General features: G+C 38.9%; 4 protein-coding genes, 3 long non-coding RNA genes and 1 pseudogene across 14 annotated transcripts in view; 5 read left to right on the forward strand and 3 right to left on the reverse strand.

Moving 5' to 3' along the window:
- Nucleotides 1-8,500: 8,500 nt before the first annotated feature.
- Nucleotides 8,501-11,427, forward strand: LOC133730317 (ubiquitin-activating enzyme E1 1-like). The gene is made up of 4 exons (XM_062157935.1): nt 8,501-8,593; nt 10,324-10,496; nt 10,586-11,200; nt 11,322-11,427. The coding sequence occupies exons 1-4, from the start codon at nt 8,501-8,503 to the stop codon at nt 11,410-11,412; spliced, it is 972 nt and encodes a 323-aa protein (XP_062013919.1). The 3' UTR covers nt 11,413-11,427.
- A 1,768-nt stretch (nt 11,428-13,195) lies between these two features.
- On the forward strand, nt 13,196-14,614 carry LOC133730318 (ubiquitin-activating enzyme E1 1-like; annotated as a pseudogene).
- Nucleotides 14,615-16,326: 1,712 nt separating this feature from the next.
- On the forward strand, nt 16,327-19,735 carry LOC133730319 (MDIS1-interacting receptor like kinase 2-like). The gene is made up of 2 exons (XM_062157936.1): nt 16,327-16,355; nt 18,934-19,735. The coding sequence occupies exons 1-2, from the start codon at nt 16,327-16,329 to the stop codon at nt 19,733-19,735; spliced, it is 831 nt and encodes a 276-aa protein (XP_062013920.1).
- Nucleotides 19,736-19,832: 97 nt separating this feature from the next.
- LOC133730320 (MDIS1-interacting receptor like kinase 2-like) lies at nt 19,833-20,963 on the forward strand. Its single transcript, XM_062157937.1, has one exon. It carries the CDS (start codon nt 19,833-19,835, stop codon nt 20,961-20,963), a length of 1,131 nt encoding a protein of 376 aa, XP_062013921.1.
- A 26,162-nt stretch (nt 20,964-47,125) lies between these two features.
- On the reverse strand, nt 47,126-50,767 carry LOC133732709 (uncharacterized). Of its 2 annotated transcripts, XR_009857287.1 has the most exons (3): nt 50,644-50,767; nt 48,011-49,516; nt 47,126-47,659 (listed from the first exon to the last, which is right to left on the reverse strand). It is a non-coding gene; the product is annotated as an uncharacterized LOC133732709 (long non-coding RNA). The 2 variants fall into 2 exon arrangements; XR_009857286.1 differs by lacking the exon at nt 47,126-47,659 and having other exon boundaries at nt 47,741-49,516.
- Nucleotides 50,768-59,958: 9,191 nt separating this feature from the next.
- LOC133728022 (uncharacterized) lies at nt 59,959-62,461 on the reverse strand. 2 transcript variants are annotated; one of them, XR_009855512.1, is made up of 4 exons: nt 61,912-62,461; nt 61,005-61,083; nt 60,478-60,547; nt 59,959-60,028 (listed from the first exon to the last, which is right to left on the reverse strand). It is a non-coding gene; the product is annotated as an uncharacterized LOC133728022 (long non-coding RNA). The 2 variants fall into 2 exon arrangements; XR_009855513.1 differs by lacking the exon at nt 60,478-60,547.
- A 491-nt stretch (nt 62,462-62,952) lies between these two features.
- LOC133729915 (uncharacterized) lies at nt 62,953-63,903 on the reverse strand. Its single transcript, XR_009856544.1, has 3 exons — nt 63,674-63,903; nt 63,200-63,408; nt 62,953-63,087 (listed from the first exon to the last, which is right to left on the reverse strand). It is a non-coding gene; the product is annotated as an uncharacterized LOC133729915 (long non-coding RNA).
- Nucleotides 63,904-71,216: 7,313 nt separating this feature from the next.
- Nucleotides 71,217-72,089, forward strand: part of LOC133728317 (uncharacterized) — a 4,221-nt gene continuing 3,348 nt past the window's right edge. For all 6 annotated transcript variants that reach the window (XM_062155730.1, XM_062155724.1, XM_062155726.1 and 3 more), the window contains exons 1-2: nt 71,217-71,468; nt 71,568-72,089. The exon at nt 71,568-72,089 is cut by the window's right edge and continues 181 nt beyond it. The gene's annotated coding sequence lies outside the window, so the exon portion shown is untranslated. The remainder of the gene's footprint in view (nt 71,469-71,567) is intronic.

Genomic DNA, 72,089 nt, shown 5'->3' on the forward strand with positions numbered 1-72,089 from the left:
GGATTGGTGTAAAGACAATCTTTCGATACTTAAAGGGTACGATAGATATGCGCTTGTTCTATCCCTAAAGAGAGAAAAGAATGGACAATAAGATGGAATTAGACTCCATAGACCCGAAAGCCGTCGTCACAGCCGCCACCAAGCGTGGCTAGCGTCCTCCCTATCTCCGTCAAAATGATGGTGATGTTTTGATGGGTTCTGCTGATGCAGGGTATCTCTCTGACCCGCACAAAGGTCGTACCCAAATTGGTTATGTCTTTACCATGGTGATGTGCTCATATTTTCCTATATTTCTTTGCCTCTTAATCTTAGTATTTATGCTTAGTCCTCCTTATTTCGAGTCATTTATGCTGTTATAGTGTTTTTGTAGGTTTGTCTCATAAACAGAAGAAAAGAAGTTAAAATGAGCTAACTAGGATTAAAAGACGCACAGGTCCCAGAATCTGCCTGTGCAGAACACCCAACTTCACCGAATTACTGGGAGTTACCTAGATCGAATCAGACAATGAGCCTTATATGCATGGAAAGCTACGGATGTCTACTTTCTGTAGAATTTTACGGATCTCGATTTCGGTACTTCTGGAGAAAGTTATGATTATTTGAGTGATATAGGTCGGACAGGAAATCTGCTCGGGAATTTACAACCATTCATGGAGAACTCAAGTTCCGTGGCACAAGATCGTCAATCCTAATGTTTCAAGGAAGTTAATTCAGATGAGGATTAAATGATGAACTTATTCCTACTTCTAGAAGAGATATTTCAAGGTTTTCCCATTCCAAATGAAGAAAGGAATCTAAACCCAAGTTTTACAAGGAAACATGAAGCCAAAGATGAGCAGAAATCTTCCCTATAGAAGGGAGCACGAATTTACATGAGAAAGGAGTCTCGGGAGCACAATGTAGACGCCTAAGGAGCAGAGACGACTCATCCATCTTCCCTTTCTTTTCCCCTTCCATTCTTTTTATGTTTTTCCTATGTTTTACTTAGTTATCTTTTGTTAAACCTTTTCTAGGGTTAGGATAATGCTCTATCATGATTGTTTATGTACTTTGATGTTTTATTGATGGATTTATAGTTTCTTTATGATGAATGCTTAATCATTATTTGAATTGATGCTTTATGTTTAAGTTCTTTGATTGATCACCTTAGGGCTTTGCATATAGTAATTGGAAGACAAATTTGAAGCAGAGATGCAATATAATTTGATTAGCTTCTTGTGATTAAGTGTGGTAAATTGCATTATTACTTGAGAAAGACTAATGGTTTGCTTGATTCCCTTGTTTTCTAAAGCGTAATGAGTCTTGCATGTTAAATTTATACCTGAGAAGGATAAACTGCATAGTTAGGATATTAGATCTTTACCCGAGAGGGAGAGCAACATACACTTAAGGAAAACTATGGTCTAGAGTACCTGAGAAGGACTTAGATACGGGAATTATCATCTAGAGAAACAAAAGAATCTGTTAATTGCATTGAAACATAAATAGGATTGTCAGTGGTTGATTTTGAAACTCTAGCTAGGTTTTATCATTATTTGTTTGTTTGTTTCTTTCTTTAATTTTCATATTATTTCTTTATTCGAAAACCTTAAAACCATATCTTCTTTAGTTTGATTGTTTATGTGTTTTTGTGTTTGGATTAATTAGGTTAGGATTTAAATTGATTATCAATCCTCAGTTGGAACGACCTCGTACTTGCACACTATACTAACGACGATTCGTGCGCTTGCGAGTTTGAATTAAAATTTCACAACACATGGGAAGCACCGCGATACCTTAGGGGTCTTCAAAGCAGATCATTGTCGGTACTTCTTCGAATCACGCATAAATCATTGCTCTACATGAAGCTGTGCGTGAATGCATATGGTTAAGATCCATAGTTGGACATATTCGAAGAACTTGTAGTTTGAAGTCTACCATAGATGAACCTACATGCATTTATGAGGATAATGCAGCTTGCATTTAACAAATGGAGCAAGGTTTCATCAAGGGCGATAACACCAAGCATATATCGCCTAAATTCTTTTATAATCAACAATAACAAACAGTTCCAAAGATTGAAGTAAATCAAATCCGATCTGAGGATAATGTAGCGGACTTATCCATCAAGTCGTTACTTAAAATCCACTTTCGAGAAACATGTGAAGAGTATCGGAATGCGGAAATTATCCAAACTCCCATGATTGTAGCAATCAGGGGGAGATCTCGACATCAGGGGAAGGTATGATGACTACATGTTTGATCTCGAATAGTGAAGGGTGTGTTGTACTCTTTTCTTCTCCTCGAGTTTTTTTTTGTCCCACAGAGTTTTTATTACTCGAGTCAGTTTTTTACTGAGGCAAGATTTGAAGTGTGATGGTGTCATGATGACATCATGTTTGGATGGCACAAGGGGGAGTGTTGAAGGATATTCGACTTATGTGTGCCTTACCAAACTAGGAATACTTTCTATTGTTGTAATAGGAGAAGATTGTTCTAGATTCTTAGTTCTAATTAGAATAGGATTCCTTGTACTCAAAGATTAAGTACTTGTATCCTCTATATAGAGGCTTCTATTATCAATGAAAGACACGACTATTCTCCCAATTCTCTCTACAATTCCCCTTTCCTTAAACATTATTAAAATTTTACACCCTGATATAACATCCATATTCCATAATGTATATTTTTCTGTGAATAACTGAGTTTTTATTTTTTATTTTTTTCCAATCAAATTTTACAAATATTTCTTCATTTTATCTAGGATATATCCAAAATATCTAATATATTAGGAATATTTGACGATATTGGAGAAATTTCGCAGAAATGGTGGAAGATAAGATATTTTCCCCCTATGATATATCAGTCCCTAAGAAAATGGAGATATCGGAAATATCGCAGATATTTCAGTCCTTGATACTACCCATTGGCGGAAAACAGCTATCCTGTCACGCCCCGAATTTTGAATAAAGGAATTCAAATCCGAAACGTGAAAACACAACAAAGCACAAGAAAACGCTTAGAAAATTTTTCATATATTTAAATTAAGCAACTAAAGAAACCGAGCTCACAATGTCAATACCGACTTGTTCTTTAGAGTCACATATTACATCACCAACTGTTTACAAATTAAGTTGAACAACAATTCAATAAGTAAATCGGCTCACCAACTCTCTACACAGCGGAAGACTTAAACCAATACACTTCTATATCCACGCTACAAAAGGTACACCTCAGCTTCGAAGATGATTAATCGATATTCTAACCTGCACAATAAACCCTACACCATGGAATAGTGCACCAGGTTGAAATAACAAACCCGGTAAGCTTTTGCAAGCTCGTATGAGTAAACCTAGAAAACCACTAAAACACCTTTTCGATCCAAAGACAACAAATCGACACAAAAAAATACTAGTAATCCTTGCATAGAAATTTAGTTCAGGAGACTACATAAAAATCAACAATAGAAGTGGAAAAGAGAGAGAAATAAAGAAATCAACAATAGAAATGAAAAAGAAAATTAATTAAAGAACTCAACAACTCACGCTAATGAATCCTTCCAAAACTCAACACCTTTTTCCAAAAGGACAATTCCAGTCACCCCGTGACAAAATCATAGGAAATGTTAACCTAACAAATCAATATGAAAATCCGGTCCAACCTGGACACGTTGGCAGACAGACTAGAGCTCTAACTAAATCGTAACCTGTCACCTCAGCCAAGGTTCAGCCGTACGATAATAATTGCCTGAGGTCACAACCTGCGACCCCGGATCCTTTGGTCAACCTGACCCTTAGATCAAAACATTTAAACGAGTCTCATTGGACCCAAAACGTTATTCAAATCACCAAAAGGAGAAATCACAACCTGTGACTCCCACATCTTCAAACATTTTTCAAAACAATAGAAATACCATTTCCCACTACATATTGTTTCCCGAAAAGTCATACTCCAAAATAATATATGAACTCACTCACAAATATTGTTTGCATCACAACAATTCTACCAATACATATATATTTCCGACATAAGTAAATGTTCAATTCAATAATCTACATATTACAATGCCACATCATCTAGATATATATTTCACGTATATATATATATATATATATACGTAGTTGTCCTCTCAGGAATGACTACTAATACCAACTATAGTTCATACGTATTAAAAACAAGAAATTCATTTTTTTACCTGTGAGCCGTAGCCCTATGAACCGTAGTCGATCGAGTTCATATTATTTCAAACAAATCTTTATTTTCGAAAACGATTTACAATTATCAATCAATTCCGAAAATTAAATAACTCGGTTCGTAAATGAACCACGTGAGATTTACTCACCTCAAAATCCCGTTGCGTCTTCTCTTACAGCAAGGATAAGGTATTAACTAGTCTCTGTCAATCACCTATGGAATGTACGACACAACTTAGTACACGAATCGAAAACAATTGAGTGTCGAACCCCCATTTGCACTAAAATCTCGAAAGTAATGCCAATCGACGTGAAACTTCATCCGAGACCACTCGAGGTCTCTGGAATACTTATACGTTCAATCTATCAAAATTACAAGTCGATCGGACGGCCGAATCCTCTCGGATCGAAAACCGATCGAACCTAAAACCCTAAAACTTTGAAAATTCATAACTTGCTCATACGATTCCCAAAATTTACAAACTATATATTGAAATGATCATATCGATGTGTAGAATAAAAAGAGGAACAAAAACTGTTCCAGGGGTGGCCGGAAGTGGTCGGAAACCACCACCACAGTGGCGGCGCCGGCGGCGGCCCAAAGTCAAAATTTGACAAAACTTCCAACACAAAAGTTCTTCATCTCAACTCCAATTACAACTTTCATAACTACACAAAGTCAAATTATAATCCAAATTGTCGAATTTTACCTCGATAGCTTTGAAACACGAAGAACCCTAGTTTCCCAATCTTCAAAATTTGATCACCATGAGTTGAATCATTGCAAGCTACCTTGGGAGAATCCTTCCCCAGCCTCTGGGCAACAAAACCCCTCAAGAAATTTCACCTAAGCTGGCCGAAACCGTCAACTCCGACCAAGGCGATTTGCAGCGCCGCGGCCAAACTTCCCAGAGTTTCTGCGTCGTGCACGGGCCGACCCACGTCGTGAAACTTCACAGAGTTGTAGAAGGGTGTGACGCGAAGACATAAGGACAAGCGTCTCGTCGATTGGTGACCGGACGAGAGAGAAATCGCCGGTCAAAGTCGGCTGCTCGGGAATGGCTCGGGAGAGAGGAGAGAGAAAAAGTTTCCGGATTTGGAAACTTGAATTTCTGATATTTTTTTCGGATTTTTCCTATATATCCCAAAATGGAAAATTTTTCCGAAGGCCATAACTTCTTCATACGAACTCCGATTTTTGCGTTCCGCATAAGAACGAACTCATATCGACGCGCTCTACGACTTTCGTGAAGGAAGTTTTCACAAAATCGAAACGTACAAAAAGTCAACTCTTGAATCGAAACATTCCGTGCAAATAATTGTTCAAAATAATTTCCGCTCCACCCTCGAACTACAAAATCCCACTAACAAACACTTTATTAATTCCAAGAAATTAATCACGAATTTCCGGGGTCTTACATATCCCCTACCAAGCTACTAATCTATCACGTACGGCTCACAATAATTCCTTTCTCTAGTTTATCCTCTCAATCTTTTTGTTCTTTTTTTTTTCCCTTCTTTTCTCTACTTCTCTTTTTGTCTCTCTTCAGGATTTTATACAAGTTGATGACGTCAGACGAAAAAAAATTAGAAAATAAGAATTAAAAAAATTATATCTTATTTATAAATTAGTTTGTTCCACACTACAAAAACGTAGTTTTTTTTGTTTTGTTTTGTTTTGAGAATACAAACACGGGGAGCCATTTGAATGAGTAATTCAGAACACAAACACGTAGTAATTCAGATAAATTTCTTCAATATATCTAACTATACTTTACATTTGTTCCTGGGCAAATCCAGATCGAAATAAAGTTTCACCCAATTGAAATATCTAACTATATTTTCATTACTTTGCATCTTTCAAGTAGGTTGTCCAGGTCACAATAAAACCTCAACCAATGAAATATCCAACTATACTATGCATCTTTGAAATATGTAGTATATGTCACTTGGTCGAGTAATTATTTTATAGGATATAATGTAGCACTACGAAGTGGTAGTCCGTACTGATAAAATTGCAACCAATCAACAACAATTATTGGACACATCAGGCCCCCATTGAACGAAAAGGAAACATCAGTCATGAGTTTTTTCCAGCTTACTGTAAATCAATATTTACTGTGACCAGTCACAAGTTTTCAAATGTGTAACAATGGCAACCCTCATTTAGAAATTAGAACATATAATATCATTAGGCCTCTCCTGGCAGAACAATATGCCTCCAGACGTTTGTGGATGGCCTCTGTCAACAACAGGGACAGCACGATTAGGAACACCACTTGATGATGCGGCTCTTTTCATCTGCAGATGCAGCTCTTTTCTTCTGCAATCAATGACACGCGCAGCTTTATTAACTATCAACTACAATTCTACAAAACAACCAAATTTTACCAATGATTTTAGAGGCCCGTTCTAGAGATGAGCTTCTTATTTTAAGAATTTGAGGATTTTTACTATTTTACACTAGTATATGACCTAATTCAATGATTTTAACTATTGATCCTTTAGATTCTTATGCAAGAATTGTGTCTACAAAAAGTAATCAAATCCATAATTATTTGGACATTTAAAATTATGTAAACAAATGTTATCCGTTAAATAAAATTAAAACGAACATTGTGCTAATCAAATGGTTAAACATTTTCCGATCTGGCTAATTTTTTTAAGGATTCATATGTGTGTTGGTAACTAGAGAATGAGTGGTTGTGATTATTAAAAGGGTGGTTCTAATTGAACCTCTAAATTTGCTATTTAGATCTCCCATACTTAGTACACCACTAATTTACTTTTTAGAATATTTGAGAAGCTAAGTAGACCTCCTTACTTTTACCAAAACACCCTTAAACATGAGATACAACAATCTGTTACTATACTTTTTATCTGTATCTTCAACCATGAGAAAGAGAATGAATCAAAATCACATGATATTGCTCTCTTATGAGTATGTCTCTCCTCCACCAAAATTAATCAGAGGGTTGGTTCTCAATCTTGATGTTGCTAGAATCCCTTTGAATTTGCTAAAAGAAGGATTTCAACCATGAGAAGGAGAATGAATCAAAATCACATGATATTGTTTTTAGTATATTATTGTGAGAATGATCTTTATTACTAAAATGAAGATTTAGTATCATATTTTTTTTCTTCATTCTATAGTTGTACTATTATGATATTAGTCTTTATTAATATACATATATATATATATATATATATATATATATATATATATATATAATATTTATAAAAAAATACTTGCGTTATGTTTTATTTCACTACTTCTACAACATTAATGAAATAGCATTGGTGGAATTGTCATGAGATTTTGTATAAAGAGGTCTAACGGACTTGGTGCCGGCCTGTGCTGTGCTCATGCCTAGCGGCCCGTTTGCCACCTCAACCTGCTCTTTTGGAAGAGGGCTTTTTGCCAAACCTCCACAACTACCCAGAGGAAGCCAAACAGGTCTTTCGCACTGCTATCTCTTGCGCTAGTTTCAGACTTGCGGAGGAGGACTTGGGTTGCGAGCTATATGCTTCTAATCATTTCGCCGGCCAACTGAGACTACTTTAAGAGGTGCTTTTCCCTCTCTACTACATCATCAATCACTACGCCTCTTGGTGAAGATGAGACAAGAGGATTGATGCTGATTATTTTCCAAGCAGTATGGAGGTGATAAACTTGCCTCGCTAGGTCACTCAGTTGTACCCTACCACTGAGGTCTCTGAAAACTACGACCACTGGTGGCTAAAAGTTTCGGTCAATTGATGGGATCGAGCAAAAGACGTCATCTTCACTGCCATCTTGCACCCTTTAAGTGGAGTACTTAAAGAAACATACCTCAAACCCATTGCGGGTACAACTGCTTATCCTAAGCAAGCACAACCTCAACTTCAGATTGAGGCTGCTCCAAGAGCAACGATAAACATTGTTATTCTTCTGGCTAAACTGTTTTTCGCTTCCTGTTTTCAAACTTCAACTTGTTTCTTTTCATAGCAAACCACCATCAGGAGACGCCTCCCTCCGCTTTCTAGAGGTGAGCAACCTGGCCCTTCGAAGCTAGTTGTTGCGAACTTACCCTACAAAAGGCAATTAAAATAATAGCCCAGCAAATCCACAAATGATGGCAGCAACAATTAAGTGAACTCTACTTAGTTTTCTTTATGAATTTATAAATTTCATTGCTTGTTCATGTTGTCCTCTAAACAGGAACCAGAAACCTCCTCTAGCGAAGAGGCACCACTGTAGTTAGCAAAGGATGAGATTAGTGTTTCACACAATCTGCAAATTTTTATCTTTTGCTACATTATTAATCTGCTAGTCATGATTATGTAGAATGCTACTTCTCAGTCTACCAGGAAAAGAAAAAGCTATCTATGATGATGATGATGATGATGATGAGGAAGAAGATAAAGAAGAACAAGCACTGGTAAGCCACTTCTGGCATTAGTGAACTTCACTCTCTTCAGCATTATCTAACCTCCCCTCATGATAGGCTCATAACCGACCCACGACTGGTGGAACCTCTAGTCAGGCTACAGCGACCAGTTCTAGAACAAGACTAGTTAATGCTCAAGATTTAAGGAGGGGTCTTGATCTCGTTAACGTAGAAATGGGTCTGGAGTCTCGGATGATTTAGTGAAGGTAACCGTCAGCGTCACCTGTCAAGTGAAATACACAAGCGTCAAGAAGGGAGACCGTGGTTGGTCGTCTTCGCTTCTCCGATGGTTAGGTCAGTCAATGTATTTACGTTGTACGTTAGGTGGAGTGAACCTTTTATAAGTGGAGGAGAGAGTGAACTCCATTTGGTTTTCGATATGGAACTGATAAGGATCAGTATGTGCTTTCTGATGCCTCTTTGATCCAGTCTTGACGAAGCACATCATGGGGCGTTATGATCTTAACCTGAGCTTAGGCGATAGCCTGCCTGCCGATGTTCTCGAGGGTTACACCTATGAAGAGGTTCGGACGTGTAGAGGTGGCCTAAAGTCCTAATTAATTATGCTTGACAATAAGCCCCTAGTCAAGGAAGGCTTTCTTGGTTGGGGAGTTTCTTAGCATTGAAACGTGACTTCAACTAACATGTTGAGCATAATTAGTGTCAGTGTGTTTTCAACCATGGATTTGTCTGAGCAAACGCTTTATGCCCTATCGAGTGGCCCCCTGCTAGGCTCCCCTAGGGAGTCCTCCACTCCTTAGCTAAGAAAGGCCTCAGTGTGGCTGTAGAATTGTTTGATGAGGGGATCTGCGTTAGCGCAGCACGCCTAATTTTTGATACCCAAGTGCCGGGGATCAATTGCCTGATCAGTCGCTACCATGGGAGTGTTGACCTGTCCTTTACTCTTTCCCAGAGGAGAATCTTGACTACAATGTCTCGTAAAGCTCATAGTCATTGTGACCTGTTGTTGCCTTGTCATTGGAGGATGGTCGGGGTCCATGGACTGTTATAGTCCTGACTCATGGAGTCCTTAGTGGTCACATGGTTGCCTTGACTTGCTTGGGTATTTTGTTTTAACGTAGTGTACGTTTAACGGAGTCTTTGATTTTACTACACAAATAACAATGATTGCGTTAACGGAAGGTGTGGCCACTGAGGTTTTTACTTGAATGAAACAAGCTAGTAGAAAGATCGCATTAATTGCGGGTGCGTTAACGGAGGTTTTTACTTGAAGGAAACAAGTTGAAAGATCGCGTTAACTGAGTGTGCGTTAACAGAGGTTTTTACTTGAAGGAAACAAGTTGAAAGATCGCGTTAACTGAGTGTGCGTTAACGGAGGTTTTTACTTGAAGGAAACAAGTTGAAAGATCGCGTTAACGGAGTGTGCGTTAATGGAGGTTTTTACTTGAAGGAAACAAGTTAAAAGATTAGTACACATTCTTGTTTCTCTTATGTTTCAATGAGTTGAACTTGTTCTTCATCTCCCTGCCAGTATAATTGTGTGCAATGCTTAAGCGTCCATAATTGTGTGGACAAGGCTTCACAACACACACACAGACACATTGGGTGTTTGCAGCATACAAAATTAGATATCTGATACTACCTCAAGAGTTGTTTCTACTTTCTAACTATCATCTAAAATTTAACCATTTAAATATGTTTCACATCTGCTATTAGTTTTGCCTGCTCGTATTAATCAAATGTTTAACTTGTTCCTACAGTTCTTCTACTTTGACTCGGTAGAATCACTTCCAACGGAGCCACTGGATTCCAGTGATTTGAAACCATTAAATAGCCGTTATGATGCACAGATTTCAGTTTTTGGGTCCAAGCTACAGAAGAAACTGGAGGATGCCAAAGTATTCATGGTTGGATCGAGCTGGTGCACTTGGATGTGAGTTGTTGAAAAATGTTGCCCTGATGGGAGCTTCATGTGGCGACCAAGGGAAGCTAACAATCACTGATGATGATGTAATTGAGAAGAGTAACCTCAGTAGGCAGTTCCTTTTCCGTGATTGGAACATTGGGCAGGCAAAGTCTACAGTTGCCGCTTCTGCTAGCTGCTGCATCAATAAATCCCCGTCTCAACATTGTAGCGTTGCAGAATAGAGTTGGCCCTGAAACTGAGAATGTGTTTGATGATACCTACTGGGAGAATTTAAGTGTTGTTATTAATGCACTAGATAATGTCAATGCCAGGCTCTATGTTGATCAGCGGTGCTTATATTTCCAGAAGGCACTTCTTGAGTCGGGTACTCTGGGTGCGAAATGCAACACTCAGATGGTTATTCCTCACCTAACAGAAAACTATGGTGCCTCTAGAGATCCTCCAGAGAAACAAGCACCCATGTGTACTGTCCACTCATTTCCACACAACATTGATCACTGTCTGACATGGGCTCGATCTGAGTTTGAGGGTTTGCTTGAGAAAACTCCAGCGGAAGTGAATGCATATTTATCCAAGCCAAGTGAATATACCGCTGCAATGAGTAATGCTGGGGATACACAGGCCAGGGACACCTTGGAGCGTGTTCTTGAGGGCCTTTCCAGAGAAAGATGCGAAACATTCCAAGATTGTATTGCCTGGGCGCGCCTCAAGTAATTTCTTAGATAATACACCTTATTATATTGTTTTATCTTGTCCCTCCTTTCTCTCTATAGTCATGAATTATAGTTTGTTTTGTATGAATAATTTTAATATTTGCTCTGGCTTACACAGGTTTGAAGATTATTTTTCCAAGGGGAATTTGATTCTACACCCAAATTCACACACCCCTTTTAGAATAAACCCATCCATAAGAGTGTTTTAATATACACCCAAACCAATTAATTAGGTTTATTCAAAATAAAAAAACCTATTAAATAGGGTAAATATTAAAACCCAATGTTGTTAAGAATTACTGAAGCTGCCATTATCAAATTCCCCATTCACCTATTAAATATGATTAATAGTCAAAATCATCTAGCAAATATTATGGAGTTTGATTGACGTTATTGTTGGTATTACCTTCACTTTAGTTTTTTATCAGTACTTAATTTTAAGTGTTTACATTAATGTCATTATTATCATATAATGATGAATTTTTGGTATGTTTCTTCAGATATATAGAAGCTAGTGAATTCATTCGTCATTTTTTCTTTGAGTGGAGACCTTTCACAAAGTTGCATATGATTTCAAAGGATGATTTCAAACGACTTATTCATGAGGTTTATTTCATCATTTTCTTATGGGTTAGAGACTTTCTTTCAAATAGGTACATATATCATATTCGTAATTCAAATTACCTATTCATCATATTTATTTAGTATAATATCTTTGTTAATCTTTTGATTTTGTGTAAAGCTTGAATTGGATGGTTTTTTAGTAATTAAAAATTTCAATTTATGAATCTGGTACAAAACTTAGTTTCATTCCTTCAAAATAGAATCGTTGTTTGTAATTACCTGATACTTAGATTGCTTTAATATGTAATACCTATGATTTAGATGTTTGTTTTTGTAGTTTTAAATTATTTGTGTGACTCTATATCATAGGTTGTTTATTCCATAACCTATAATATTGACTATTAATATACCTATATTTTGGATATATGTATTTAAATCCTAATAGAGTTTTACCTTTGAAATAGATCTATAAAGGTAATTTGCAATTGTATAAGGAATCACAACATGCAGGGCACTAGTAGTTGGGAGATTTATGAAGACTACATTGCAAAGTGCTAGTCGAGATGACGGATGAAGTGTTATAATGTTCTTTATATTAGGTTCGAAAATGTAAAGTTTATATTTCAATTGTAAAAACAAATTTAAAATTGTTTATTTCAATACTGGATGAACATCATTTATGGTTGTACTTATTGTCCCTATTTCAATAAATTTTTAGGTTTATTCCTTCAAAAAGAATGTGTATTTAAATTATCTTGATATTAAAAATAAACTTCTTAATATTGTAAAGTTCAATTTCAATTGTAAAACAATGAATGATAATAATGAGTTTGCTAAATTATAGTGCAAAAACTCTTGCACATTCAAAATTATTCAATGTGCCAAAATTAAGGGATAATTATATATTAAGCAAACTCTACAGTTACACATAACTATTATGTGGTCCTTGACCACCTCATAGAATCAGGCACCTATGTGGAGAAAAATTTAGGGGCGGAAAAAAAAATCTTAAAGCAATCAATCTACATCAAGTACATTTTACATGGGCTAATTACATTAACTCGACCATTTTAGAAAATTAATGAATATGAAATGATTGTATAACTACACCTATTAGAACGGATAAACAAAATAACATACCTTAATGAGAGGATGTTTAATCATGTCGAGAAAGAAAAATATTTATATAATAGGAATATAACAGAATCTGATGATACACAATAGCAAATATATAGATCACATCGGAAAGGAAGAAATATAGGATAATTAAGGCAATTAATCGTTTCAAATAAGAGAAAAATGAAGGATTAAATTGATTGTATTAAATTCTAAATATTTAAATTCAAAAAATAGTCAACAGCTATATTTGAGGAATATTTTATTTATTAAATTAGAAGGGCAAAAAAGTCAAACTAAAAAATGTGAAAAATGTTAACTATAGATTTAAAACCTATAAAGAATGTTCAATTATGTGAATTGGGTGTAGATTAAAAGAAAATATAGGGATGAGTTTTTCTTAATAGGAGCTTTGTTTTTTGGGTTTTTATCTAATTTTCTCGTTTTCCAACCGGGTGAAACAGCTGACATATACTTTCCCTGAAGATGCTGCAACATTGGGGCTCCATTCTGGTCTGCCCCCAAGCGATTCCCCCGTGCACTGCAGTTCTCAGCTAATGATCCCGGTCATCTCCATTTTGTTATGGCAGCATCCATACTCAGGGCAGAGACATTTGGGATCCCAATCCCCGACTGGGTTAGGAACTCTAAGAAGTTGTCTGAAGCTGTTGAGAAAGTGGAAGTCCCAGACTTTCAGCCCAAGAAAGATGCAAAAATAGTGACAGATGATAAGGCCACCAATTTAACTCCTCAATCTATAGATGATGCACAGGTTATTAATGAATTGATTATCAAGTTAGAGCATTGTCGAGAGAAACTCCCACCAGGGTTCCGGATGAAACCGATTCAATTCGAGAAGGTAACGCAATATTAGAGCATCTTTCCCTGTCTATCCTTATTTATAGTGTATATGGTGAGCCGATTAATTTGGGTGATTTTGATAATCAGGTTAAGGTTTTGAAAACAAATAAAAAAGATAATGGGTTAAGGTAACATGCGTGTACAGAAAATTCCTTACAAGACAAAATGAGGGGAACAGGCTGATCAATTGGATGTACATAACTTCTATTCAGGCCCTTAATGCTCTTGGGTTCATGATATCTTTTTGGCCGGCAAGTTGGGAATCACCTTAGTTTTTTAATACTGTGCCTGATAAATTTGCAGGATGATGATACCAATTACCATATGGATATGATAGCTGGGCTTGCCAATATGAGGGCTAGGAATTACAACATTCCTGAGGTGGACAAGCTGAAAGCCAAGTTTATTGCCGGTAGGATTATCCCTGCAATTGCAACCTCCACTGCAATGGCCACAGGACTTGTGTGCCTGGAACTTTACAAGGTTCTGGATGGCGACCACAAACTGGAAGACTACAGAAATACATTTGCAAACCTAGCACTACCTTTGTTCTCCATGGTTGAGCCGGTACCTCCCAAGGTCATTAAGCACAAGGACATGAGCTGGACAGTGTGGGATAGGTGGATCCTGAGGGGCAATCCTACTCTGAGGGAACTTCTCCAGTGGCTTAAGGATAAGGGACTTAATGCTTATAGCATCTCTTATGGAAGCTCTCTGCTTTTTAACAGCATGTTTGCTCGACACAAAGACCGAATGGACAAGGTGGATCTGGCTAAGGACGTGGCGAAGGTGGAAATTCCTCCATATCGTTGCCACTTGGATGTCGTTGTTGCTTGCGAGGATGATGACACCACAACAAATATGGGCTAAGGCCACACTTGTTTTGCCACGGATAGAAACAATTGTGGAGGTGGGCTTAATATTTGGCATTTCCACCATTTGGGTTTCTATTCATTCCACTAACGGTTCATAATCGTGGGTGTGGAATAGTTTATAGTATTTTTTTTGTACTTGAGAATAGTTTATGGTTTTATAAGCTCTTGTGGCCCTACCTTCAACATAAAGCTGACTTACTTCGACAAATGCAATAAGAAATTGGACGCGGCTCGCACTCCCAACTTTTCTTTACTGTTATGGTTCATCATTTCAGAAAGACAACAAGGCTCAGTAGCTGAAACCATACATTCACTCCTAAAGACAAATCTCTCTCTCTCTCTCTCTCTGTCCGAGAGAAACCCATCAACAGAGTCTTCCTCCTCCTCCCCCTCTCTACCAGATCTGGATCTTTGATCTGGATCTTGGTCTGAGAGTGGGGGGAGTCGCTGGTTTCCTTTTCTAGTTTTTGTCTCTCTTCTCGTTTTCTCTCTTTTCTCTCTATCTCTCTCCCTGTCCGAGAGAATCCCATCAACAGAGTCTTCCTCCTCCTCCCCCTTTCTACCAGATCTGGATCTTGGTCTGTGTGTGGGGGGAGTCGCTGGATCTTGATCTGTTTCTTGCTTTAGCCGGTTTACTCGGAGGTCGTCTCCGATCCGGCCCTGTTCGGTCCCTTGGTCTGAATTGGGTCTTAGTTTTGTTGTCTGGTGGGGGCGCTATCTTGGGTGCGGGATAGCTTTCCTGATCTGTTCGGCTCCTTCTGGATCCAGGCTTGGCATTCTATTTGATCGGTGCATGGTGGTTGACGGCTGGTTTTTCCTAAGTTTGTGGGGAGGGCAGCAGCGGTTGCAGGTATGGTGGCAATGGGTGGTTTTCTGATCGGGTCGTGGTCACAAGGTTGGGAGTATGTTGTCAAACCTTCTCTGGCATTGATGATGGGGAGGCGGGGGCTTCTACTCATAGTGGTGATCAGGTCGATTACTGGCCCGCTCATCCGGCCTGAAGACGGTGGCAGGGTGGCAGAGGTTCTGCAGCGGGTGGACGGTCAACATACTGGGTTGGATTGCACTAGATCTACTGTTCGTTGGGCTTGGCTTTTGGGTCCCTGCTTCGACTACATGACTTCTTGTTTTGGTGTTGTCTATTTCAGTTACTTAATTTTGTTGTCTTTTTCAGTTACATGACGAGATCCTGCTTCTCTCTCTGTTTGATTTTTTCTGAATAGAAGAAAAATTGCAGAGCTAAAGATATAGCTGCAATCTTTCTAGACTTTGTTGAGTTTGTTTGCTAATCAGAGAAGCTCACTAGTTCAGTGGCTGTCTCTTTGGTTTTGGGATTTTTTGTTTCATGATTAAAAATAAGCAATTCAGAGCTTAAAAAATTTCTGACTTTACCTCATTTCCTCAGCTAGCAACTGGAGCTTGGGCTTTCATATAGATCTGTGGAGAGTTTTTCATGCAGTCAATGAAATCTTTGAACAGAAAACAATGATTTATGACTGGTGGGTCATTTTGTTTTACTTTTCATTTAGACTGAATCTATATGTGCTCATGTTCTTTTTATTTTTATTTTTTCTGTAAGTGGTATTGTTGTTCATATCTGGGTTCTGTTGGATCTGCTACAAGATCTTTGGCTTATTTTGATGTCTTAAGCTTTGATTTCTGTAAGTGGTGTTATTGTTCATATCAGTCACTGACGCATCAGAGTATATGGAACCATCTCCTCAATCCCTCTTCAGGTACGTTGTGCGTAAAATTCAGTTCTTTCTCTAGGATTCGGGTAAGTTTGAATCTATTTTCTAATTCTCAATTTGCCATGTATTGTGATCTAATCTAGTATTTCCTCTGATGGTTGGTTAAGCTGGAATTCCTGTCTATGATCAGAAACAATGAGGAGGATTCCAATTGATGTTTGATTGTTTTTTCGATGGTAATTGATGTTTGATTGTTGCTTCCGGTGATATACACTTATACAGAAACTGACAACATTGAGAAGATTTTCATATGGAGCAGAAGAGACTTGGACGTGTAGAAGTAGAAGTAGAGGTAGAAGTAGAGGTACTGATGTATTGTAATTAGTATGGAAGTTAGTGTTTGTATTTCAGTGAATTTGAAATTGAATATTCGATAATTCATTTCTCATCAATATTTTTTTTTTAATTTTTTTATGAAAGAAGACACGAACAAAAGCAAATGTGACTACAAGAATATGATAATAATATAAAGCCACTTGCATGGGTCCCACATGTCTGAATTTGAATCCAAGTCACGAGAGAAAACATGCGTGTCTTTTCTATCAAAGCAACTGGTCCACAGCGCACTGACCCTCTAAAAAGTGGCTGCAACGTTGCTTTACCCATAGTAACAGTTAATCGTGGGTGTTGGGGGGTCAAAGGCACATTCTTGTACGTGGCTTTTGATCAAATTTGTAGTGGTGTGAGAACAATGACATTGACATCCCATTGGTGTACCGGTTTACTTCCGTTAGGTTGTGTTCTCGAATCCGCCGAGTTCGTCGGTCTGTGATTCTAGGATGAGAACTCCACATTTTAGGATGTTAACTCGAATAGTCTTTCATTCCTCTGTTGATGACGCAGCTTGAAAAATTTGTCACAACATTCTCGTGTTCATATATCTTTGGAAGTAACTCCAATTTCATATTCGGTTTGCCATGTTTGTAATATGCTGATCATATATCTGCGGATCCATTATTGTGGGTAGTCCACAAAGCTGAGTTCATGGAATGTCTTGCAGACCAAAAGGGAAAATAAAGAGTTGTGCAAGGTTTATTATGTCAATGGTCCTAGTCTCCAACTGTGAATTTATAGCTTTTGCAATACCATCAAGAAGCATTGGTTGCCGACGGTCCAAATTGTTGTGTTATTGTGGTTTGTTTCTGCATCGACCTTTCCCTTTTCAGTTGTCGCGTAAAGAATCTAATTCAAACTGCATGAACTCTCCGGAAAATGTATTACATGCAACGCCTTGATTATGTGCTTTTGAGTCTCGTTTGGTTCACGAAAAGTAAGCATTGGGAAGAAAAGTTATTATTTTTCGCGTTTGGGTTGCAAAATGAAAGGAAATATTTTCCTGAAGCAAAGAAAAATGGAGGGGGGATGAGAAATTCTTTCCTGAAAGCATGACAAATTCTTGCATGGGGCAAACGTACCACGTGGCGGTGGGGCAATTCAATCAAAACTCAGAAAATTTTAGGTGTGTTCCGAATTTATCCTTACTTATTAAAATGAAATACCCAAAACACCCCCTTGCATGTTCACTGATTTGGCAGCCCTACCAGCCACGTGGTACGTTAGCCCTACGTAAGAATTTCTCTTATTTTATTCCATTAATTACAAATTTTTTAACAACTTTTCAGACATTTCCTTATGTTACTAAACCATTTCTTCGGAAATTTCATTTCCGTTCTCATGAGAAAGGAAAAAGAATTACTTTCCTTTCTGCCAACCAAACGAGGCCTTATTCCAACAACTCTGCCGGTGGGTATTGGAAGTAGAAGGGTCATTTTCTGAGGAGTTCCCTAGTAATCTTATGTGTATTGTGTTTCATTTATGTGGAAGGTTGGGACTTGATAATTTTCATTTATGTGGCTTAGTAAGTTGTGTTAGTGTGCATTGTTTCTGGGATGAGGAGAACAGGGACATTGGTACCTTACGTTTCAGCTTCTCTAGACCTGGAGAAGTTAAATACTTGAATACTATTAATTCACGGATATTAGTGACGCTGACGGATTGATAACTAGGTTTACCAGCAATAAACCTAAGCAAAAGGGTTCTGGAGTCCACCAGAGATAAAAAGATAATAATCTCAATTTTATTGATAATAAGATAAAAGATGCGTTCTGCAGCCTTAAGGCGGCTTATTTATAAGAAAATAAACCCTAGGGCGACTAACAATGAAACCCTAAAGCCCATGGGTAAAAACAAAAACAACCCGAAAATAACTAGAAAAACCAAAACACCGGAAAATAGAAAAATGCAGTTTTGAGGCCCTAAACGACCCCGAAAGCCCGAAAAAGGTCACAGGCCGTGGCAACGCCACGAGTTTGATTTCTGGCGCGACTCCCTTTCCGGAAAGGTAAGGTGCGTCCCAAACGGACTCCGTGAAGCTGTTTCGCGTCTACTAGTCACTTTTCGTTTTCCTCCTTTAGCACAATCCAACTGTTCTTCAAATTGGGCTGCCATCTGTTCTGCATCAATTAGACTATCTATCCATTAAATAAATAAATTGTGGTATTCAAGGTACGCTCCATGAATTATCATTCTTGTCTTTCCCTAATCTTGCATATCTTGAACTTAGCTTCAATGAACTCTGTGATACCATCCCACCTCAGATCAGTTTCCTCCCCAAACTCATCTATCTTGATCTGTCTTCTAATCAGTTGTCTGGGCAAATCCCACCAGAAATTGGTCTTCTAACGAATCTTGAGGTCCTTCACCTACATGAAAACCAGTTAAATGGCTCAATTCCTCACCAGATTAGTCAACTCAACTTTCTTTCTGAGCTTGCTCTGAGCAACAACAGTTTAGAAAGTATGATCCCGGCTTCTCTGGGTAATTTGAACAACCTGACTTCATTGTATCTCCATGAAAATCAACTTTCTGGTTCTATACCTGCTTCTCTAGGCAATTTGAGCAACCTGACTACTTTGCATCTACAGAAAAATCTACTTTCTGGCTCAATCCCACCATCTTTAGGTAATCTGACAAAGCTTACCTCTCTTCGTCTCTACCAAAATAACTTATCTGGAACCATTCCGGAACAGATTGGGAATTTGAAATCAATTGTGGATCTAGAGTTGGGTGAGAATCAACTCAATGGTTCCATTCCCCCTTCAATTGGTGGCTTGAGTAACTTAGTTTTCTTAATCCTCCGTGATAACCAACTTTCTGGCTCCATCCCCCAAGAGATAGGAAATCTCAAGAAGTTGATTTACCTCCAGTTGGATACTAACCAACTTTCTGGTCATTTACCCCAAAATATTTGCCATGGTGGAACACTGCAAAGCTTTACAGCAAAAGCCAACCAATTGACGGGTCCAATCCCCAAAAGCTTGAAAATGCATGTGCAAGAGTTTAACAAGTGTCTTCCTTCAAGATAACCATTTGACAGGCAATGTATCTGAAGTATTTGGTGCCTATCCAAATCTTCAAAAAGTAGACCTTAGCCACAACAACTTCTATGGTAAAATCTCACCCATGTGGGGACTCTGTCCTCAGTTAGCAACCCTACGAATTGTAGGAAACAACCTGACTGGCAGCATCCCACCTGAGATCGGCAATGCAACCCAAATTCAAGAACTCAATCTTTCTTCAAATGGTTTAGTTGGGGTGATTCCAAATGAGATTGGGAGATTGACTTCTTTGCAGCGTCTGAATTTGGATGGTAATCAACTTTCGGGTCACATACCTTCAGAATTTGATTCATTGAAGGATCTTGAATATCTTGACCTGTCAACCAACAAATTTAGTGGGTCAATTCCAAGCATTTTAGGTGACTTTTCTAAAATACACTACTTGAATTTGAGCAACAACAAATTCAGCCAAGAAATTCCATTTCAATTGGGGAAATTAGTCCACCTGTCCCAGCTAGACTTGAGTCATAATTCACTTGAGGATCAGATACCATCAGAAATGAGCCAAATCCAAAGCTTGGAGATTCTGAATCTTTCCCACAATAATCTTTCTGGTTCAATACCCAAAAGTTTCGAACAAATGCACGGCTTGATTCAAATTGACATGTCCTACAACCAGTTGCAGGGTCCCGTCCTCAACAACAAAGCATTTCAAGATGCTCCTTTGGAAGGCAATGAAGGACTGTGTGGCAATACTGCAGGACTTCAACCCTGCCCCTCCATGGAAAATAAGCGTGCCACTAAAAAGGATCGAAGACTCGTGTTTATAATTGTTTTCCCTGTTTTTGGGACACTTTTACTTTTACTTGCCTTCCTTGGAATTGCCTTGGTTAGGCAAAAAAGAAACAAAGTGCAAGATACAGAGCAGAGCAATGTGCCGCACAAAGAAGTTTTTTCCATATCTGAATTTGATGGGAGAGGAATGTATGACAAAATCATCAAGGCAACCAATGATTTTGATGCTCAATATTGCACCGGAAAGGGAGGATCCAGAAGTGTCTACAAGGCAGAGCTGCTATCAGGTAGCATTTTTGCAGTGAAGAAACTCCGCCCAATACTTGATGGTGAGGAGTCGTCTGGGAAGGAATTCCTTGATGAAATAAGGGCACTAACAAAAATACGGCACCGGAACATTGTGAAACTTCGTGGTTTCTGTTCACACGCCCATCACTCATTTTTGGTCTGTACTACCTAGAAAAAGGTAGCTTGGCTTCAATCTTGAGCAAAGAATACGAAGCCAACAAACTGGATTGGAGCACAAGGATGAGGATTGTGAAAGGTGTGTAAAACTAGATTACAAACAAGCTCACACAATTACATGTTCATTATTGACTTTAAACATACCATTGACGTCATAAGTAGAAGCCATTGCTGCAGCTGCAAAACAAAGTTGAAGACGAGGTTGTGATCTTCTACTATTCACCAACTTATGCTTCTAAATGGGAATGCTTGTAGACGGTGGTGATAACAGGGACCCTAACCTCTTATTTATACAAGTACTAGTCCTAAGAATCCTCCCATAAAGGTTTTCCTTAAGGATCAAGTTTTGTATCTAAGAATCCTAATGCATAACAGTTTAGGACTTTCTTGTAGTCCAATTAATGGATTCCTAATCCAATGATAAATACACTATCACATTAGATATCTAGGTTGATTCTTTTCCAAATCCATGTTGTATACGATTTAATGTATTTGATGGTTTCCTTGTTACTCTAGGATAACTTGTGATGAGTCCACTTTCGATCTAACAATCTCCCACTTGGACTATCACTGGTTATCAAGGACAACCAAAACTGAATAACATTAACTCGTCCACAACCAACTGTAGTGTGCACCAGAATAAGGAAAAGTCTCAAAATCCATTCAACATGGTCAAAACACAGTAGCTTATGCAGAGCAAGGAAAAACATACATTTTAACAAAAATGAAGCACTTCCAGACCACTATCATAAGCTCCTGCATTCCACATATGCTATTAAAACAAAAGATGCAGTATATGAACGTCGTGTATTACCAGAAGATCATATACCTGAATGGTCCAACTGAATGTTTCAAAATGAAACTCAAGCATAACTAAAAACACTAATGGTCTTAATGCTTGTACTTTAAACTGAAGGAACATGTTCACTGAAGTTACAAGACCATCTGACATTTAGGTAAATCAAGAACACAAAATAAAAGTTGCAGAGAATTTTAATAAAATTGTAGTAACACAATTTGAATGAAATACCTCGAGAATTTTTATTGATAATCAAAAGTTCAATAATACATAGATTGTGATAATATCTGAACTGAAATCACAACTATCAAAAAATACATAGAACTCAGAAAATTACAAAACTTATAATTATTTGCTCTTAGCTAAATTAGGCTCCCACTGAACTTAAGAACCTAAACTAGGTAAAACACCAATGTTCTCAATATGTTTCTTGAAGGCTGCAACTGACAATGCCTTAGTGAATGGATCTGCAAGCTGAAAGTCTGTGCTTATACTTAATACTGAAATTTCACCATGCTTGACTCTCTCCCTCACACTGTAATACTTGAGGTCAATATGCTTTGAGTTATTTGACCTTTTACTGTTTTTACTGAAGAACACAGCTGCCTCATTGTCACAATAAATTACAAGAGCATCAGAAACTATATGACTTAAAATTCTAGTCTGCATCAAGAAATTTCTAATCCATAGCCCTTCACACATTCCTTCATATACTGCAATAAATTCTGCCTGCATTGTAGATGTTGTTACTAAGGTTTGTTTCATAGTTTTCCAAGCAACAGCCCCTCCTGCAAGTATAAAAACATATCCACAAGTCGATTTCTTGGAATCAGGATAATTTCCTGCAAAATCTGAGTCTGTGTATCCTATAAGCTTCAACTGTTCTGCTTGTCTATACACAAGCATGTGGTTTTTAGTCCTCTGCAAGTACCTGATCGAGTACTTTCTTTCCAGCTACCCAGTGTTATGACCTGGATTAGAGTGAAACCTGGAAAGAATACCAACTGCAAAAGACAAATGATCAGGTCTAGTGCAGACCTGAGCATACATTAGGCTGCCAACAAGCCTTGCATAAGGCTTGGACTCCATATCCACCTTTTTTACTTCATTCTTTGGACTTTGTTTCTTAGTGAGCTTATCTCCTTTAGACATTGGAACCTCTCCTGATGCACAAGTCTTCATGCCAAATCTTTTCAGAATTTTAGCAATATAGTTTTGCTGGGATAATCCTAGCAAACCTTGTGCCCTATCTCTTATAATTTCTATTCCTAGTACATATGATGCCTCACCTAAATCCTTCATGTCAAAATTCTTTGACAGAAAAACTTTGGTTTCTTTAAGTAGCTTTAAATTGCTACTGGCCAACAAAATGTCATCAACATAAAGTACCAGAAATATAAATTGGTTTCCAGATGTTTTGAGATAAACACACTCATCCACTAAATTCTCAGTGAATCCAAAAGAAGAAATCACAGAGTCAAACTTTTTATACCATTGTCTAGAAGCTTGTTTTAAACCATAAATGGATTTTCTTAGCTTGCAGACTAAGTCTTCTGTTCCTGGTTCTATAAACCCTTCAGGCTGCTTCATGTATATAACCTCATCGAGTTCTCCATTTAAGAAGGCTGTCTTGACATCCATCTGGTGTAGTTCCATATCAAACTGAGCTACAAGTGCCATAATGATCCTAAAAGAGTCTTTGGTTGAAACTGGGGAAAAAGTTTCAGTAAAATCAATACCCTCTTTCTGTGTGAAACCCTTGGCAAATAACCTAGCTTTATGTCTCTCAATATTCCCATTTGCATCTCTCTTGTTTTTAAATACCCACTTGCAGCCTATAGCCTTTTGTTTGGGGTCAGGTTTCACTAAATTCCAAACTGCATTGTGGTTCATGGACTCAATCTCAGCTTCCATAGCTTGTTTCCACTCACTTGACTGACTGCTTTCAATAGCTTGATTGAAAGTGACTGGATCATTGTCATCTGCAAGATCAATTTCAACTTCATGTTCTTGCAAATAAACAATGTAGTCAGAATCTTCCCCCCCATAAGTCGGTTTCCTTGCTCTATTAGACCTTCTTAATTGGGGATTTTGATTTTGGTGTGGTTCTGCAGGCTGATCTTGAGGTTCTACAGGCTGTGGTTGATCAGTTAAGGGTTCAGGGTTAGCTTGATCATCTGCAAAATGCATTTCTTGATCAACAAGTTGATCTTGTGCATTTTGAGTTTCTGGAATACTAATGGCTGCTTGTGTATCATGAATTATAGGCAATATACTTTCAGTACGCTCATTTTCCACAATTTCTTCAAATTCTGAAGATAAATCCTCAAGACTTGTATTGTGAATTTTCTCGTCCAAGAATTTGACTTGATGTGTTTCAAAAATTCTTGGTGAGTGTTGAGCTGCATAAAGCTTATAACCCTTAGATTTTTCAGGGTAGCCTATAAAATAGTAGCTTACTGTTTTAGGATCAAGTTTGTTAATGTTTGGATTGTAGATTCTAGCTTCTGCAGGGCAGCCCCACACATGACAATGGTGGAGGCTAGGCTTTCTGCCACACCATAACTCAAAAGCAGTTTTCTCTATAGCTTTACTAGGTGTTCTATTGCAAACATAGTTTGCAGTCCTTAAGGCTTCACCCCATAAAAACCTAGGTAGGCCTGTTGTGCACATCATGCTCCTGACCATATTCAAAAGTGTCCTATTCTTTCTCTCAGCCACACCATTTTGCTGAGGATTATATGGAGTGGTATATTGAGCCTTAATGCCTTGTTCTTGCAGAAACAAGGCAAAAGGACCCTTTTGTTGTCCACTCTCTGTGTATTTTCCATAAAATTCACCACCTCTATCTGATCTAACAGTTTTGATTTTCTTCTCTAGTTGTTTTTCTACTTCAGCCTTAAATATTTGAAAGGCTTTAAGTGCATGCTTGAGATTTTTCTGAAAGTAGATAAACATAACAATATCTAGAGAAGTCATCGATGAAGGTTATGAAATACATGTTTCCACAGATTGTTTGAGTTCTAAATGGACCACAAATGTCAGTGTGTATGAGCTCTAAAGGTGCTTGGCTTCTGTATGCAGTCTTTTTCCTTAAGTTAGTTATTTTTCCCTTAAAACATTCAACACAATCTTGTAAATCAGAAAAGTCAAGTTCATTCAAGATATTGTTTTTAACCAAAATTTTCAATCTCTCTTTTGATATATGGCCAAGTCTTCTATGCCACAAATATGCAGACTTTTCATTGCATTTAGTTCTTTTAACACCAGTTAAAGTGTTACTCGATGTGTTATTATTTTCAACAAGAGAAATTTCTTGTTGACTGTGTGAACAATTTAACTGTAGGAAATCATTCAATATAACACCAGAACCAATTTGAACTGAATCTTTAGAAATAATAATTCCATTATTGTCAATAAGAAGTCTACATCCAGATTTAACCAAAAGAGAAACTGAAATTAAATTCCTTCTCATGGAAGGTACATAATAAACATTATCCAAAACTAACAACTTTCCTAAACCAAGATCTAATTTTAAGGTTCCAATAGCTTTGATTGCCACTCTCATGCCATTGCCTACACATAGGTTCACTTCATTACTTCTTGGGACTCTCTTCCTTATGAATCCCTGCAGAGAATTAGTAATATGTAAGGGGCTTCCTGAATCAATCCACCAAGTTTTTGGTTCAACATTAACTAAATTAATTTCTAAAGAAAATAGTGAGTTAGAAAAATTACCCTTTTTGATCAACCAATTCTTAAAGCCTGTGCAATCTTTCTTCATGTGCCCTACTTTCTTACAGAAATAGCACTTGAACCTAAATGGTTTGTTGGCTTTAGCTGCTCCCGAGGTAGATCCTTTGTAGATGGTTTTGGTAGGCTTAAGCTTTGACTGGTTCTGGTATTTCTTCTTAGGCTTCTCAACAAGGTTGACTGAGGTGCTCGGCTCTTTTTCCTTCCTAATCATGTCCTCCTCATCTACACAAATGGCAATCAGCTCCTTGAGGCTCCATTTTTCCTTCTGAGCATTGTAGCTGGTCCTTAGTTGGCTGAAACTATTAGGCAAGGAATGCAGTGCAGTGTGCACTACATAATCATCAGTGACCCCCATGTTGAGGTCCCTTAGCTGAGCATTAATCTCAATAAGCTTCATGATATGCTCTCTCACTTTTCCCGTTCTCGTGTACTTAAGGTCGTTAAATTCCTTTGCTAGCCTAGCTGCCTCAGCCTTATCACTTTCCTTATACATGTCATGAATGGCATACAAAAAATCCATGGCTAGATCAGGTTCTTCTATGCTACCTCTAACTGTGTCTGACATAGTAGTCCTAATCACATTCTTTGCCATCTTATTAGCTTTATGCCACTCCTTATAATATTTCTTCTCTTCATCAGTGCTCTCACTAGTAAGCATCTCAGATTCATCTTCAGTTAAGCAAAGGTCCATGTTCTGGTTCATGGCTAAGTAAAAATCAACTTGGTTTCTCCACTTCTTGTAATTATAGCCAGTTAGGAGCTGAATGGTGTTCAAGGTCACAGTAGGGATTCCTAAAGAGCAAAAACAAAATAAAGTTTTGTAAGTTTTCAATCCAAAAGTTCTTATTATCTTAAGTTTGATGTTTTCTGTGACTTAAGTAATTTCAAGACAAAATAAACTACAACACAGAAAACAAAACACAAGCAATGCCATATTTCAACCAATAGCCCTTTTTATCTAAAATTAATATCATGCAACACTTTTAAGTAGAAGACATAATATTCTGAAGGTTCCAAATCAATAAGCCATATCTGTTGAAAACAAGTTATCCAAAGAAAACAAATCACATCTTTAGACAGAAATTTGTATTCTATGTATCCATATTTGAAAACAACAGTTATGCATATTGCTATTTGCATTCTAAAATCATACTGTACTACTTCTTTGGAAGCAAAATTATATGCATAATTTTAAAACACAAGATACAATTTTCAGGTTTGTTAACTCAAGGCCTTCTGCAAGAATTAATGAAGAGTGCTTTGTGCAATATGTTCATTTAAACCTACAGAAAACACAAACCAAAACGAGCTTGAAAACTTGTTTTCTATCTGGATCAATGATCTTTATAAGAAACTAAGCTCTTTGTACCTGTAAGATTTTAACAATGCCAAAGAATTTGGGAGATTTCTGCATACATTGTCATACCAAAACACATATACAAAACTCAAAAATTCACCTTAAACATGCATATCAAATCACAAGCAGAAGCAACATAGATATGCAAACACAAAACCAATTTCACAAGGCACAGAAGCATCCAAGAAATTTAAATTTCATCCGGTCACCATCTACTCTAGCCTATGCGCACGCCGGGAATGCTTCTAGGGTTCTTGTGCTCAACAATCCACAAAACAAAATTGAATCGAAACTGAATTTTTCTGTAAAAACCCACCTTTGCAAATTTCTTAATTTTGCTGCAAAAACATTCGCGGAAGCATGAATTCAAAAAACCAGAGTGCAGCAAAAACCATCCTTCTTGGCATCTTGATTCGACAGCATAAGGGTTTTGAATTCCCAGAAGGATGAATCATCCTTTGTGCTTTCGATTCCAAAAAACCCAGAAAACCCACTTAACTTAAATGACCGTTGTAAAACAATGGTCACCTTCTTTAGTTTCTGAAGGAGCAGGTTTTCGAGCCGGGTATGGGCTTGGATCAACACATGCTGTGACTTGGGCCTTGAAGGTTTTTCTGAAGAGGCAAAATGAGGCCTGTTTCTTTGCAAAGCAGAATTTTTTTTTTTTTTTTTTTTTTTTTTTTTTTTTTTTGAAAACCTTAAAACGATTTGTGCTAAAACGTTTTGAAGAACAATTTAGTGAGCCTTAGCTCTGATACCAATTGTAAAACTAGATTACAAACAAGCTCACACAATTACATGTTCATTATTGACTTTAAACATACCATTGACGTCATAAGTAGAAGCCATTGCTGCAGCTGCAAAACAAAGTTGAAGACGAGGTTGTGATCTTCTGCTATTCACCAACTTATGCTTCTGAATGGGCAGAACACAATGCTTGTAGACGGTGGTGATAACAGGGACCCTAACCTCTTATTTATACAAGTACTAGTCCTTAGAATCCTCCCATAAAGGTTTTCCTTAAGGATCAAGTCTTGTATCTAAGAATCCTAACGCATCACAGTTTAGGACTTTGATGTAGTCCAATTAATGGATTCCTAATCCAATGATAAATACACTATCACATTAGATATCTAGGTTGATTCTTTTCCAAATCCATGTTGTATACGATTTAATGTATTTGATGGTTTCCTTGTTACTCTAGGATAACTTGTGATGAGTCCACTTTCGATCTAACAAGGTGTAGCTCATGCCCTGTCTTATATGCATCATGATTGCTCACCACCTATAGTGCATCGAGACATATCAAGCAACAACATTTTGCTCAATTACTAATATGAGCCTTGTGTTTCAGACTTTGGCACCGCTAAGCTTCTAAATGCAGACTCATCGAATTGGACTGCCCATGCAGGCACATATGGATATACAGCACCAGGTAAACTAGTTAACACATGTTTCCTAAATTTTATACTTTAGCCTATATATTAATAAAGTAATTTGGGGTTCACAACACGTTATCAGCACGGGCCCTAACCCTAGCTTTAGAAACCAAAACCCCAGAAATTGATTGAGCTCCACCAGATTTGCCTTGCCTGCGCTACTACTGCCCCCGCAGCCCCCGCGTCGCAACTCAACGCTAATCCTACCTGGTTAGCCTCGCTGCCCCTGTAGCGCCCGCAAGCCCTGCTTGCCTTCTACTTTCGCGCGCGCTCGCCTGTCCTCGCGGCCTCGCGACATCCTCGCAGCAGTCGCATCCCCGCAGCGGCCCTGCACCTGTCCTTGGGGCCTCGCGACATCCTCGCAGCAGTCGCATCCCCGCAGCGGCCCCGCAATTGTCCTCGCGGCCTCGCGACATCCCCGCAGCAGTTACATCCCCGCAGTGGCCCCGCAACAGTCCTCGAGGCATCTTCGTAGCGTCCTCGCGACATCCTCGCAACGACCCTGCAGTATCACTGCACAACCCAACCAACATCTTTTCCGGTCAAGAATTCCGGCATCTTTTCAAGGTAAACTTTTCAAAAAGTTCTCGTTTTTGAAGTTTTTCAATTTCTTCTTCTTTTTCTCGGGGACTTCCAACATCCCTTCTTCTCCCCCCCTTTCTTCTTCATAGGGGAGACCAATAGCCGAACTGTGGGGGTTCGTGCTCACTCCAAGCTTGGAGCTTGTAGAGTCCTCCAAACTTAGAGTTTGTTGAGAAGAAAACGATCGACCACATACATCGTCGTTTCCATCTAATCCAAAACCCCTCTTGGAATCGGATTTTCTTGGAAGCGACTACGCTCAGAAAATCCCTAATTTCTTGGAAGCGACTACGCTCAGAAATTTTATAGTTTTTCGTGGTAGCCTTCTTCGCTCCGAAACTAACCTTATTTTCTTGTTGTTTTTCAGGATGAGTAACCTGAATAAGTTGAGCTTCGCTCCACTAGAGACAACAGGCGCAGGATACCACAAGTGGGTCCGTGATGTGCGCCAGTATCTTAAGGCTGATGGGATCCTGAGTACGATCCAAGAGCCAAGTCAGGACGTGCGTACTCCTCAACAAGCTGCTGCTTTTGAAGCAAATAGAGCTACGAGAGAGGCGAATGAAGCTAAAGCCATCATTCTCATGACAAGGCACATGAATGACGCGCTCCAAAATGAGTACCTCAATGAGGAAGACCCAAGAAGACTATGGGTAGAACTCGAGCAGCGTTTTGGCAACGTCTGTGATTCCCTGCTTCCAGACTTAGAAGTGAGATGGCATAGCCTCCGCTTCTGTGATTTCAAGTCTGTACTTGACTACAATTCGGAAGCACTTCATATCAAGTCTATGATGGAATTCTGTGGACAGAACATCACTGATACGATGTTGATCGAGAAGACTCTCTCCACCTTCCCCGTCTCTGCATTGATGATAGCCAAAAACTATCGGATTGATGTTGTACATACCTCCAATAATATGGAGTATTTGCTATCTCACCAAGCATAAGTAACTCCCACTTTGGGACATCAACGAGACATGGCAAGGCCCAACCGAGACATGCATCGTGTAGCCCTATGTTCAGGCTACGCGGCGGTATCCAGAAGTCGCAAATCCGCCACCGGGAAGCCACGTTCCCGCCCTTGCCAAGATGCCCTCACAACTAGGCTTTCTAGACTAGAATTGTGTGGTTGCTTATCCCACATCGAAAAACATGTAAAGGAAGGGCATTCCTTCATCTATAAAAGGAATGCCTCCTCCCACAACTCAACACATTCATTCATCCCATTACATACTTTGTAATCTTGTTAGGCCGCAAGGCTCGACACACTAGTATAGCTTTCAAGTAGACGCAGTCTCCCGCTCATGCGGAGGCGAACCACTATACATCTTGTGTCACTCTCTCTCTCTCTCTCTCTCTAAAGCTAACTAGAGATCCCACGGATCACTAACGTTAACATTGGCGCCGTCTGTGGGAAGCCAACAATTGGCTTCGTCACCTTCCATGGGCTAAGTCTGCTTAGCGGAACTCAAAGAAATTCTTCCCTCCTTCTTTGAGCAAGTTCAAACTCATTGGTTCCCAGTGAGTTCGTGTTTGAATTTGTGTTTCTTGGCGGCAACTTTTGCCAAAGCATGATCAAACACCACTCCAGCAGTACAACTAGAGCAGAAATGTGCAGAAATTTGCTTGGTCAACGCGTGGTCAACGCCCAAGGAGTATGGCCTGGGAAATGCTTGGTCAACGCTGACTATGGTTGGTCAACGCTAAACTTCTTGGCGGCAAATCTTCTCTGGCCACCCAGAGATTTGCTCTGGACACCGGCCACCTCCAAAACTTCATCTTCCGCCAACTCTTCTTCTCCGCTCCGCCGAGCTCCGGTTCCGCCGGGCACCAGTTCCGTCGAGCTCCTGTTCCGCCGGACCCCAGTTCTGCAGCTCATCGCCACCGCCAGGAGATACCAGCGGCAAAACCTCCGCCGAGATCTTCCGTTGGGCACCACCGCCCAACTTCCCCCGCCGGCGATGTCCACCCTCCTTCGTTCCATCCTCCGCCAACAAGGTTCTTCGGCTAAGCAATTCCTCCGCCGAGCTCACGGTCATAGCTTTCTCCACCGCCATCTGAGCTTCTCCTCCGCTGAACCCATGTTCCTCAAGCTCCGCCGAACCCGAGCTCCGCTGAACTCCAACTCTCCGCCGAGCTCCGAGTCGCTGCCGAGCTCTATGCCTCCGCTGAACCCATGTTCCTCAAGCATCAGCTCCAGTCAGCAGCTCCGCTACCCAAGCTCAGCGGCACCGCTAGCCATTCAACCATCCAAGGCCGGTCAAAGCAACAGGTTCCTCCGCTAGCCTTCGCTAGCATCATCCACCGGCAAAAGGTTCGCCGGCCACAACCGCTGACCAAAGCTTAGCGGACAAGCTCCGCCGACCAAATCGCACTCCGCTCCGCTGGACTCCATCAACTCCTCCGCTCCGCCCAACTTGCATCTCCGCCGGACTCCAGCAGCGAACTCCGCTCCTCTGAACGAGAGCTCTGAGCCTCCGCTACGCTTTGCAGCTTCGCCGGTCTAGATCCGCGGGTCCCCTGGGAAACTTCCGAGCTCCGCAGCTCCGGTCACCGCTGGGCTCCGGTCCGTCACTGCGAACCAGCTCCGCAGCTCTCCCTCCGCTGTATAGTCTGCATGTCCCTGCTGCAGCTCCGCTAGCCAAACCCAACTGCATTTGTCGCTCTCCCTCTGCTGGCAGAAGCAGCAACCTAAGCGCAGACTGCCAGCTCTGCTCCACTAGCTCCGCCTAAACACAAACTCCAAACGCACCGCCGAACTGCTCCGCCCAACTCTCCTCCGATCGAGCTCGGAGCCTCCGCTCCGCCGGGCTCGAAACACCCTACTGCTGGCAGCAGCAGCGTTGCAATCTTCATCTGTCATGAGCAAGTTCCGGGCTTGAATCTTGAGGATTGGCAGAGCTTCAATCTTCCGGTCACGTCTTTGCAATAGCGGAGTGCCCTTCACTAACAACCAGATGAGTTTTTTTTGTCTCACTCATATAAACCAGATGCATGCTTTATATGCCTCATGCACGTCCGGTACGCATGCCTTTTGTTAGTGCGGCAGGTGTCTTCTTTTACGGAGATGCTCCTTTTGTGCTGTCTCATGTACTACTAAACGCATGCATGCACAACATGTACTTGTCCTCAGTGCCTTTTAAAAAAAAAAAAAAAAAAAAAAAAAACACATGACAACGTGCTTGTGTTTACACAATTGTCTGCTGCATCTATTAATTACCTAGGCACATGGGTTTTGTCATACACATGATATATTTGGCTTACATGCCGGTAGTTAGCCAATCACTCTCCATGAGCATATGCCTATTATATGCCTATATATTTGGCTTTCTACATATGCCTGTTCATGGCACCATGCAGATCAAATCTCAGTTTTGAGCTTTGCATAGTTCAAGTATGCTTCAGCTCATGATATGCAAGCATTTAATTAACTAATGTCATGTAGTAATCGCTACACTATGCTTCAAAAATAATTACATCAAGTATGGTTACATAGAGCACATATTAAGCCAATCTAATATGTCCCAAATTGCTAATCATTTACCCTATGCTAAGGAGACACAATCACCAACACCCGCTTCAATTAACGATTCTTCTATTATGGAGCGTAGTGTTTGGACAGCTCCCGCTCCCACATGATTTGGGCACATACGGTGATTTCAACTCCAACGTGCCCCAAATCGGCATAAGATAAGTCACTATATCTTATCTTTTACGCTCTCGCAATTAGAGCTATTGCCATGTCTATACATGTCTCCATGACCCTTAAGCATGCCTACAACATGTTATTAACACCTTTACTACATCGTACATGCTTGCTCTGTGTGTTTTGTCATTTTTTCATGCAGATACAAACTTTACGAGTCTACGGTCTACGACCAAACCGCCACGCAGTAAGGCAACGCCTCATAATAGCACTGACCGCTACACGGCATTGCAGCAAGGGACCAGTTAACACAGCCTACGGCAGCCATTGATCCTGCAGTTAACCCCGACGCTTGGGTACCAAAGCTTGGGATCGCTACCCAACACCCTCTGCTCCGTGCAGCTCCCCTTCAAACAAACAAATTACCGACCATCCGGAGGTCTGTCATGGCTAGGGAGTCGGGGACTCTCTAGCGGGCCTCGCAGGGGCCCACCCCTTGAGCTTCCGCTCATGCCTTCCCGGCAACCCATTGAGCTTCCGCTCATGCCTTCCCGGCATCCCATTGAGCTTCCGCTCATGCCTTCCCGGCATCCCATTGAGCTTCCGCTCATGCCTTCCCGGCAACCTATTGAGCTTCCGCTCATGCCTTCCCGGCATCCCATTGAGCTTCCGCTCATGCCTTCCCGGCATCCTATTGAGCTTCCGCTCATGCCTTCCCGGCAACCCATTGAGCTTCCGCTCATGCCTTCCCGGCATCCCATTGAGCTTCCGCTCATGCCTTCCCGGCAACCCATTGAGCTTCCGCTCATGCCTTCCCGGCATCCCATTGAGCTTCCGCTCATGCCTTCCCGGCATCCCACATGTCTACTCGACACACCACCTGTTAATGGAACATTGAATTCTTCTACCATTTGTCGCTTGCGACAAATTGAATTCTTTTCGCGTTCCATTAATACGAGCGACAACCCAAACCAACACAAGCGTTCACGTACTCATCATTTACACGTTACAAACGCTTACCTTCGCACCGCTCATGCAACTTACATCTCCTTGTGCGCATCACACATTTATCATATGCAATCCATATGCTCACACGACCATGTCTCACGCACCCCATACGTTTATATATGCCAAAACGCATATCGATGCAACTCACATTTGTTGCCCAATGCAACTAGCATTCTACATATGCCTGTCTTCTTGTCTTTGTTGTGCAGGTTAACGAGTCCCTTCTTGCTTACGGAGTTCGGGGACTTGTAGGGGCTCCGTACAGCCCGGTTACTTATGCTTGATGACTTCATGATTTGAACTCCCCAACCAAGAAGCTCCTCTTACTTGGGGACTTCGGGGACTTGTACATACCTCCAATAATATGGAGTATTTGCTATCTCACCAAGCATAAGTAACTCCCACTTTGGGACATCAACGAGACATGGCAAGGCCCAACCGAGACATGCATCGTGTAGCCCTATGTTCAGGCTACGCGGCGGTATCCAGAAGTCGCAAATCCGCCACCGGGAAGCCACGTTCCCGCCCTTGCCAAGATGCCCTCACAACTAGGCTTTCTAGACTAGAATTGTGTGGTTGCTTATCCCACATCGAAAAACATGTAAAGGAAGAGCATTCCTTCATCTATAAAAGGAATGCCTCCTCCCACAACTCAACACAATCATTCATCCCATTACATACTTTGTAATCTTGTTAGGCCGCAAGGCTCGACACACTAGTATAGCTTTCAAGTGGACGTAGTCTCCCACTCATGCGGAGGCGAACCACTATACATCTTGTGTCACTCTCTCTCTCTCTCTCTAAAGCTAACTAGAGATCCCACGGATCACTAACGTTAACAGATGTCAATGCTAGACGTATCACAAGATTTCATGAGCTCATTGGTGCCTTGAACGTAGCTGAAAAGCACGACAACATACTTGTGAATAACTATAACTCCAGACCTGTGGGAACCAAGTCAAATCCGGAGTCTAATTATAGTCGCGCCTCCAAGGGAGGACGCAAGGAGCGAAACCCTAAGAGTAGGGATAATTCTGGACGTTCTAGTCCATATTCTCGCCCTAAAGAGGAAGGAAATCGCCAAGATAGGCGTCCACGGAACCGTGGAGGTAAACGTGTGAAGAGAGAGAGAGGCCAAGCCTCTGGTTATGGTGGTAACGCCACCAAAGGCAATAACCGTCCACAAAACGCTCCCAGAGCGCCTCGATCAAGGGAACCTGACCATAATGATGCTTGTCTCAGATGTGGATCAAGTGGACATTGGGCAAAGAAGTGTACTGCATCCCAGAACGTTGCAAACGCATACAAAATGTATCGTGAAGCAAGGGAGGCAAATTACATGGAACAAGAAGATCAAGATGGAGATCTCGATCTAAGGGTGGAAGACTACAAGGATCAAGACCCAGAAACTGGCGATTTTGATTAAGTCTTTTTATTTCCAAGAGATGTAGGCAATTGCCATATTATTTTTGTAGTAGATGCCAATGCTATTAGTCTTTCTTCAAAGTAGGCGTACTCAATGTGAGCGTGATGTCTAGAAAGGTTTTGAGATAAGTGGTACTTAAGTGAGCCTCGCTCCACCGACATCTCTCTACTCACCTGGTCACATTTACATTGGAATTATCGAAAGGAGTTAGACGACTACCATTGTTTTGCATTAACTAGTTTATTGGATTAGATCTCCTTTGGTTAAAGAAACGATGATGTAATTCCATTTGGCTTATTAATAAAAGTTGAGTTCTTTTCTTTATGACTCCTTTTTAATTACGAGCTTTTCTTTTAGGAATGGATGAACTTCAATGTCTTGCGGATAGTGCGACTACGCACACCATTCTACGACATAGGCAATTATTCTTGGAAATGTTGCCTACATATTCATCTGTGACTACGATGACTGGGCCATCAGGTTTAGTTCAAGGACATGGAATGGCCCAATTCCTTTTGCCTAATGGCACCTTGATTAAAGTCACTGAAGCTCTCTACGCTCCTAAGGCAAATCGAACCTTATTGAGCTTTAAAGATATTAGAGCCAACGGATTCCATGCGGAAACGCATAGTGAGAACGGAAGAGAATTCATTTGCATTACCTCTAATGATTGCGGAAGAAAGCGCATCTTAGAGAAGCTTATGTGTCAATCTAGTGGACTTTATGTCACTACAATTCGACCTATTGAATCCAATAATGTCATAAGAGAAGATCTCTTGGATTCAGACACATATTGGCTTTGGCATGACCGACTAGGACATCCTGGTCGTGATATGATGCTCCGTATACTAAAGACTTCACACGGACATCCATTCTTCAGAGTGAGAAGAAGCAAGAATCGAAAATTGATTGCAGGACTTAGCAAGACCGCAACAATTGCAGCATCTGGCGCTGCAGCCGTCTTGGGACGCCATAGGGCCGCCCAAGTCCCATGTGATGACGCCATCAATGGCGCCAACCATGAGCATGACGCCATGGTTGTTCCTCCCAATGAACATGACGCCATAAACAGAAATTCCCATGGCTCGAATGCCATGATGGGAGATGTAGTCACACATTTTGCTTCTAATAGCGCTTCAGTCGCTCAGGCCCAACCAAAATCCTCCTTGGTTGCTTCTAAGGCCCCTCGCTCTTTCTGCAAAGCCTGTTCATTCGGGAAATTAGGACTGAGACCATCCTACGCAAAGGATCCCAAAATACTCATTCCGTTCTTACAGAGAATCCAAGGGGATATCTGTGGACCAATTCAACCATCATGCGGACCTTTTAAATACTTTATGGTATTGGTTGATGCGTCGACACACTGGTCACATGTCGCGCTATTGTCCACTCGAAATGCTGCTTATGCTAAACTCCTCGCCCAGATTATCCGTTTACGAGCTCACTACCCTGACCATCCTATTAAGTCAATTAGACTTGATAATGCTGGGGAGTTTACATCAAAAACATTCGACGACTATTGCATGTCACTGGGGATTGATGTAGAGCATCCAGTTCCCCATGTTCATACCCAAAATGGTCTCGCAGAAGCCGCTATCAAAAGACTACAGATGATAGCCCGGACATTGGTTATGCGCACCAATCTCCCTGTTTCTGCTTGGGGATATGCAATATTGCATGCAGCGACACTAATTCGTCTACGACCCACTGCAACCCAATCTTACTCTGCGTTACAGCTAGTGACTGGGTACGAGCCTGATATCTCGCACTTACGCATTTTTGGGTGTGCCATTTATGTGCCTATTACGCCACCACAGCGTACTAAGATGGGTCCACAACGACGAATGGGCATTTATGTTGGATATGAATCTCCAACGATCGTCCGCTACCTTGAACCCTTGACAGGCGAACCCTTGACTGGGTACGAGCCTGATATCTCGCACTTACGCATTTTTGGGTGTGCCATTTATGTGCCTATTACGCCACCACAGCGTACTAAGATGGGTCCACAACGACGAATGGGCATTTATGTTGGATATGAATCTCCAACGATTGTCCGCTACCTTGAACCCTTGACAGGCGATCTCTTTACCGCTAGATTTGCGGATTGTCACTTTAATGAGACAGTCTTCCCATCGTTAGGGTGAGATAAGAACACATATGTTCAACAGGAACGACAGGAATTGTCGTGGTCTGTCCCCACTATGTCTCATCTCGATCCCCGTACCGCACAGTCCGAACTTGAAGTGCGAAGAATAATCGAGCTCCAGAACGTAGCAGACACTCTACCTGATGCGTTTTCTGATGTTGCCAAAGTGACGAGATCACACATACCTGCTGCAAACGTGCCTGCAAGGATCGATGTCCCAAATACTGGACATCACGCCTCTCCTGTGACACCAGGAGATGGCGCCATTGCCCAACATGGCAATGATGTGGCATCTATGGCCGCAGGTCCCGCAAGAAAGCGCGGCAGACCGATTGGTTCGACGGATACTCGCCCTAGAAAGAGAGAGAATGAGGCACAAACAAATCCTTTGATCATCGATACTCAAAATCCGTCCCATGAGAATGTTCCGGATTATGGTTATGTCCAAGAGACATCATTGGGGGACGCCTCAATGTCAGAACCTATCCCTGAGAACGCAGAGATCTCTGTTAATTACACTAGTGTACATGGGACGTGGGAAAGAAACTCCATCATCATTGATGATGTATTCGCGTATTCAGTGGCGCGTGAGATTATTGAGACCGATGACATCGAACCACGCTCCGTTGATGAATGCCAACGTAGAGCTGATTGGCCAAAGTGGAAAGATGCGATCCAGGCAGAACTTGATTCTCTAGCGAAAAGAAAGGTATTCGGACCAGTTGTGCCAATACCGCCCAACACCAAACCAGTTGGTCACAAATGGGTATTCGTTAGAAAGCGTAATGAGAAAAACGAGATTGTAAGGTACAAAGCTCGCCTTGTGGCGCAAGGTTTCTCACAACGCCCTGGAATCGACTACGAGGAGACCTATTCTCCCGTAATGGACGTCATAACATTCCGCTACCTTGTCAGTTTGGTAGTTTCTGAAAAACTGAACATGCAGCTTATGGATGTGGTTACTGCGTATCTATATGGGGATCTAGATACAGAGATATACATGAAGATTCCAGACGAAATTCAGTTACCCAAATCAAGTGGCTCTAAACCACGGAGCGTGTTTGCGATTAGATTGAAACGCTCACTATATGGATTGAAACAATCCGGACGGATGTGGTATAACCGTCTAAGTGACTACTTGATTGGAAAGGGATATGTCAACAATGAACTATGCCCATGTGTGTTCATAAAAAGGACAAGTTCCGGATTTGCAATAGTAGCGGTTCATGTCGATGACATGAACATAATTGGCACCCTTAAAGAGTTAAGGGAAACCGCTGAACACTTGAAATCCGAGTTTAAGATGAAAGATCTTGGGAAAACACGGTTTTGCCTCGGTTTAGAACTTGAGCACCGTAGAGATGGTATCCTAATTCATCAATCAGCTTATACCCAAAAGATGCTTAGGCGTTTCAACACTGACAAGATTAAGCCTTCAAGCACCCCAATGGTCGTCCATAGTCTTGATCCAAGGAAGGATCAATTTCGTCCAAAAGATGACGATGAAGAAGTGCTAGAGGCAGAAGTGCCCTACCTAAGTGCAATAGGCGCATTATTGTACTTAGCACAATGCACAAGATCGGATATCTCATTCGCTGTGAACTTGCTAGCTAGATATAGCTCTGCGCCAACACATCGTCATTGGACTGGTGTTAAAGATATCTTTCGATACCTAAGTGGTACGATCGATATGGGCTTGTTCTATCCCTACAGAGAGAAGATGGATTCTGACCCATAAAGTGCCAGGGACGCCACACATGGTGGATTGCGTTCCCTCTCCCCATCCCAAAACGATATAAGTGTTTTGGAAGGTTTTGCTGATGCTGGGTACCTCTCTGACCCACACAAAGGTCGCTCCCAAACTGGTTATGTTTTCACCATGGGAAAGACCGCGATATCTTGGCGGTATACAAAGCAGACCTTAGTCGCTACCTCTTCGAATCATGCAGAGATTATTGCTCTTCACGAAGCAGTTCGTGAATGTATATGGCTTCGGTCCATAGTTATGCATGTTCGAAGCAATTGTGGTTTGAAGTCTACCACAGATGAGCCAACAAGCATTTATGAGGATAATGCTGCTTGCATTGAACAAATGAAGCAAGGCTACATCAAAGGCGACAATACCAAGCACATATCGCCTAAATTCTTCTACAATCAGCAACAACAGAAGCTCCTCAAGATCAAAGTGAACCAGGTTCGATCTGAGGACAATGTGGCAGACTTATTTACTAAGTCATTGCCCAAATCCACGTTCGAGAAACATGTGGCAAGAATTGGCTTGCGGAAATTATCTGAACTCCCATGATCGTAGTCATCAGGGGAAGGCGCAGACATCAGGGGGAGATGTCTACATGTTCGTCTCGAAACGTGAAGGGTGTGTTGTGCTCTTTTTCCCCTTCGACCGAGGTTATTTTTGTCCCACTGGGTTTTTGTTACTCGGCAAGGTTTTTAACGAGGCAACGAGAGAAGTACCGTGTTTGGGCAACACAAGGGGGAGTGTTCAAGTAAACCCTAATTTGTGTTTGACCCAAACCCTAGGTTACTTGACCTAGTGGTAATAGGGTTAAATTAGAAGGATCTAGATTCCTATTCAATGTACGATTACTTTCCTTGTATGATTAAGATTCTATGCATTGTAATCCTCTATATAAAGAGGCCCCTATTATCAATAAGAATAGATAGAAAATTTCTCTCAATTTCAGTTTCTCTACAACAAAGAGAGTATTTTCGCTGAATTTGGTTTTGGATTATTTCATAACCTTTCTTTTTACATAAATTTTTTAAGCATTTTATTATATGGAAATATGTGGCAATTACAAAATTACAAATTTCTTAACCTTGTCCCATAATGAATTTGTGACTAATCGATTAGTTTCTTTTTCTAAAATTAGGAAGGTTAAGAGAGAATGCAAATTAGTTTCTTTTTCTCATACAATAAAGGGTTCTACAATAAATATGCATGCAAAAGCAATGATTTTAGTTCGACTTAAACCAGAATAAAAGCGCCCATTGCAATCCACATTTTAGTCAAAATACAGGCACACTAGGAATACACGCTCGTTCATCTTCCTTTACTTTGTTCTTAATTTCTTAAGTTGCTGAAAAGAAAATAATAATAATAATAATAATAGCTAAATTCAAAAGCACTATAAATTAATGAACATCTCTTGCGCAAATGCACTGGCTACCAATACTATTTATACATGAACCCGCCGATGATCAACCAAATGAAGCTTCAACCAATATGATCTGAATGCGATGGTTCAACCGGAACGTACTCCTATAGGTGGCTTGTTGACGGCTAATAGGCTTCGTCCGCCAACTGGTGACGACTGTGATTTTGCTCTAGTAATCTCCATGAACTCAGCAGGAGGAATTTCGGAAGCTTTGGAAAAGAAGATTACATTGGATGAGAACAATAGCATTAGAATGAAAGGAACCGTGTAAATAGTGCAGCCCTTGTTTTGTTGATCATATACAGATAGAAAATTCCATGAGTAGAAAAGACTAATTATCTTTTTTTTTTTTTTTTTTGATCGAAATGAAAAACTAATTCATTGATGAAACATCATTACAATCAGAGAGTATGAGAGCCTCCACACTTGGAGGGATGTTGGTAAAGAAATCACTACCAAATTGACCAGCTTTGGCCTCCTGCGCTAAAGTATGCGCTACTAGATTAACCTGCCTACAACCAAAAACCACTCTAGCATCTAAAGCTTCGTGCAACATGTGTCGCAAGTCATCAATTAAGAAACCCAACTCCGATTGATCAAGGGATGAGTCAGAGATAGCTTGAACCAAATCCATACAATCTGTTTCCACTATCACCGGTGTGAAATGCCGATCAATAGCCAACTGCACTCCTAGAAGCAAAGCCAACAACTCCGCATGCCGAGCAGAACTAGACATCATTACTGTATGTCGAAAGCCCCCCATAACAACTCCTTCATGGTCCCTGAACACACCTCCCAATCCTGTGATACCCGAATCCAAACAAAAAGCCGCATCAACATTCAATTTAATAAAACCAATAGGAGGCTTTTTCCAATGGGTCAAATACCCTGATCTATGAACAGAAGGTGAGGGAGTGCGAGCAGCCTTGTAATCCTCCCACCAACCCATCGTTATTGGCACAATATCAGTAGCCAACTTACACTCCTCATCCCAAATCCGGGAGTTTCTGTTACGCCAAGTAGCCCAGATGGTCATCAATAAAGGAGCAAAAGTTGCAGGGGACTGTGAGTAAATGGACACCAACCAGTCCGCAACACAAGAGGCACCTGAGAGATTAGGAATATGAGCTACTTGGTGCATACTAACTGCATGGGGACAATCTCGTAGGGCATAAATAGGGGACTCAACTTCTTCATCACAAAACGGACATTGGGTATCAATATCAATACCTCTTTCACTAAGCCTGCTTCGTGTAGGAAGAATATTAGAGGCCGCCTTCCAAGCACAAACCTTCACATTACCTGGCACAGGGGCATACCATAATTGTTTCCAAAGAGCTGCACTAGGGTTAGGATTAGAAGGTGCGTCTTCAAGAATCCTACACCTAGCAATATGATAAGCAGACTTCACTGTAAATCTACCTTTTCTATCAGCATCCCAAATCCATCTGTCTGCATGGTTCTGAGGGCTAAGGGGAATTGCCTGTATCTTCTGAACAATATGTGTAGGGAATAAATTAGATAAAAGAGTAGAGTCCCACACACCTGGAGCAAGAAACATATCTGCAACCATATTAGCTCGATCGGACCAATACAAACTCAAGTCCTCCCCCATTAGCCAAGGATCTGCCCAGATATTAGTGGTCGTCCCATTGCCAATATGTCTCCGGATACCTGCCCGTAGAATCTCTCTACCTTGCAGGATACTCCTCCAAGCGTAAGAGGGTTGTGACCCCAAAGTAGCTTCCCAAAAATTACAGTGGGGCAAATACAAAGCTTTTAGAAGCCGGCCAATCAAAGAATCCGGGTTTTGGATTAATCTCCACCCTTGCTTTGCTAACATGGCAAGATTAAAAGCAAATAAATGTCTAAAACCCGTACCTCCCATGCTCTTGGGTTTACATAAATCATCACAAGCACGCCAATGCATAGATCTCTTCTCCTCCGTACTACCCCACCAAAACTGAGCACATAATTGGTGAAGCTCCTGAATAAGAGACTGAGGTAGCAGATAACAATTCATCGTATACAGAGGCATAGCCTGAGCTACTACCTTGATTAAGATCTCTCTACCAGCACTACTTAATAATTTAGACCACCATCCTGTCAGTTTCTTGGACAAGTTGTCTTTAATATAGGCAAATGTATCTGTCCTGGACCGACCTACTAAAGTAGGGATACCCCGGTATTTCTCATGCTTGTCTACCACCTGAACTCCCAAAATATTCACCATACTTTCTTGCAAGTGGGGAAGCACACTACTACTGAACACCACATTACTTTTCTGCAAATTAATTTGCTTCCCCGACGCTTTCTCATAAATACTAAGTAATTGACGAATAAGAGAACAATCCTGAGGACTAGCATAGGAATATAACATGCTATCATCAGCAAAGAGCAAGTGACTAATAACAGGAGCCCCATCACAAATACGTAACCCCTGCCATTGACCACTAGCAACAGCATGAGAAATAAGAGCCGATAAACCTTCAGCACATAGCAGGAATAAGTTGGGCGAGATAGGGTCACCCTGCCTCAGACCCCGCTGCGGAGCAATGAAACCTCTGGCAGTGCCATTAATGAGAAAGGAATAACGTACCGTGGATAGAAAAAAACATAATCAGTTCCACCCACTGACTAGCAAACCCCATCTTGAGCATAATTTTCTGCAAAAAACTCCACTCCAGCCTATCATAGGCTTTGCTAATGTCCAACTTAAGAGCCAAAAAACCCTCCTGACCCCATTTCAATTTATGCATGTAGTGAGCAACCTCTGAAGCCACAAGTGTATTATCAGTGATTAGGCGATCTGGTACAAAAGCACTCTGTTGAGATGAAATAAGAGCTGGTAGAAAGGTCTTCAACCTGTTAGCAACAACTTTGGATGCAATCTTATAAATGACATTGCACAAAGCTATGGGTCTCAAGTGCGACATATTCACCACTTCCTTAATTTTTGGAATCAAAACCACATGAGTAAAGTTCAAATCCGGGGGCATCTCCAAGTTAGTCAACAGAGACATAGCAGCATTACTCACTTCATGACCCACCAAGTCCCAATATTTCTGAAAAAACAAAGGAGACATACCATCAGGCCCCGGAGCTTTGGAAGGGTGCATTTGAAAAAGAGCTTCCCGAATCTCCTCCATGCTATACGGGGCCAGTAAGGTCTCATTCATTGGATCCGTGACCCTTGGCGCAATGGTTTGTAGTACCTTCTCCTGAGCTTCCAAGTCGGAAGGCTGAGAACTAAAAATAGATTGGAAATAATCCAAAACCACTTTATCGATCCCATTCTGTGAATCCTGCCAGACATCATTTTCATCAAAGAGACCCTTGATTTTGTTTTTTTGTTGTCGATTAGAGGCTCTCTTATGGAAAAAGAGATAAACATTGAAATAAACCGAGAAATATAGAAAAGGACTTTTTGGGTTTCTTTAATACTTAGGAAATAAAATGGGTGGTTCTAATTGGACCTCCAAATTTAATACTTAGATCTCCATCTTTTTTTTTTTTTTTCAATTATTACTGGATTTTATTAACTCGTATGAAAAGACAAATAAGGATAGAGAGAGTAAAGGAAAAAAAAAATTGTAAGAAGATTTTGTCAACTCATTCTTATAATGATTATGGAGCCATCATAAGAAAGTTCTATGTTGGGATGAGACAAATATAATCATTAATTTCTTATGATGGCTCCATAATATAATACAAGAGTCATGTTAGGAATAAGAATGAGTTCATCCCAACATAGAACTTTTTTTTTTTTTTTTTTGAGGTAGGACATAGAACTTTCTTAAATCAATTGTCATTTATAAATTTGCATGGTAATCAATAGTGAAATACTCCGGCTACCTTCAATTTTTGAATTGGTTTCCTTTATTTTCTTCTATAAATTGAGTATGTTTCCTTCTCTTGAGTCCCTTCCATTATAATCTTAAATTATTCCGTCATAGCTAATGTGAATTGATCAACTTCTACACAACACCCATGTTCTCTTAACTATGGTAGCATCTTTACAATTCACGAAGAAGACGAACAATTATTGCTCTAATTAGAATTCTTCATGGTTGAATTGACAGAGATAAAAAAAGACAATAATAAACATGTATTATAAAAAAAAAGATGAAAACCCTAGCACTCCCAGCGACGCTTCTCGCGCTAACACTAGCGCAGCCTTCTTGTGGCAGCGATGAACACAGCGGCTCCGGCCGACTTCCAAACCCAGGGCATGTCTGTTCGGGTCCTTCCCTATCGTTCAATCCATCCAATTGGGTACCATCTCATCTACACCTCTCAAGCTCTACCACTGATATCCATGGCGGCGGCGTGAGGGATTCAAAGTATTGGCAATTTGATTGGCCTGATGATCATCATGGGGTTGTCTGGTGGGGTCCAGATCAGGGAGACGGCCTGAATCCAAGTCGAGAGGGTGGCCAGATTCGCTATGCGACTAGCGTGATGGTTCCCTGCGAGGTTGAGATGGAAGTGACGCCACTTCTGGCACTGCCTTGCAATGTTGTTCGGCGTCAAAGTCTCAATGGATCAAACTTGGAACAACTTTGGGTATTATTGCTTCTGTTTGCAATTGTCATGGATCTGATGGCAGTACCCATGCTATGGCCTGAATCTCGACGGCTCGATTCTCGCCTGGATGATCCTATCTTTAGGCTGGGCACATCGGGTTTTATACGGAATAGAGTGCTTAGGGCAATTGGAGGTGCACTGCAAGTGCTATGCAGCAGCGCTAGTGGGGCTGCAACTAAGTTGAGGATGACGGCGGTGACCGGCGGCGCTGCTAGGCTAACTATCAGTGGTCGGCTTTCAAAGGCTTGGGTGCCCATAGTAACTGGGGTTGCCAATGTTATGTCCAAATGGGCTTTTGTTTGGGCCCAGGTTAGTTCTTCCAGATCAAAAGGGGTTGTCAAATTGTTGGGCTACTGTCGGACCCACTTCATATTGGATCGGACCTCTCCTTCGGAGCCTAAACCAAGGAAAGTTGGTGCGGAAGAAGTTCTATGGCTGACCTACATAGCCAAACCTTCTAGCCCTAGCTTGAAGGGCGAGCAAGAAAGCTAGGTTCTTGTGTGGTGTTGGGCCTATATGCTATGTCTCAAAACCCCCATAGTTTATAGGCTCACTTTAATAAGTGAGCGATTAGTTCGAATATAGGTGGTCTATCTCTATGTATAACAGTAGTTTCTCTTACTACAACTTCTTGATCTGTCTATAGTTGAAGGCAACAGAAGGATATGTAATGGCCATCTTGGCATGCATTTTAATGAAATCCACATTTCTTTCAAAAAACAGAGATACAAAAAAACAAAAAAAAATAAAGGAAAGAAAGAAGAAAAAAAAAAACAACAACAAATTGTTGATCAATATATACAGATTTAATTAGTCAAGGGTGTTTTGATAAAATTAAGCTTTTTAAGTATTTAAAAAAGTGAAGTGAAGGTTTAATAAGTAATAGATGTCCAAATATCAAATTTGGAGGCCAACTAGAACCACCCTAAATTGAATTAAGTGATAGAAGAAAATATTTCATGTTAATAGCAGCCATAATTATTTTCTACAATAATCTAAACTAAAGAAAAAAAAAAACTCAAATTTTAGTGAGGGATCCTTTTTTTTTATTATAGATCTCTTAAAATGCCAGATGTTATCGAAAAGTTGAACTAATAAGCGATCTCTTAAAATGGCCAAAAAAAAAAAAGGATCCCTAACTAGAAGGGCTCTGTATATATATCTACATTAATCTTGACCGTTTAGATTTTAAGTCTATATGAGTAGATAATTTCTGCAAAGTTTCAGCCAAATTGATCATCGTTAATGCATTCAAAACTGTGATTTACAATTATAAACACGAACGGTTGAGGTTAGACAGATTCGGTTCGTCTATTGATTTAATCTAATTCGATATCTTAACAATCATCAATTAGGCTGAAAATTTGTAGAAATGATCTATACATTAAGACCTAAAAACTGAACGATCGAAATGCTGAAATACGATCGGAAAGTGGGTCCAACAAGGGATCCCTTAAAGTGGCCAAAAAAAGAGGATCCCTTAGTGGAAGGGATATATACAAAAGCATAGCCTTTTAGACAAGAGTGTTATCAATGTCTTAACGACCATCAATTTGACTGAAATTTTGCAAAGATGATCTATACATTAGTACCTAAAAATTGAACTGTCAAGATGTGGATATGCGACCGAAAAGTGACCCTAAACCCTAACATCGCTCTGAAATTTCAGAGCGACTCATCGCTCTGGATAGGATATATATATATATATATCCACTGAGGGACCCATTTTTCAAATGTATTTCAGTATCTCGACTGTTAATTAAATATTTAGGTCGTGTAGATCACTTTTACAAATTTTCAACAAAATTGATAATTGTTAAGGTACCGAACTAGATATAATCAATGGACAAATCTACTCATATATAGAACGCAAATATATGATGTGTGCTTGACATGACACGACAACTAAAATTGAGTACACAAATCTTATATCTCATTTGATGCCCAACAATCATCTGCCTTATTTTCATCAAGAGAAAAATGATACAAATATGTTAACAATAGTCTAGACATGTAAATAACAACAAAGAAGTCCTCTGAAAGGCTCAAATAACGAAGCCAATATTATTACAAAGAGACAATGGTCTTGTCTGGAAGTCGAATTGCTGTAGATCTTCGCTGGTTTATTTGTAAGAACAAGCAAACATTTCACTACTATGTCGGCTGCATTAATTAAGGTTTCGTAGGTCCCTGCCCACAACAAATTGGCTCCGGGGGAGATGGTACTCACTACAAAAAAAGGGGTTTTTTGCGACATAAGAAAAATGTCGTAAAAAGATCTAAAAGCGTCGTAAATAACCTTTTGCGACGGTTTTGCGACGCTTGGTGAACCGTCGGCATAAAACGCGTAGCAAATACTTTTTCACTTTTTACGACACATAAAGTGGCGTCGCAATAACCTTTTGCGACGGTTTTGCGACGTTTCTTTTAGTGTCGCAAGAAATTATGTCATAAATAATTATCATTAAATGCGACACGTAAAAAAACGTTGTAAAAACCTTTTGCGACAAGATTACGACGCTTTTTATCCGTCGCAAATACTTGGTGAGGTAAATAAAAAAAAATTACAGCAGCCAAGATGGCTGTCGCAGAAAGAGGTAAACACAATTTGCATTTACATTATAAATGCCTTTCACTTATAACAAATAAACATCATATATGATGTTAACTGTTTATACAAAAAATATTCTAATGTCATATACAAATATTACTATTCAAAATAATCATATGGACATGCATGTACGGTATGTAATCTTGATTCCAACCCTGCACATATACAATTAGACATAATTAGCATGGCCATGAGAAAAAAGATAAATGTTGTGCTAACATGCTTATCTATCTATGATTTCAGTATATAGTTGTGCTTCAACAATAGAATCAAAGCAAAGATGTAAAGTTCAAAAAAAAAAAAAAAAAGAAGAAGAAGCAAAGCTGCAACAAAACTTATCTCTCCAATCAAACCACACAACAAGGAAAAAAACAAGAAAGAAAGCTAAAACTCCCAGAACTATGAATAGTAACCAAAATCAAAGTTATATAAAATCATAACTAAGTTAAGCTCAAGTGCTTGTCCTAAATTAATCATAAATGCAGTCCAAAAACTAGATTCATTACCTCAAGTGAGAGTGCTTGTCACAAATAGAAGTTCAAAGCCCTGCAAAAGAAAAAGAAAAACCCAGTTTATCCAAATCAGAGGAGGAAACATAGATAAATATATAAAAAAAAAAGGTCAAGATATCTCTAAATAAATCAAAAGTGACCCAACTAAGTGGTTTAAACAATCTTGCATCAAACCAGTTATTAATAAGTTTGATTATGATGCAGACTTACAGAGCTACTTACAGAGACATGTGTTAATCTTTGGATGAACTCAAATGAGTAATCAAGCATACACATACATATATACTTATGAAATTTTCAAACAGCAAGGATTACCAACTATACAAAATTATCACTGAATAAGTAGCTAGACACTTGGTTTGTATATAGGTATCCAAAGTCGGCAAATTTTACACTTCTCATCTTCTAAAATCTAAGTTTTTGCTAAAACTCGTATAAATCAATTTAACTATAAATCATCATGAACAAAAAAAGATCAAGACATCTAAAGAAAGATATACCTTTGCTTATTAGATCAAATTAGGGTAGACAAGACAAATAAGAATTGGGGCTTTTTCCTGTTGACATTCAATTATTAGATTTTGATTACTAATTCCAAATATAAAAAAAGACTTTGATTACTAATATGCAAATATCACAATGAAAGAAAACATATAGTTTACCCATCGATCACATGAAGAACTAGGCCACCCAAATATCTAGAAGACCTTAATTTGTTTTGGGTTGTCTCCTGCACTATGTGAAGCGAACAAAAAATTGATCATATCAATTAAATATAGACACAATTAAACTGAATCTATCGCACTTGGATTAATTCTCAAGACCCCTTATCCATTAATCCTCCGAATTAAACAAGCATTAACGAAACCAAATACAAATAAAACGAACCCAGAATCAGTCGAAAACACAAAATAGCAAGTTAGAGAAGAAAGGAGCGAGAAAGAGCTTACCTTTGGATTTCGGAGGTCTTAAGGTTTTTGTGACTGAGATAAGAGGAGATAGAGTGTCAAGAAGTGAAGACCTATTTTTGGAGGAGGAAGAAGATGATCTGTTACAGGAACTTCTTGATGGGTATCAATTTTTGAGGCTTCAATCACTATCCTTCTGAGAGGGAAAGAGGGGAAACTAAGAGCAGTTGACTCTTGGCAGAGACACGGTCAATAACCTAGGTTAATTCTAAAAAGATCTCAAGTACGAGATGTGTTCCTATATGTAGCGAATAGCAGTTATCTTTTAACTTTTGCTGTGCTTTTGCGACATTACTTAAACCATTGTAGCGAATAGTTTGGCTCCGAGTAATTTTTTTTTTTTGTCAATTATCTATGCCTTTTAATGAATAATTGCGACGGCCGCGCTAATGTGTCGCAATATATATGTCGCGAAAAGCTTGTTTTTTTGTAGTGACTGTAGCTTTCCGTCCGTACTCCAGCTTCCGTGAAAACGGTTTGCTCGCGTTGTAACTACTAAACTTCATTAGCAGGTCCAGCCAGGTCTTCTCTTCTATAATTAATTGGCTCAGACAAAAATAAATTAGTATATAGATGGACCATAAAGGGGGCCTCATGTGAGACCTAATATTTAGGACCTCAATTTTAGATGTCATGTCATATAAATAAATATAATTTTATTTTTAATTTCACATAATATATTTTACCACATAATAATCTTATAACACTAACTTTACTCTTTTATGTTTCATTTTAGATTTTGAAATTCTACTCTGTTACGTTATAATTTTGCATCCCAAGTTAGTAAATCATCATCCTACTAGGGAGCCTATTAGAGCCATGTTTTCAATTTGCAAAATACTTGAAGGCAAAACTAATGATTGTATAAGATTGATTAAATTAGAGAGCACATGAATACATATGATGAAATTAGAAGTGCAGGGGCACAATGGATTTAAGGTGTGGAGGTAAAATGAAATTAGCCCTTAAAATTATGTACGAATAACTTTCTACCCCACAATACTAACTATATATATATATATATATATAATCATATGAATATTTAATTTTCACATTATATTTTCATTAATTACAGGAACCCAACAAACTTCGAATTCATATACATGTGCTTCTGCAAGGGATCAGATATATACACTCAAATGTATGTGCAAATCTCTTGATTGAATTACATGTATATTGCTTTGCTTTTGTACTTTTCTTTTTATTTGCACATTGAGCAATTTTTAAGAACTAGGATTCAACATGATCTGGTGTTTGACAAGAATCAAATGTAGTCTAAGAATGCATGAGTAGAATGAAATTTTTTTTTTTTCCTTTTCTTGATTGAAGTAAAAATATTTGTTGTTTAAATGTAAACATGAGTGTAATGAAAAGAAGAAAAGAAAAATATTCTAAAAAAAAATTTAGAGCCATCATATTTTGGAAGGACAAGATGGTATTTTTCTCAAGAATCACATGACATAGTGTGACAAATAGGTGATGTATGTGCTTGACATGACATGACACCTAACATTGATGCCACAAATCTCAGGCCTCATTTGAAGCCAACAATCATTTTCCTATATAGATATATACCAATCCTATAATAAGTGATTGCATGTTCGTCAATCAAACAATGTATGATTCATTAAATGATTAAGATACGGACTAATTACGTACCGGATTTTGATTTTGAAGATGCAGAGAGCCTAGCAAATGTTATTTTGGAAGAGAAGAGTAGCAATAAGAATAGTAAGAGACGCGAATAAAGAACAGCACAAGATTTGTTGTGAACCATTTTCTATGTATCATATACAAGTGCAAGAATAAGTTCGTGCTTCCCAGCCACCCTAGATTATATATAGAAAACTAGAGTAGCATATGACGCACAAAACACTCCCATTCTTCAGGTCATGGGGTGTCAAATGTAGGAAACTTCTGCCATCCACCTAGAGTGGTTATCCACATGGGGCTCTTTACCGTTGATCTGTGGCTGACCAGATCTGGAGCAAATCTGGCCGTCTCTTTCCTGTTAGTGTGAGTTCGTCGTAAATGTTAGTGTGAATTTGTGAAAAAAAGGATCCTAAACGAGAAGTCTCACCTGAAGGTATATATGAAGGCATTAGGTCCCAGAGACTCAACCCCCAAAAAGGATCCAAACAAGAAGTCTCACCTGAATAAATTTGCGCAACTCCTTAGAATATTGTTCGCAAGGGTTTCTTCACCTTTGATTGATCCACAGAGTACTCCGTCTGGCTGAAAGACGTTAAATTCAAGAACTTCTTGGGAGACAACCTAAAAGACGCTTTCTTCACTTTCTTTGTTTTATATTTAGTCTTTTGACGTGTTTTCTGTTTGTTTTAACACAAAGAAATAGATAAGGGTTACCTGCAAACAGCTAAGTTTATAGTCAATGTAGTTCAATCCACCTGAACAAACTTTTCAGCAGTAGACATCCCGTCCTCTGGATTTTCATAAACTTGATTTTGACTTGAATTCCAATTCCATGTTGGCTTTCCCATCTTCCTTGCTCGACCCTATCACCTGCTGAAAAGTTCATTGTTAGACACCGCGCAAATTGTCACCATCCTTATCTGGCTTCCCCACTGGTCATTAATTGACAATTAATCCAACCTTGTAAACACTCCGCATGCATCCCCTCAAGAACATTGCACATAATTTCTTCAGACTATATAAGGAACCACAACATTAATTTGCGCATTTTGTTAACATGTTTTGCATTTGCTCAGCAATCAATTTTCAAATGCAACGCAACAAGAAAAACTATATATTACTTTTTAACGAGTGTCCTAGCATGGGGCTTCCCTAATCTTCAAATCCCGGTCGTCAAATAAATGATTATTTTTCTACCTTACTAGTTGCTATCTCAAGTTTCTGTAATTCATGTAGCATTTCTTATACCAGGTTAATTTGTTTTTGTTTTTGAAAATTCAATTGTTTTATTAAGGGGGAAAAAAAAAAGGAACAACAGCGGATGGATCCCAAAAAAGGATCAACAGCAAGCTCACAAAGAGTACGAACCCAGCAACATAATGCAAGAAAGAAAGAAGAAACAAAGCCTCGACACAGACAAAGAAACAAGACCAAACTAACAGGCTAATTTCTCTTTTGAAGGCGAGGTCATGAGTAACTATTCGCGCAGGAAATTTAAGAAAACAAATATTAAATGAGCGATGATAAAGAACCCAACTGCTATTGATTTTATAGAATGCTTACACTGTCCTACCGGTAGATCGATCAACGGACTAATATAGTGTTTCAGTTCAACTGTGGCAGGCGGGCTTAGACTATTCTCGAGCCAACCTATCCATTCCTTGGTTGGCAAAAGATCTCCCGATCGAGAAGGATTTTTTCTGCTTAAAGAACTCACCGGGCACTATGCTCTTTGGTCCTGTACTCTTATTCGTTGCAGTATCTTGAGTCACAACAGAGGATGCACAGGATATATCAGATATGCCTGCATCAACATCGTCACCACAAGATTCACCCTCTTCTTGAACAGTTAAAGGTCTACCAGCTTACATCCTCTGATAACATTTTCTCTAGCATTGCCGGCACCAGTCTACAACGACCAATAAAAAAGAATAACTAATAATAAATCCGGCACCCAGCAATGCAAACGAAAATATAGGATATAGACTAGTTTATGGGTTTTAAAGATTAAAAACAATACATATATATTATCTTCCTATCTAGCGAATTGCAACTAACAATTTCTTTTTTTTTTTTTTTTTTTTTTTTAAAGAACCAGCTTTTTATTAACGAAGCAAAAAGCAAACCAACAATTACTATCAGACAAAAAACTAAGAACATCAGAATCCTGTGGTGTCTGTCACTTGTGCTAAATAAAAAAGGCCAGAGAGAATGTTTCCTAAATGCCTAGAAATAAAGGAAGGAAAAACAGACATACAAAGGTTAGAGGAATAATAACAAAATTATCTAAGAGCCATTAAGAACAAAAACTGGATTTTTTTTTTTTTCCTTCTCTTTTGATCTTTAAATTACTACTTTCTTCTTTTTCTTCACATGAAGATGTAAAACTATGGCCTCTACCCTCTCCCCACCCCGTCTGTGCCAAATGAGCCAAGAAAATAGTTGCAAGATAGTAGCCCAACTGTAAGTGGCTGCTAGGTGTCTAAAACAACCTTCAAATCATGTCAAAAATATTTAATAATTTAAAGTGACAGAATGATTCACAGAAGTGGAACCGAAAGAACCTAACTAGATTCAACCAGATATTACCAATGCAACTACCTGAAACAATATATTTGCAAAATCTCTATCATTCCCCCGCAACATCACCTTTCATCACAAGTTCCAATTTGGTAGTAATATCTGGTTGAATTATCTGGTTAGGCAACATCACCAAGAAGATATTACCAATGCAACATCACCTTTCATCACGAGTTCCAAAGGACATTACTACGAGAAGGGTCAAGGCATAAACTTCTTAAAGCAATAAAGCAACATATTAAGCCCTTAAAGCACTAATTTTACTCCACCAAACTTCACTTACCAGCTCTTGGCTTGTTCAAAAATGGTTACAGAAGAAGCAGGTTCTCTGTAGAAGTTTGTAAAGTCCACTGAACAACAAGGGAATATAGACGGGCAAAACGATGTCAACCAGGCAATTAAACGCACTCTGACGACATGTTTTGCAACTGCATAAATAATAAAGAAAGAACTCAGTAAACAATAAGTTTAAACATCAATATTTGAAATATGAGAAATGCACCTACCAAAGATCTGCTACTTCAAAAGTAGAACAAAGAGAACTGGGTAAGAGCAAGTCCAGCGGTATCACTTTGCCCGGGCAAAGTGAGGGAATGATGATGTGTTGACCAGCCATTGTCAAAAACACTCCTCCACCGGTTGTGTTTAGACCAACCAAAAGATGGCTTTTGATGACCCAGGCCAAGGAAAAGGGCAAGGCTGTGACTTTTTTCTTGCCCAAAGTCATGGAGCTGCCAGCGCTGCAGGACAGGAGAACGTGGGTGACATCAGGAAGGCTGCGAAGAGACAGACGCGGCTAAATCCAAGGGTGGAAGACACTGACCAATCCAGAAGCGCCACGTGGCCGACCTGCAGCAGAAGTTTGTCGCGTAGCGACATTGAGTGGGCGGCAGGACACTTGGCATCGAACCATTGGCTTCTTAAGTGATTTTGATTCCAACGGTCCTTTAATCTGGGCCGTTGGTTTCAATTGAAACAGTAATCCAACGGTAATGACCCAATAGTAAAATTTATGAACAGTAAAAGATGAACAGTGTTGCCCGGTCAAGAAAAAAACGGGTGGAAACCCATGTCCAGTGGCAGTGAATAGTAACTTGACTGGTCGAATTCTTGACTTCTCGACTTTGCCTTTTCTTGACTACGAGTGAACTTGCTCTAACAATGCATATCTGGTAAACTTTATTCTATGTCAGATCATTGAATCTCCAACCCCACTTTTGCGACAATTCAAATAGGCAAATGGGGGATCAATTAAGCCAAAAGAATCTTCAAGTATGTACAAATATAATCGAATTAACAAAATATGACAGTCACACTAGTCATTTTCGACTACCATAGTTCTGATATGCCTTTGGCCTTACATTTAAGTATAAGCTGAACGTAAGTGAAAAAGAAAAAAAAAAGGGGAACCCGTCAGACAACCAAGCGACCACCCCAGTGTTGACCATGATGTAAAAGTCGTGTTGACCTTGCTGTTAGTCACTGTAACAGATTCCAGAAGCTCCCAATGAGTGTGTGACACGTGGTTCCATCCAGCTATTTCCAACTATCAAGTTTGTTAGCTAGTTAGTTTTCTTGTGGTGTGTATAAATAGGTGGACCGATTCTTTTTGTCTAGATTTTGGTTAATTGAAATACAGCTCCTAATCTTTTCTCGATTCTTCTCTCTCAATTTCTGTGTGATCTTTGTAAACCCTAGCTCATCTCAGCTGCCATGGCTATCATGGTATCAGAGCTCCATAGCTCCTGGACCTGTGAGTCATGCTTCCGCACTCAAGGTTAATTGATTCTCTGTCACTTGTATACTCAGATTCAGCTTAAGTTCTGGTGCGAGTTGCAGTTTGGTCATCTTCGACTTCAACTTGGATTTGTGGCTTTGATCTTCATCGAAGCTTGGTTTTGGTTTTCATATTCTCCTCAGGTGATTCGATCTTGATCTTGTTTCTTAGAACTATGAACTTTATGAGTTTGAGATTTCTAGTAAAAATTGAAGCATCTAGAGTAAATCAAAGCAAATCGGAGTAAACTTGGAGCAGTTAGAGCAATTCTTGAGCAAAATCTTGTGTATTTGAGCCTTATAGCAAATCTGGAGTATATAGAGCAAATCAGAGTAACAATTGAAGCCTATAGAACAATTCTCGAGGCAAAATCTTGTGTATTTGAGCCTTATAGCAAATTTGGAGTATATATATAGAGCAAATCAGAGTCAAATTGGAGCCTATAGAACAATTCTCGAGCAAAATCTCACTGCAAACTGTGCATACTTCAAGATTATAGAGCAAAACTGCTATCCACATGTGATATCTGTGTCGAAATTGATGCAATTAGTGAGCAAAGTAAATTTTGAGCTGATTTCTCTCTACTGTGTGTGATTATGAGTGTTTTGATTCAAGTAATATTGTTCTTGAAGTGTAATGCTGCAATTTGCTACAAACAGAACTTTATTTAGTAAGAACTCTTTGCAGTAAAACATAAAGGTTACAGATGGCTCCTCAAGGTGTAACTACTCCTAGTCTTTCTCACTCTGATGTTCATTCTTTACTGAGTATCATAACTATGCGACTTGGAGAAAGAAACTTCATCAAATGGAGTTTTCAGTTCCAGTCTACACTTGCTGGAAATGGATTGTTTGGTTTTTATGATGGCTCAGAAGTTGCCCCTCCTCGATATGTTCTTACTTCTGAAGGTGAAGTCACTAAGGAAGAAACTGCAGCCTATAGAGCATGGAAGCAGACAGACATGGCTCTTCTTAGTCTACTCATGGCCACATTGGATGAAGATATTGTAGATGTGATAATAGGTTGCAAAACCTCTAGACAAGCTTGGATTTCTCTTCAAGAATGTTTTTCTGCTGTGTCAAGAGTGAGTATAATGCAGCTTAAGACTGAGTTACAAACACTTCGCAAGGGGAGTGAGACAATTGAGAAGTATCTGCAACGTGTGAAGAATGCTCGAGATCAGCTCTTATCAGTAGGAGTTTCTATTCCAGAAGAAGACATTATCATTGTCATCCTGAATGGTCTCCCTGATGAATACTCCACTGTTAGAACTGTTGTTGAAGGCAAAGAAACACCTATTTCTCTTCGAGATTTGAGGTCTCAGTTGCTTGCTGCAGAAAGAAGAATTGAAGGAAGTTTTTCTCTTTTGTCTACCATAAGTGCTATGGTAGCTCAAGGAGGTGAGACAAGGACTGGAGAAAGAGATGGAAGTGGTAAAGGCTGGGATAACAAGGGTGGAGGAAAAAATAAAGATGTTAAATATAATGGGAATGGTGTTGAGTGTTCTGTATGTGGTAAAAAGGGTCATACTGTGGACACATGCTTTCGTGTTCATAAATGCCAAATATGTGGCAAACATGGTCATCTTACAAGTACTTGCTATCAGAACCCTGACTACAAACCTCAACAAACTTCTCAGTCACAATTCAGGCCTTCAAGCAATGTACCATCTCCTGAATGTCAAATTTGTTCTAAGAAAGGTCACACAGCTGCTAACTGCTTTTACAGAACTAATGTTCTTGAGGGACATCCATCTTTGTCTATTCCCACCTGCCAAATTTGTGGCCTCAAAGGACATGTTGCTTTGAACTACTCTCATAGAACCAACTTTGCTTATCAGGGTTCTGATGCTCCTGCTTCTTTGGCTGCTCTAACTGCTCAATCAACAGGCAGTGTTAATGGTGTGTTTCATCAAACTCAAGGAGGAGGATGTTTGGTATCTAATGGATCATCCAGCTCTTGTTTTCCTGGTGGTTTCCATCCTAGCAATGGTGCCTCTTCATCCAATAACTTGGCTGCTCCATCAAACACTCATTCAAACAGTGAAATTTGGATAGGAGACTCTAGAGCAACTCACCATATGACTTCAGAACTGAGAAATCTCACAATTGCTCAACCATATTCTTCTGACAACAAGATAACCATTGGTAATGGTACAGGTTTGAATGTGGCACACACTGGCTCTAGTTGCATTAAACCTGCTGATCATGTCTTACAATTGAAACAAGTTCTGCATGTTCCAGACTTAGCTATGAATTTGTTATCTTTCACAAAACTATGCAGAGACAATGGTTGTTTTATAACTCTTGATGAAGCTAATATTGCTGTGCAGGACAAGGCATCCAAAACAGTTCTCTATCAAGGAAAGAGTAGTGAGGAAGGTTTATTTCTCTTCAAGTCTCCACCAGTATCATCTATATCCCAACCATCTCCATCTGCTTGTGTCAGCTCATCATCATCATTTCCAGTGTGGCATCAAAGATTAGGTCATCCTTCTCAACCTGTCATGTCTAAAATGTTGTCTAGTTCACAAATAAAAGAACCTAGTTCAGCCTCTAGGTCTTTGTGTTCGTACTGTTTAGAAGGCAAGATGCATAGACTTCCTTTTAGTGATTCTGTGACAACAACATCTGTACCCTTTACCAAGGTGCATTCTGATGTATGGGGGCCAGCTCCATGCTTATCCATTGAGGGATATAGATACTATGTTACTTTCATAGATGATTGTACCAAGTTTGTGTGGATTTTTCCACTTACTAATAAATCTGATGTTCTTGCCAAATTTGTGCATTTTTGTGCCTTTGTGGAAACTCAGTTCAGTTCTACAATTAAGCAATTTCAAACAGATGGTGGTGGTGAATTCAATAGTAAACCTTTTCATAATTTTCTCTCATCCAAAGGCATTTTACATCAAATCACTTGCCCTCATACTCCTCAGCAAAATGGAGTTGCTAAGAGAAAAAATAGACATATAGTAGAAACTGCAATATCATTGTTATCTACAGCTGGTGTTCTTAAACAGTTTTGGTTCCATAGTGTTGCTCATTCTTGCTATCTTATAAACAGAATGCCTAGCAAATCCTTAAACATGTCATCACCATATGAGCTTCTATTTCATAACCTTCCAGATATCTCTCAGCTGAAAATCTTTGGTTCTTCTTGCTATCCCTATCTCAGACCTTATGCCCATGACAAGTTAGATCCTAGAACCACACAGTGTGTTTTCTTAGGGTATGCTCTAGGATACAAAGGAGTCTTTTGCTATAGTATTTCTAGAAATAAACTTTGGATGTCTAGGCATGTCATTCATGATGAGAATGTTTTTCCCTTTCTTTCTTCATCTCCACCTAAGCCATCTCCCGTTGATCCTGTTACTTACTTTCCATCTTCTTCCTCACTCACTACTCTTCATCCCTGGGTTCCTGTCCCATCTACTTCAGCATTCCAAAATGAAAATTTAGATACTACTTCTAGTATCAATATACCTACTTCAACAGCAGGCCTGCCCTTTTCTAGCAATGGTGCTAACACAGACTTTGTGGCCACTACTGATGCTGATAGGACAACTTGTGTAGAAAATATATGAGTTCATGAGTCTAATACTGCCACTCATGACACTGAAGATGTAGCAGGAATTCATGAAGTTGAAGAAAATAATTCTGGTAATGACTCTGCAGGTTTTGATAATTCTAGTCATTCAGATGTTGATATCCACTACAACAAAAACTGGTATTAGTGACCACAACAATGGTCACAAAAGATGGCAAATTTGATCACTAAACAGATTTAGTGACCAAAATATGGTGGTCACTGAGTGGTCACTATAGGGTCGTCACTAATAGTAATTAGTGACCAGTTTACAAAGTTGGTCACTAAATGAAATCAATTTAGTGACCAAATTAATATGGTCACTAATGTGACCTTTTTTAGTGACCAAAGAGTTCATCACTGAAACCCCTAATTTTAGTCACTAGAACATCTAATTTGGTCACTAAAAAAGACTCGCATGCTATATTTAGTGACCATAGTGGATAGTGCCGGTCACTAAATATAAAATTTGTTTTGGTTGTTATCTTTGGCGGGAAAGCAATAGTGACAAAAAGAATTGATCATTTCAAGTTACGATCTGGTCGCTAAATGCCAATGGGTTTTAGTATGAACAATACAAATTTGGTCATAAATACTTAAACCGTTAGTCACTATATCTCAATCTTCTTCATCATTAGGTACAAAAGCTATTGAACAAAATAACATTAGCAATAATCTCCAACAAAATATGTATCTCATCCCCCTCATAAACTATTGAACTTTAAATCCAAAGTCAGTTATATACATAGTACCAACACCCAAAGAACTACCAAAAGAAACTTGGATAATGATGTATTTCCAAAAGTTAACCAAGTCGAGAGATGTACTTCTTAAGTCTTTCTTCCAAAAGCTAAACAGAAGATATATTGCTTAATTAAAACTCAGACCTTGGACCACTCTTCACAAATCTGCAATAATAAATATGCAGCAAGTTAGTAAACTAACATATGATTGCAAAAAAAAAAAAAAAAATCATACAACAGTGATAGTGGAAGATAATTATTCACTTCTTAATAACCTTAACGGACATGGGATTAAGTTGGACCCTGGCTTCATGTGGGCAGTAGCAAAATCAATGAATTCTTTCATACCCTTAATCTATACTATTATTAAGAGAATAGGCTTTGTTAGCCAAAATCTAAAATTTTGACAGAATTGACCCTAGAAAATTAATAAACTTTGAGAATTAATTAAATCACAAGGATAATTAAGACATTTACAAAATGTATTTTTATTAAAAAAATTAAAAAAAAGTACTCACAACCCACTTTTCTCTCTCCCATTTTCTTTTCTCTGCAATAACCAACTCTTTTATTTTTTATTTTCTGAAGAAAAAAAAAATAACTTGCACATGCAGAGCATGTGTGGAGAAATGCTAGTATATTCTGGCTTCCCCCTAGTGGCTAGTTGAATCCAACTCTTATCCATCACCATTATAGCTTAGTTCTAGCAATAGACAAAGTATTGAAAATAAATCAAATAAACAAAACATAAACAGCACAATTGACCATATTAAGTAACAATATGATGTAAATTAAATCTTGATTTTCTATAGTTTTTTCTTTTCTTAAAATTTAACTTATGCATATTAATTCAGACTAAACTTATATATACTAATCTTTCAATTAAATAGTTATCAGCAATCATTAAATATAGCACAACTGATGTGGGAAAGACATAGACATTACACACACATACATACATATATATATATATATATATATATATATATATATATATATATATATAGAGAGAGAGAGAGAGAGTTACCACAAGAGCAGCAAAAGATATGCAGATTCCAATTATTAGAACCCTATTAACCACACCATATATATATATATATATATATATATATATATATATATATATATAGAGAGAGAGAGAGAGAGAGTTACCACAAGAGCAGCAAAAGATATGCAGATTCCAATTATTAGAACCCTATTAACCACACCAATGAATCGCTGACTGCATTTGAAGATGAATTTATAGTCTAAGTCTCAAATAAAGAGACGCAGATTCAAAATTACATCATATTTGAATTTCGTTTTCCAAGTAAAAAGAAAGAATGCAGTTTTGGCAACTAAGCTAAATGTAACAGAACACTTATAAATATACTGAATTAGGCCAAGAGATCTTACAATATCTACTATGATCGAAGATGATAAAAAACTAGCATGGGTTTTATGTAGCTATTTATTAAAAGGTAATCATGCGATGGTTAAAGATTTAAGGAAACTTAGGAGTCAAAAATTTGAACAGTGGCCAATATAGAGATTTAAAGCCAACCATGGCTTTCATTCCGTTCTTTTGGAAAGGAAAAAAATATATATAAAAAAGATATCTGGAATTCTTAGTAAGAAACAATAAACATTCCTAAAAGCCATAATCAAATAAACATAGTATATTTTGATATTAGATTCACCTTGAAGCTCACACCTTCTCAATATTTGCTTCTCACCAAATGACTTATAGACGTCTTTGCACTCAATCTTTATGCTTGGCTGCCAACATATGCAACAATTAAACTTATATAGAGAGCATCCCTAACATCATCCAACCAGTCAAGAAGCCACCAATGAAAACTGGAAATCCTAAGCCTTAACATATTACCTATTAGATTAACTTACAAGTTGCTTGCAATGATCAAAAGAAAAACGAAATGATTGGTTCAGAAAGTATTACTGAGATAACACACTAATGTCTTGTACCAGATCCAAATCTAAAAACAGTAAGAGAAAAACTGAAGGAAAAACTCTCTTTTATTTAGGGGGAGCCGGGGGATTTCTGAAAGCAAGCTAACTTCCTAGTAACTATCACAGCACACTCCTAACTTCCTAAGTGATACAGTGTTAAGAATTGCACAGCTTTCTGTCTAAACTAAAGCTACTCCCAATGCCTATCTTCCCGTACAGTTTTGAACCTCTGCAGCATATTGGGTGCCCCTTTACAATATATCAAACCATAATCTAGAAGAAAGAGCTCCTCTTTGTGGCTTAATCCAATCATATATAGTCATATACATTTAAATTTGATTCGACACCACGAGTACAAACTGAACAGTAACACCAATGAGCCAGACTTCTAAAGACAAAAGCAATAGACTAAAACTAGTAAACTATTGTCTAAAGTAACCGTTGAAAGGTAAGAACACTAGGACTCATGACCATCAGATTCATCTCATTTCAAAAACTACCAACAAGGTACAATGCGCATCACAATCCACAGAATTCTCCATCACACCCAGTAAACCAACACAGTTTGATAATAAGAACACATTCAAAATACCCAATTCTACAAATGCAAGAATGTGATGTTGCAAGGAAAAGTACCTCTAGGAATTAGGAGGGCAGCTGTGAGCTGAGCTCAAGGTCTTGCTGTTTTCTTTAATGGGTTGCTTTCTTCCACAACTGAGAACATAAATATAGAGCTTCTGTTCTAAAATATAGAGCTTCAGTGAAATTATTGGATAAATAAAGTAAAAAAACTAATTTTAATGCTTGCTTCACCTTTATGAATTTAACATAAAGTTCTTCGTCTTTTATTTTGGGGGTGCAGTTAAATCTTCTGATTAGTAGCAAAAGTAGAATGTCATGATTTAAAATTTATATCATTGTATTTGGTTTTCAGAATGTCCCTTCCATCTATGAAATTTGCAGTGTTCAATTCATTCAAATAAACGTAGGCTAACAAGCATAAACAACAAATGCAGCACAAGGAGCCAAGACAGACTCCAAATATTTGAGCATTGTACTAATCCCTCATGGCTTATTGAGGGATTAAATTCACCAAAGAAATTAAACTCTGAGAGAGCATCATCAATAAATACTTGCACTTGGACATCAGAGTATCAAGAGTTTTCTCAAGCTACTGCTCCATGTGCCCTAGCTGAAAAACATAAAGAACTTCTGTTCAGATGCAAACCATTGTAATATAGGAAGTGTCAAAAGCTCATATAATATTGTTGACAATGGAAACAAAAGAATTTGATCAGACTGTGTAGTAATGGGTATAATTGCTACACACACAAGCCCCCTTGAGTAACATCTCACCAAGTACCATAAATTGATCCAACAATACACAACACAAAAGGAAAATTAACAAAGAAGAGATGAAAGGGTTAAGTCAGAGACTTTTCAGAACAATATCTATGTATGAAATTAAAAATTCAACTACATAATCAAATCAATGGCAAGAGATAAATAGATTCAGAAACAGAAGCGCGGAAAGTGAAAACGAAGCTGAGAATTAGAGTAGAGACCATTGGGTTATGATCATTCAAGGCTGCAAACTCCTAAATCCCAAGTCTAAACTCTTTTTTTATTGGTTATCAGTCCGATTTCACAATGCGCAGACTTCTTTAACATCAATAAACAAAAAGTGATGCTCCCAGACCACTTCAATGATTCAAATTACTATACTCTTAATTGATTGAATCAAAACCCCTTACCTAGTAGAATCTTTCCAACTTCAATCAATCCTCAAATCCCTCTCAAAATCAATGTGTTCTGTAAAATAACGACATCAAAGCTAATTCACATATAGCTAATCAGCCTAATGATCCTAATCTTAATTGAACAGTACTTAACAATGAACAAGGTAAAGAAAAATTAACCACACCTGCTTAACGAGAGGGTAGCGGAAGAGCGGAAGACAACAGAGGAAGCTCTACTACTGATGGCGAACCAAACCCCCTGAAATTAATTTGACGACGGTGCCGACTTGAAAGATAGGCGAAGCAAACGTGAAAAGATCGAAGCTATGGAGATGACGCTGAGAGAATTACGGTTATGCTTAAGGGAGTGAGAAGATAGAGGAATGGATCGAGGCTGTAAACACAAGAATTGATCGAAAAGACAAACCAAAAGTTTCAATTCAATCTGAGAACTAGGCTGATCCAAAAGAGAATTGATTTCGTTCAGGACCGGATTCAAGTCGGATCAGATTTTAGAGAACTAGGTAAGAAAAATTAAGCATGCATAGATAAGAGGATGTTGATCCGATCAGGAACCGGAAGTGAAAACTAGTGAAGCAAATTCAAGTATAAACAGTGACAGAGAGCAGAATTGGAAGAGTCTGAGAGATTTTGATTACCTTGGAAATTACTGAAAGTCTGAAGTGTCTTTCCGAACCGGACGACGATCGAAGCTCACCGGAGACTCGACTCTCCGATCAGCGAGAGCGTCACAGAGAGAGAGAGAGAGAGAGAGAGAGAGAGGGGAAAAGAAATGTAAACCTGAGCTTTTGGTGGAGGGAGTCCAGATATAGCTTAACTCTTCAATTTTTTTTTTTCGCTTTTCTCAAGAAACTGCCAGGCGCCAACAATCCCGCCTCTACGAAATTATTTTTAAGTTTTCTTCGGTCACTAATTAGACATGTGGTTTCTAGAGTCCCTGACAGCGATTAAATTTGGTCACTAATAAAAAAAAAATTACTTACCAAGCTGACTAGGTCACTATTTGTCATAGAGTGGTCACTACAAATTATAAAACGGGCGGGCTTTCAATTTTTATTACCGCCGAGTGGTTTAATGACCAGTACTTCTTATTGGTCAGTAAATCAATATTATTTGTGACCATTATAATTAGGTCACTATGGATTTGGTCACTATAGGCCGATATTGTTGTAGTGATCTCTGAGAGTACAAGTGAAAATTTCACTGATGCTCCTGATATTGTGAATCAAATGGTTGAGCATACTGAGATACCTAGTCCTGGTATTGCTGCAGAAGTTCCCCATCATACAATGAACAACATCGAGTCTACAGATATTGTGACAAGTGATATTTCTGCACTTAATAATGATGAAGTGAATGCTTTGCAGTTTGGTGGAAATCTAGATCATAATCTTCCTCAAGAACTTAATTTCATAGTTCACCAAAATTATAATGACCACTCCATGATGACTAGGGCCAAGAATGGCATTGTCAAGCAGAAAGGTTTTGAGGACTTTTACTGTTATTCTGCAGTTGCTCAACAACAACTATACACTGAGCTTCCATTCTTTAGTGGATTTACTGTTGTGTCTGATATAAGTAAAATTGTTGAACCAAAATCATTTAGAGCAGCTTCTGGTAAAAGTGAGTGGGATCAAGCAATGTTGGAAGAGATTGAGGCTCTACAGAGGCAAGGTACATGGACTCTTGTTCCCTGTCCACAAAATAGAAATACTGTAGGAAGCAAATGGATATACAAAATCAAGAAAAATCCTGATGGCAGTATTTCTAGATATAAAGCAAGGTTAGTAGCTCAAGGATTTAGTCAAGCTAAGGGGCTAGATTATGAGGAAACTTTTAGTCCTGTGGCTAGACATAGTACTGTACGGAATAGAGTGCTTGGGGCAATTGGAGGTGCACTGCAAGTGCTATGCAGCAGCGCTAGTGGGGCTGCAACTAAGTTGAGGATGACGGCGGTGACCGGCGGCGCTGCTAGGCTAACTATCAGTGGTCGGCTTTCAAAGGCTTGGGTGCCCATAGTAACTGGGGTTGCCAATGTTATGTCCAAATGGGCTTTTGTTTGGGCCCAGGTTAGTTCTTCCAGATCAAAAGGGGTTGTCAAATTGTTGGGCTACTGTCGGACCCACTTCATATTGGATCGGACCTCTCCTTCGGAGCCTAAACCAAGGAAAGTTGGTGCGGAAGAAGTTCTATGGCTGACCTACATAGCCAAACCTTCTAGCCCTAGCTTGAAGGGCGAGCAAGAAAGCTAGGTTCTTGTGTGGTGTTGGGCCTATATGCTATGTCTCAAAACCCCCATAGTTTATAGGCTCACTTTAATAAGTGAGCGATTAGTTCGAATATAGGTGGTCTATCTCTATGTATAACAGTAGTTTCTCTTACTACAACTTCTTGATCTGTCTATAGTTGAAGGCAACAGAAGGATATGTAATGGCCATCTTGGCATGCATTTTAATGAAATCCACATTTCTTTCAAAAAACAGAGATACAAAAAAACAAAAAAAAATAAAGGAAAGAAAGAAGAAAAAAAAAAACAACAACAAATTGTTGATCAATATATACAGATTTAATTAGTCAAGGGTGTTTTGATAAAATTAAGCTTTTTAAGTATTTAAAAAAGTGAAGTGAAGGTTTAATAAGTAATAGATGTCCAAATATCAAATTTGGAGGCCAACTAGAACCACCCTAAATTGAATTAAGTGATAGAAGAAAATATTTCATGTTAATAGCAGCCATAATTATTTTCTACAATAATCTAAACTAAAGAAAAAAAAAAACTCAAATTTTAGTGAGGGATCCTTTTTTTTTATTATAGATCTCTTAAAATGCCAGATGTTATCGAAAAGTTGAACTAATAAGCGATCTCTTAAAATGGCCAAAAAAAAAAAAGGATCCCTAACTAGAAGGGCTCTGTATATATATCTACATTAATCTTGACCGTTTAGATTTTAAGTCTATATGAGTAGATAATTTCTGCAAAGTTTCAGCCAAATTGATCATCGTTAATGCATTCAAAACTGTGATTTACAATTATAAACACGAACGGTTGAGGTTAGACAGATTCGGTTCGTCTATTGATTTAATCTAATTCGATATCTTAACAATCATCAATTAGGCTGAAAATTTGTAGAAATGATCTATACATTAAGACCTAAAAACTGAACGATCGAAATGCTGAAATACGATCGGAAAGTGGGTCCAACAAGGGATCCCTTAAAGTGGCCAAAAAAAGAGGATCCCTTAGTGGAAGGGATATATACAAAAGCATAGCCTTTTAGACAAGAGTGTTATCAATGTCTTAACGACCATCAATTTGACTGAAATTTTGCAAAGATGATCTATACATTAGTACCTAAAAATTGAACTGTCAAGATGTGGATATGCGACCGAAAAGTGACCCTAAACCCTAACATCGCTCTGAAATTTCAGAGCGACTCATCGCTCTGGATAGGATATATATATATATATATCCACTGAGGGACCCATTTTTCAAATGTATTTCAGTATCTCGACTGTTAATTAAATATTTAGGTCGTGTAGATCACTTTTACAAATTTTCAACAAAATTGATAATTGTTAAGGTACCGAACTAGATATAATCAATGGACAAATCTACTCATATATAGAACGCAAATATATGATGTGTGCTTGACATGACACGACAACTAAAATTGAGTACACAAATCTTATATCTCATTTGATGCCCAACAATCATCTGCCTTATTTTCATCAAGAGAAAAATGATACAAATATGTTAACAATAGTCTAGACATGTAAATAACAACAAAGAAGTCCTCTGAAAGGCTCAAATAACGAAGCCAATATTATTACAAAGAGACAATGGTCTTGTCTGGAAGTCGAATTGCTGTAGATCTTCGCTGGTTTATTTGTAAGAACAAGCAAACATTTCACTACTATGTCGGCTGCATTAATTAAGGTTTCGTAGGTCCCTGCCCACAACAAATTGGCTCCGGGGGAGATGGTACTGTAGCTTTCCGTCCGTACTCCAGCTTCCGTGAAAACGGTTTGCTCGCGTTGTAACTACTAAACTTCATTAGCAGGTCCAGCCAGGTCTTCTCTTCTATAATTAATTGGCTCAGACAAAAATAAATTAGTATATAGATGGACCATAAAGGGGGCCTCATGTGAGACCTAATATTTAGGACCTCAATTTTAGATGTCATGTCATATAAATAAATATAATTTTATTTTTAATTTCACATAATATATTTTACCACATAATAATCTTATAACACTAACTTTACTCTTTTATGTTTCATTTTAGATTTTGAAATTCTACTCTGTTACGTTATAATTTTGCATCCCAAGTTAGTAAATCATCATCCTACTAGGGAGCCTATTAGAGCCATGTTTTCAATTTACAAAATACTTGAAGGCAAAACTAATGATTGTATAAGATTGATTAAATTAGAGAGCACATGAATACATATGATGAAATTAGAAGTGCAGGGGCACAATGGATTTAAGGTGTGGAGGTAAAATGAAATTAGCCCTTAAAATTATGTACGAATAACTTTCTACCCCACAATACTAACTATATATATATATATATATATAATCATATGAATATTTAATTTTCACATTATATTTTCATTAATTACAGGAACCCAACAAACTTCGAATTCATATACATGTGCTTCTGCAAGGGATCAGATATATACACTCAAATGTATGTGCAAATCTCTTGATTGAATTACATGTATATTGCTTTGCTTTTGTACTTTTCTTTTTATTTGCACATTGAGCAATTTTTAAGAACTAGGATTCAACATGATCTGGTGTTTGACAAGAATCAAATGTAGTCTAAGAATGCATGAGTAGAATGAAATTTTTTTTTTTTCCTTTTCTTGATTGAAGTAAAAATATTTGTTGTTTAAATGTAAACATGAGTGTAATGAAAAGAAGAAAAGAAAAATATTCTAAAAAAAAAATTTAGAGCCATCATATTTTGGAAGGACAAGATGGTATTTTTCTCAAGAATCACATGACATAGTGTGACAAATAGGTGATGTATGTGCTTGACATGACATGACACCTAACATTGATGCCACAAATCTCAGGCCTCATTTGAAGCCAACAATCATTTTCCTATATAGATATATACCAATCCTATAATAAGTGATTGCATGTTCGTCAATCAAACAATGTATGATTCATTAAATGATTAAGATACGGACTAATTACGTACCGGATTTTGATTTTGAAGATGCAGAGAGCCTAGCAAATGTTATTTTGGAAGAGAAGAGTAGCAATAAGAATAGTAAGAGACGCGAATAAAGAACAGCACAAGATTTGTTGTGAACCATTTTCTATGTATCATATACAAGTGCAAGAATAAGTTCGTGCTTCCCAGCCACCCTAGATTATATATAGAAAACTAGAGTAGCATATGACGCACAAAACACTCCCATTCTTCAGGTCATGGGGTGTCAAATGTAGGAAACTTCTGCCATCCACCTAGAGTGGTTATCCACATGGGGCTCTTTACCGTTGATCTGTGGCTGACCAGATCTGGAGCAAATCTGGCCGTCTCTTTCCTGTTAGTGTGAGTTCGTCGTAAATGTTAGTGTGAATTTGTGAAAAAAAGGATCCTAAACGAGAAGTCTCACCTGAAGGTATATATGAAGGCATTAGGTCCCAGAGACTCAACCCCCAAAAAGGATCCAAACAAGAAGTCTCACCTGAATAAATTTGCGCAACTCCTTAGAATATTGTTCGCAAGGGTTTCTTCACCTTTGATTGATCCACAGAGTACTCCGTCTGGCTGAAAGACGTTAAATTCAAGAACTTCTTGGGAGACAACCTAAAAGACGCTTTCTTCACTTTCTTTGTTTTATATTTAGTCTTTTGACGTGTTTTCTGTTTGTTTTAACACAAAGAAATAGATAAGGGTTACCTGCAAACAGCTAAGTTTATAGTCAATGTAGTTCAATCCACCTGAACAAACTTTTCAGCAGTAGACATCCCGTCCTCTGGATTTTCATAAACTTGATTTTGACTTGAATTCCAATTCCATGTTGGCTTTCCCATCTTCCTTGCTCGACCCTATCACCTGCTGAAAAGTTCATTGTTAGACACCGCGCAAATTGTCACCATCCTTATCTGGCTTCCCCACTGGTCATTAATTGACAATTAATCCAACCTTGTAAACACTCCGCATGCATCCCCTCAAGAACATTGCACATAATTTCTTCAGACTATATAAGGAACCACAACATTAATTTGCGCATTTTGTTAACATGTTTTGCATTTGCTCAGCAATCAATTTTCAAATGCAACGCAACAAGAAAAACTATATATTACTTTTTAACGAGTGTCCTAGCATGGGGCTTCCCTAATCTTCAAATCCCGGTCGTCAAATAAATGATTATTTTTCTACCTTACTAGTTGCTATCTCAAGTTTCTGTAATTCATGTAGCATTTCTTATACCAGGTTAATTTGTTTTTGTTTTTGAAAATTCAATTGTTTTATTAAGGGGGAAAAAAAAAGGAACAACAGCGGATGGATCCCAAAAAAGGATCAACAGCAAGCTCACAAAGAGTACGAACCCAGCAACATAATGCAAGAAAGAAAGAAGAAACAAAGCCTCGACACAGACAAAGAAACAAGACCAAACTAACAGGCTAATTTCTCTTTTGAAGGCGAGGTCATGAGTAACTATTCGCGCAGGAAATTTAAGAAAACAAATATTAAATGAGCGATGATAAAGAACCCAACTGCTATTGATTTTATAGAATGCTTACACTGTCCTACCGGTAGATCGATCAACGGACTAATATAGTGTTTCAGTTCAACTGTGGCAGGCGGGCTTAGACTAATCTCGAGCCAACCTATCCATTCCTTGGTTGGCAAAAGATCTCCCGATCGAGAAGGATTTTTTCTGCTTAAAGAACTCACCGGGCACTATGCTCTTTGGTCCTGTACTCTTATTCGTTGCAGTATCTTGAGTCACAACAGAGGATGCACAGGATATATCAGATATGCCTGCATCAACATCGTCACCACAAGATTCACCCTCTTCTTGAACAGTTAAAGGTCTACCAGCTTACATCCTCTGATAACATTTTCTCTAGCATTGCCGGCACCAGTCTACAACGACCAATAAAAAAGAATAACTAATAATAAATCCGGCACCCAGCAATGCAAACGAAAATATAGGATATAGACTAGTTTATGGGTTTTAAAGATTAAAAACAATACATATATATTATCTTCCTATCTAGCGAATTGCAAATAACAATTTCTTTTTTTTTTTTTTTTTTTTTTTTAAAGAACCAGCTTTTTATTAACGAAGCAAAAAGCAAACCAACAATTACTATCAGACAAAAAACTAAGAACATCAGAATCCTGTGGTGTCTGTCACTTGTGCTAAATAAAAAAGGCCAGAGAGAATGTTTCCTAAATGCCTAGAAATAAAGGAAGGAAAAACAGACATACAAAGGTTAGAGGAATAATAACAAAATTATCTAAGAGCCATTAAGAACAAAAACTGGATTTTTTTTTTTTCCTTCTCTTTTGATCTTTAAATTACTACTTTCTTCTTTTTCTTCACATGAAGATGTAAAACTATGGCCTCTACCCTCTCCCCACCCCGTCTGTGCCAAATGAGCCAAGAAAATAGTTGCAAGATAGTAGCCCAACTGTAAGTGGCTGCTAGGTGTCTAAAACAACCTTCAAATCATGTCAAAAATATTTAATAATTTAAAGTGACAGAATGATTCACAGAATTGGAACCGAAAGAACCTAACTAGATTCAACCAGATATTACCAATGCAACTACCTGAAACAAGATATTTGCAAAATCTCTATCATTCCCCCGCAACATCACCTTTCATCACAAGTTCCAATTTGGTAGTAATATCACTACAAGAATAAGTTAATCACACGACATTCATCAGACGACTCATGCTTTTTTTCTGTCGTCTGAGTTAGTCAGACGACAGATTTGTTAAACCAGTCGTTTGTTATCTTCTTAGCCAACACATGGTCAGATTCGATCTTTTTAATGAAATTGCCAAATTCCGGACAACAGCAACAACAACGTACATCTGTTGTCTAACAAGGCCCAAAAAAAAAAAAAATTAATTTACATTTATTTTAAATTGTCCGAAACCAAAACACACACTCAAATGCCTTGGCATTTTTTTAGGTCAGTCCCGCACAGAACTCTTTCCAATATTCCCGCCGCACAGAACTCCCTCGCTCTGAGCCCTAATTCCATTCCCGCACAAACCTTCTTCGCTCTCAGCCTCTCCCCTTAATTCCATTCCAGCACAAACCTCTCGCTCTCAGCCCTCATTCGATGAGTTAAGGCTCAGCTCTCACTCACCCTCTGCGAGGGGAAAGAAGATCTGTGTCGAGTCTGTTTGCAAGATTCAGATCGGTGGAGAGAAGAGCGTTTTGTATCGAAGGTATTGTTTCCCTCTTCAGAGTTTCTGCCATTGGTTGTTGATCGAAGCTAGAATCACAGACTGATCGGTGTTTGGTGCTTTCGAATTTGGATTTTCCAGGTCTTCCTTTTCCTCATCATCTTCTCTAATTTCTGGCAGAGGATTGAACATATTTTGTGATTGCATTATGGTGCAGCTTGCGTTGGGTTGCTTGCTTTTGGCCAGGCAAGGTACTGAAGGTAGTGCTTCTTCCTCTTCCTTTGAGCTTTCTCTAATCGGACTATTGCTTGGGTTCTGCCTAATTCTGTGTTTGCTCGATTTCTGGTTCTCCAGTGTTGCTGATTCTCGGCTGAAATAGGTTTTGTTTATGCAATTTGTTGAATTTGAGAGATATGAGGCTTTTCAATTCATTTATGTTGTTGCTTCTATGTGAGATTTGTTTTTGTTTTTTTTTTTTTTTTTTAAATTTTGTTGCATATTTCATTTATTACTGCTGCTTCTCATTCAACTGATTTAGCCCTTCCAGCAGCTATTCGATGAGTTCAGCTATTCGGATTCCAAATTTGATTTAAAGGCTTTATGAATCTGGTTTGGCATGATTCATTTGATTTTCACTTGGCTTGTCTAATTTCAAATATTTTG

The sequence above is a fragment of the Rosa rugosa genome, chromosome 2 (assembly GCF_958449725.1).
Source record: "Rosa rugosa chromosome 2, drRosRugo1.1, whole genome shotgun sequence".
NCBI lineage: Eukaryota > Viridiplantae > Streptophyta > Magnoliopsida > Rosales > Rosaceae > Rosa > Rosa rugosa.

What these genes read in the sequence shown, in the direction of transcription:
- LOC133730317 (XM_062157935.1), top strand. Translation starts at nt 8,501, where the DNA reads ATGCTACTTCTCAGTCTACCAGGAAAAGAAAAAGCTATCTATGATGAT. An exon ending in ATAAAGAAGAACAAGCACTG is followed by an intron (nt 8,594 to 10,323) that starts GTAAGCCACTTC and finishes TTGTTCCTACAG; the next exon opens with TTCTTCTACTTTGACTCGGT. An exon ending in TCGAGCTGGTGCACTTGGAT is followed by an intron (nt 10,497 to 10,585) that starts GTGAGTTGTTGA and finishes GTAATTGAGAAG; the next exon opens with AGTAACCTCAGTAGGCAGTT.
- LOC133730319 (XM_062157936.1), top strand. Translation starts at nt 16,327, where the DNA reads ATGGAACCATCTCCTCAATCCCTCTTCAG. An exon ending in TCTCCTCAATCCCTCTTCAG is followed by an intron (nt 16,356 to 18,933) that starts GTACGTTGTGCG and finishes TCTTGAACTTAG; the next exon opens with CTTCAATGAACTCTGTGATA.
- LOC133730320 (XM_062157937.1), top strand. Translation starts at nt 19,833, where the DNA reads ATGTGGGGACTCTGTCCTCAGTTAGCAACCCTACGAATTGTAGGAAAC.